General features: G+C 42.6%; 1 protein-coding gene and 1 long non-coding RNA gene across 2 annotated transcripts; one reads left to right on the top strand and one right to left on the bottom strand.

Annotated features, from left to right (window-relative positions):
- Positions 1-502: 502 nt before the first annotated feature.
- Positions 503-15,037, bottom strand: uts2r5 (urotensin-2 receptor 5). The gene is made up of 2 exons (XM_043711255.1): positions 13,260-15,037; positions 503-2,063 (listed from the first exon to the last, which is right to left on the bottom strand). The coding sequence occupies exon 1, from the start codon at positions 14,361-14,363 to the stop codon at positions 13,293-13,295; it is 1,071 nt and encodes a 356-aa protein (XP_043567190.1). The 5' UTR covers positions 14,364-15,037; the 3' UTR covers positions 503-2,063; positions 13,260-13,292.
- Positions 15,038-16,018: 981 nt separating this feature from the next.
- LOC122560535 lies at positions 16,019-34,939 on the top strand. The gene is made up of 2 exons (XR_006314761.1): positions 16,019-16,126; positions 34,828-34,939. It is a non-coding gene; the product is annotated as an uncharacterized LOC122560535 (long non-coding RNA).
- The last annotated feature ends 23,592 nt before the right edge of the window (positions 34,940-58,531 follow it).

The following is a 58,531-nucleotide window of genomic DNA, read 5'->3' as shown; positions in this document are numbered from 1 at the left end:
TTGCGGCTGTACAGGACATTGGTTAGGCCACTGTTGGAATATTGCGTGCAATTCTGGTCTCCTTCCTATTGGAAAGATGTTGTGAATCTTGAAAGGGTTCAGAAAAGATTTACAAAGATGTTGCCAGGGTTGGAGGATTTGAGCAATAGGAAGAGGCTGAACAGGCTGGGGCTGTTTTCCCTGGAGCGTCGGAGTCTGAGGGGTGGCCTTATAGAGGTTTACAAAATCATGAGGGACATCGATAGGATAAATAGACAAAGTATTTTCCCTGGGGTGGGGAAGTCCAGAACTAGTGAGCATAGGTTTAGGGTGAGAGGCGAAAGATATAAAAGAGACCTAAGGGGCAACGTTTTCACACAGAGGGTGGTACGTGTATGGAATGAGCTGCCAGAGGAAGTGGTGGAGCTGGTACAATTGCAACATTTAAGAGACATTTGGATGGGTATACGAATAGGAAGGGTTTGGAGGGATATGGGCCGGGTGTTGGCAGGTGGGACTAGATTGGGTTGGGATATCTGGTCGGCATTGACAGGTTGGACTGAAGGGTTCAATGCTGTACATCTCTGTGACTCTACTGTGTGATAATTCTGCAGATGTGGTTATGTTACAAGATGGACACTCATTTTTCCAAATGTGGTTATATGGAACATTGCAACTGAGTTATGTAGCAAATACATTCATACAAGAGAGTCTGATGTAAGAAATAAATTGTCAGCAAGCACATAATATCTCAAAAACACTTTGATAGTATTTTTATACACAGAGCAATTAACTTTATAAGGAATAGGCTGAAGAAATGCAATGCATTGTTAAAGCTATTATAAAAAACCTTTATGTCTCCTTAGACTCACTGAGTATGGCTACTGGGGTGATGGCATTTCCCTGGGAAAGTTTACTAATGGTACCTGTTGACAGAACCTTCTCAATCTTTTCCATCACGTTCTTTACTGTAGGGTCCAAAGCATCTTGAAGTACAGTTCTCTCCGGCAAGGAGCTTTGAGTACAGACTGCAAATTGTGTTAAGATGCTGTTCCCAAGAAATAAGCCTCAGTCACTCAAGGAATCTTCATCCATCAGAATGTAATTTAGCATATGGTTCTGCAACCCTAGGTTTCCATGCTATTGGCTTTTCCATAACTCTGCAAAACGACATTCAATTCTTGGCCAAAATGGAAACAATTCGCAATTCCCGCATTCATGAAGCCTGGTGACCGCATTATTGTAACAGGTTTGGATTAATCTTATCCAATGATTTGTGTTATGGAACCAACCTCGATTCACTGCAGTTCACTGGAGTGCTTTTATCAAGAAGCCTCGCTGTAGTTTCAATCGTGGCTTCTGTTTTTTTAATCTTGACTGCTTCAGGTGGTAGACAGTCTGCTTAAATAGACTCTGCTTTCTAGGTAAGTAGACTCTGTTTGCTGTTGTTCATAAGGATTCTGTTTAAAGAGACTGTATTTACTGTGGGCCCTAGTGAACAGATTACTTATGCAAATCCAGCCCAGCTCCAATAATTACTCCATTTTCATATACCCAATCTGAATACGTTAGCCTAGAAAACTAGCAAGTCCTGACACAGCCAACAGCCTAAGGGTGGCCTTAATATATAAAAACAAAGAGCTAAATTGACAATGTAACTTGAGTTGTAATATACAAAGTAGAGGAAGTTGGCTAGCTGGAGCAGGAATAATACTTGGGTTGGGCTGTATCAGTGCCCTTCCATAAAATTGTTAAAAGTTTTATTTGTACATTTATTAAGCTGAATGTTTGCCAGTTTCCAACTGAGTATTTTGTTAAAACTCAAATATATTGCAGTTAAGAAAAAAATTTGGTCCAACTACACTTTGCATCTATATCTTTGGCTTTTACTTTAGTGTGACTTTGTAGTTCGTGCGTAAACAATTGCAGATGCAAGGGACTCAACTGTTGCTGCTGCTTCTGATGGGATACTGCAAAGAACAGAACTAGCTTGAAGGTAGAGGCATAGCAGTGAACTTAGCTGGAAATTATTGGTTGATGGTAGACAATAACTTTGGGAAGAAGAACGATTCCGACTTGAGACACTGCAACGAAAGAAGCAAATTGGTTTACTTCAGATGGCAATGACAAAACAGGTTAATGTTCATTTTGATTTTAAAATGGGCTATTCCAAAAACTAACTGCAATGTCCTGCAAAAGAACTACAAAAAAATTCAATGGTGTTGCGTACTTTGTTTTAGCTTCTATTGAGAGTTTGTGTGTCTGTGTTTGGAGTTGTGGAGATTTATTCCACTATCATTATGCTCTGACTAGTTTTCTAGTAACTGAAATTCTCTAAACTCGAATATAAGGGTTTGAACAAAACTATAACGTGATTGCTTAGATCATTGGAGTTTCTTTATTTTCTTTAATGGCTTCAGTAAATGTTCTTTCATAAGTGGAGGCATTAACCTTTGGTAAAAACCTGGGCTTTGACCTGATACTGTTGCTCAGAGTTAAGATACTGTGAACTAAATCTGAATCATTTAGTGTGGTGGCTGTAAAGTGACCCTAATTTCCCAGCAGGTATCAAAACTGTTCAGCTGGCTGTACTAATGAAATGTTTAAAAGGTACTGTGGGCTGAATTCTCCATGTTCCTTTATCATCAGGCAAATTATTGTATTTATACCAGTGTCCTAACATTCGTATATTTGTATCATGAGCCTGTTATCGTGTTTTCTCTTGTTGTTTAGAGAGGAACACAAATAAATTATTCCTCAAGAATGGACTGATACTTAGCATTGTAGAAAATGTTACAAAAAATCTTGCTTTTTGAGGCTTGAGCAACATTGTATTTGGTAAAGACACTGTACAGAAGGACTTGTTAAAAACATTAAAGAGTAAATTTCCTCCTGGCAGATGCTAGAAATGCATTATAGGAAATGCTGTGTCCCAAGACCATGTTTTGCTGTCAATCAGTTTTAAGAAACAGAGAAGTTATGCTAAAATGCCATAGTAGCATAAGGTCAAGAACTGGCTAGCAATGGGAAAGTGGTGGGCAGACATTCTTGAAGGTATATAAAGGACGATGGGTGGATCAAGAGTGGAGGCGGATGAATGTGAGTTTATAGGGACTGGACCTTAATCAGACTTTCTTGAAGGGGCTAAAGTACAGTTGTGCTCTGATTCTGTTAGATCCCATTTCTCTCAAACTTTTTAAAGACTGCTCCACCCACTACAATACTGTTGGATGCCAAAAACCTGAAACCAAGAGAGCTTCCCTTCTGACGCATCAAGGATCTTCATCAGGCCTGCTGGATGGGGACCTCATTTTCAAGCAGTCTCTACCCGTTCTCAAGACCTCACTCCAATGCTAGCATTCCTTCCTCTGAATCAGAACATTGTGTATGCAGGGCTCACAGTAAAGATTTCAGCATTGAACTCTGGACTGCCACTCCAATGTAGTTCTGCACTGATGGAGGTGGGATCTTTTGGATATGGAAGATCCCACGACAGTATTTCAAAGACAATGGCTAACCTTCAAGTGTAGTTCATTGGATGTAGAATGTTTTGCGATACTCAGGGGCTGTGATAGATTCTGTATAAAGACCGGTATGTCCAACAGCCCCAACACTACAATCACAGTGTCTCTTGATACCAGGACCACCACAGTGCTCCCAGCGTCTTGTAGTGTCTTTAGATAAACCCCTGCACTTGAAGTAGTGTTGAAGTTATTGTCATGTACAAAAAATTTTTTTTTTGGACAAACAGAAACAAACTCCTATCTACACAGTAGGTAGAGGTATACTCATGAGAGCAGTGCAATCACATAGAGCGAGACAGACAGCATTGTTTGAGAAACTACAGTACCCATTCATAGAGTAGTCAGACCAGGTATCCCTATCAAAATCCTGTTCAACCATGGTCTGGTAACATTGCTCAGTTTAGAAAGCCCACATTCATGAGACATCTGCTCATCAGTAACATTTTGAGTAATTTGTTCATAGCTTTGTTACATTATTTGGGTTGGTCATTCTGGAACAGCAGTACATTATCTGAAAGATATAGCAACCCTCAGGTGACCATTGCAAAGAGGATGTAGGGGCTACAATTCAGACAAGTCCAATTGGAAGTCCGGCAGTTTGGAGTGGGCAAGTAGTTCTCATTGATAATACTTATTAAAAAAATAATAAAATGAATGTTGCAAGCAAACAGTCTTGAGAGCAGTGGATGGAACCGGAAGATAGACAGGTCCATAATGCACTCTGGAGAGAATGGCATTGGGAAAAGGGTAGGGAATAATAAGCTGATTGAATCAAAAAGGAAATGAGAAGACCATAGAAATAGGAATGAGGGTGTGAAAAGGAGGGGAAGGTATAGAGGAACAGTGAAAGAAAGTGAGGGGACAGTTCCCCATCTTTCTACCTCTCTGTCCTGCTTAAAGATGTTTCTAAAGACCTACCTCTTGGATCAAGTGTTTGGTGATCTGACTTAATAATACACATGCCTCGAACCAAATGTTGTTTCATACCACTCCTGTGAAGCTTAGGATGTTCATCCAAGTAAGAGATGCTATATAAATGGTAATTGTTTTGTGAAGGAAGTATCAGTAACTGGTGGGAGGGGATGGCAGGTGAGCTACTGAGGGCCAACTTTTCCCCATAATCTCCCCCTCTCAGTTGTTGGATCCTTTGCCAGCCATAACTGGCTACAAGACATTTGACCCAGAGAGATCAGGGAGAGTGCCATGGAAAGAATGAAAGAAAAATGTGAGAACAGGGAATAAATTGTGAAACGGAAGTAGAGTGGGCCAGAAAGTGGCAGCTCAGATAACAACACAGTCTTCTCTACTGCGTACAATCAAATCATAAAATCTCTACAGTGTGGAAGCAGGCCATTTGTCCGTCGGATCCACACTGACTCTCCAAAGAGCATCCCACCCAAATCCACCCATCCCTGTATTTCCCATGGCTAATCCACCTGGACTGCACATTCCTAGACACTATGGGCAATTTAGCATGGCCAATCCAACTAACCTGTGCACCTTTGGACTGTAGGAGGAAACCCACTCACACAATAAGAGAAGGCGCAAACTCCGCTCATTGTCCCGAGGTTGGAATCGAAACCGGGTCCCTGGTGCGGTGAGGCAGCAGTGCTAACCACTGGGCCTCCGTACTGTCCATGTTATGATCTGGTTTTATTCAACTTTCACTTTGGCATTGTCCCAGCTATTGATAGATCCTGAATGTTTCCATAAGAAGGAATATGATTATGATCTAAGTTCAGCAACTTCCTCCCTAAACCCTTTGGTGTTGACTTTGTCGAAAATTTCTGACCTGTTTTCCCAGAAGTGGACAGCTAAGATATCTCAGTGCTAACCAGCCAAAGTGCCTGAGGCAAGTCACATTTTCCAAATGATGGGAATCTTACTGCATGATTAGAAACATAAGGCAGCTTAGCATCACCCTGCATCTCCAACCCTTGCCAAAGGAAAAAACGTCATGACCACTTCCAGTCTATATCACAAGGGATTGCTTGAGAAGAGACAACAAAGAGAATTCCATTGCCTGACAACCTCTTATTTTCCCATTATTTTCAGATGACAATACACTGGAAGGATTAGCAGTACATAAATATCTAACTCCTGCAACAGGGTCTCTATTCCAAAGTACTCCATCACTTCAAGGTGCAAGAAGCCATGAACTGTTTCTGAAAAGAGAGAGCACATTTCTAACTTCAGTAAGGAGCTAGTTCTTATGGAGATTATTGTGGAAAACTACAACAGCCAAAATGTAAATAAACATCCGAGCACTTTACAATGGGAGGACGGGGCATCAAGAGGTTACAGAAAAAATGAATATGGAAGCAACTGAAAGCACGTGTTTAGAGACTTTTGAAAGAAGAAAAGGGATTTAATAAGGAGGATGAGAATTAGCAAAGTAGTATCTGTCACTAGTCAAGTGAATGGAGACAGGCAATCAGCAATTGTATCGAGTTGAAGGGTGCATGGGATCTGCTGGGATGTTCAGGTGGAGAAGATCACATCAATAAGATTGGTGGTAGTGATTAAAATCAATGATGAGAATCTCGAAACCATTAGCCTGGAGGGCAAAACTCGGTTGACAGTCAGGATAACGATTGTTCATTGCTCTGTGTGAAAGAGGCCTTCAGCCATGTTAATCTGGGTTAACATGGGTTTGTGCGAGGTAGAGGAAATAGAGACAAGACATTAGGGAGATTCATTCCAACAGTAATCAAGGAATGACTAATGCTTTCTGCCCCAAAGAAGCACAGAGATAGCACAGCAAATAGACAACGTTAATCAGGAAGGTGAATACTGAACGTGGCATGGACCAGGAAATTCATTTCCGGGTCTACCAAGCCATCAAGATTGTATGTAATCATGTAACCAGGGGTTTTGATGGTTTGGAAACAAAGGGACATGGGTACTTACAGGGCCAAAGAAAGTTTTTTTATCCCCAGCATTGTTGAGTTGATGGGAACTGACTCATTCAAGACTCAATATTGTTATCCCTTTATAGGGAATTTTGCCAGCATTGCATCAGTCTGGTTTGCACATTTGCATTCTCACTGTGATGACAATATGCAATATCTCTGAACTGATAGCTGGCAGAGAGAAGTTGGCATGAAAGTGACCTGTACAAGTGACCTTCGTCACTCTGTAAATATCTAGCAAATACCCGTGGCATTCAGTTTACTTGCAGCATGCAGCTCATGTTTCAAAGTGAACTAGTTAGCACAACATTTATCACTCTCAAAACTTGAGCAGCATCATAACTTTGACGTCAGGGTGATAATCTAAAAGACGTTAATCAATTCGGCTGCACATTCCACATGTTCCTATTTTTGACTATCACCCAAAGTCAAAATAACTTGACAGGCCATAGAAAATATTATGCTATGCCTGGCATTCTTCTGTAATTTATTTTCTGGCAAACTGTGACTCCTAGAGGTTCATTGATAGCCAGGTGAACAGCAATATCTCCTGATATAGCATGAAGCAATTAATACCAGGATTCCCAGATTGACTGCCACGGTCTGTACTGAGTTACACATTTAACGCTGCTGTTTACAAAGCCAACACTGAGTCTTCTGTTTTATGCATCTCTGTCCATGTTTGTCACTAAATCCCCCATGTATTCTTCACCAGATATTTATTCAAACCAACCCTGGCATCAATCGATACTTCAGAAACATCTACCTTTCTTACCCTGGCACGTTGTTCAAGAACTTCATGAAAACAAGGGAGTGGTCTTTGAAATGGCAGAGCAAGCCATTTGATTCTCAGGATGTTGGACCTTCACAAGCTTTTTAAGCAAAGTTACGATTGGATGCTAAAGGCTGACCTTTCCTTTGATGTCCACATCCTGTGATTGAATTTTTTTAAAAAAGTATATTTTCCCCTGGAAGCCTGCTTTAAATATTTGCTGTGCAAAAGAGAGAGAACAATAATATTCTCATCTGTTTCTCCTTATCCATGTGTCTTCAAGTTCTTGAGACAAATATGCTGTATGCGAACTGCTAAATAAACTTAGTACTAGAAGTTGCATCCGTCCCATTCTGCTTGCCAATTCAATTTGGTACTACTAAATCTATAGTAAGATAATTAAATTCTAATGATTCTCCAGTGGCTAAACGCTAAGGGGCAGAGTCGAAAACTTTCCTCATCTTGGTGTAGACACAGAATTGGATTGAATGGGAAATGTATAACAATCCATTACTTCATAGAGGAATGGAAGTGTAAATGACTCTGTAACAAGGTACAAGATTGACATTATCATTTGTAGAATACCTGATAGGAGAAACTGCTAATAAATGGATTTAAGGCTTCGATAAAATTGTATATTTACTAGTCTTCAAATTTGGCAGAACAATTACTGTATTCTCATTTTTTTCCAAGCATCTCTCATAAAATGAATATTCAGCACATTTCAGTTGACATTATAATGATTCCAAAAATGATACTGTCTTCACATTTTAAAAAAATTTAGGCATGGAATGTAATTTGTTTTATTACAATACATTTAAATTATAGCAGAAACCTTGGGCTTGTGCAGATGTTTTTGGTTAAAGTTGTACTTATATTTGACTAAAAAATCCAGAAAAAACATTAAAACATTTGTAGTTAATCTGAAAATGTTAGTTTTGATATAATTGCACATTCCTTAAGTAAATATCTGCACTTAACTGAATCCCTATCTCGCCCCCTAGCTCTAAACAAGTTACTTTATTCCATTTGTCCTAACTGGTAATTATAGCTCATTATTTTGTTTCAACTAAAGAGTTTTCCTTTTCAAAGTTTATCCCATTTCCAATGATTGCTTAGATTAAAGTCTCCAGATCTGATAGCTTAGATCTGTATTGCTTCCGTGAAATAATTAAGTGAAGTGAGTGTAATACTTACAGAGTTTGTGTTCAAAGCAAAATGTACAGGTTAGAAAGTGAGGGAACTTGATTTATCTTTGTTTAATTATAGTCATGTTTTCACACACCAGATTCCTAATCATTTTGATGTAATCTACCATGTTCTCGATTAGTATGTTTATACCTTTCCTCTAATTAAAGGACAAAGTTGCCATTCTGGATTGTAATATTCTACAAGACAGAGGGAACAACAAAAACTCAGCTTTATTAGTAAATTAACATAAAAGTAAAATTTGAAGTGCAGCTTCCCAGTGTTTGAGTAAGTTGTGAATATTGAATACTTTTACTTAAATATTTAATTGTTACAGAAAAACATTTAAATACTGCAAGGCAAGATTAATTAAAAATATTACAAACTTTCCCAGCAGCAGGATATATAATTACGTCGAGAGAAATTAGCAAATAATTCAAAATCTAGCTCATTACCTATATTCACATCTGCAACAGCTTCTGTTTTAATTTTGTTGAAATTTGCAGCATCAGTGAAAGCTTCAAGTTTTATAAAGTGAATTTACATAGAGGGAGGTTCGTGTATGGAATGACCTTCCAGAAGAGGTGATGGATGCGGGTAAAATTACAATGTTTGAAAGGCATTTAGATAAGTACATGAATAGGAAATGCTTGGAAGCATATGTACTAAGCACAGGCAAGTGGGACTAGTTTAGGATTATGGTCAACATGAACTGGTTGGACCGAAACGTCTGTTTCAGTGCTGTATGACTATGAATTAAAAATATTACCCTGACTTGCTACTTTGATATCATTTTTAACCTGTTAGATATTTATGTCTTTAACTTGTCTATTCTTGCCAACACCTCTACACTTGATACAGTTCCATTTCTTTTGTTACGAAGTATTATTTGTTCCTGAATATATCTGGACCACCTGCCAAACAATTTTCTTGTTCTCCAAACAATTAAGGTGAAGTGTAGAAATGCAGTTTCACACTGCCAAGCTGGCATTAATTCATTATTTATTTGTCACCTGCATAGGCCATTTGGAATAGGGTAGCCTTCCTATTTATTAGTGCTACATCTGGTTCTGTATTTTCAAATCTTCTAGCGTCCTGATTCATTAGAATTAATGCTTCATGTAGAGTTGATCAGCCTGGTCTTTATTGTCACTGGAAGTTGGAGACAATGAGAAGTCTACAGTTCATAAATTTAAGTCCTACCTTTTAGGCCAGTTTATGGGTCATTTGCCTCTAAGTGAAAAGGTTGGGGATTCAAAGTCCTATTCCCAAGACCTAAGCACAACTTTTGTTGACATTTCAGTAGGGGAGACCTTTATCCAAAGATATCTTTGGACTCTCTCGGGTGGACATACAGGCTGCTACAGCACAATTTCACAAAAAGCAGGCAAGTTTGTTACTAATGTCCAAACCAACATTTTTCCCCTCAACCAGCACTGCAAATACCAGATTATCCCATCCTTCGCACAGTATCATTGTCTTGATGGAATCGACCCACTGTCTTTCTTTCTCTTTAATCTTTCACAGGATGTAGGAATACAGGCAAGGCCAGTATTTGTCACCATTAAACAGAATGTATGCCAGACTGAGTAAGGACAGCAGAATAGAGATACATGGTCCTGATGGGGTTCAGCAAGGTGGGTGCTAAGACGATATTTCCCCTTGTAGGAGAGACTAGAACTGGGAGACTCGGTTTAAAAAGAAAAGGTTTCCCATTTAAGATGGAGATGAAGAGTGTTTTTTATTCTCTCCCAGAGGGTTGTGCAGAGGGCAATGGAGACTGGGTTGTTGAATATTTTTAAGGCAGAGACTAATCAATTTTTGAGTAACAATGGTGTTGGTGAGTAAGCAGGAAAACAGAGTTGAGGCCACAATCAGTTCAGCCGCGAGCTTATTAAATAGCAGAGCAGAATGGAGGGGCTGAGTGACCTACTCCTGCCACTAATTTGTTTTCTCATATTTAATTACCTAAAGGGTGTTAGAGAAGGTGATGGCCTAGTGGTGTTATCACTTGACCATTAATCCAGAAACTCAGCCAATGTTCCAACCCTGACACAACAGATGGTGGAATTTGAATGATGTTTTTAAAAAATCCAAATTAAGAATCTACTGATGACCATGAAACCACTGCCAATTGCCAGGAAATCTGGCACACTAATGTCTTTCAGGAAAAGAAATCTACCATCCTCACCTGGTCTGGCCTACATGTGACTCCAGACCCACAGTAATGTGGTTTATTTCCAATTGTCCTCTGAAATGACCTAGCAAGCCACTCAGTTTGAGGGACAGGCAATAATAAAAATGCTGGCCGCCTACGTCCTATGAGTCAATTTAAAAAAATATAATGAATCAGGTGGGCTATCAATGATAGTTTGGTTGTTTCAGAGAACATCTTTGGGACACCCGTACCAACCAACGAACCACACCGCTCTGTAACTTTAACTCCCCCTCCCACTCCGCCAAGGACATGCAGGTCCTGGGCCTCCTCCATCACCACACCCTAACCACCCGACACCTGGAGGAAGAACGCTTCATCTTCTGTCTTGGAACACTTCAACCTGATGGGATTAATGTGGATTTTGCCAGTTTCCCCAACGTTAGGCTTGAGCAGCTAAATTGCCTACCCTTGTTGATATGTTGAATAACCTCAATGAACTTGACAGTCATAATGTGGCCTAAAGCAAATGATTTACCACACTTTGTATCATTATCCAGGCAAAACTGTGAATGTGTGAAGTGTTATTGTGGCGGCACCTACAGTAGTGCATGTGAACTCGTCTTGAACACAGTTCCCAGCACAGACCACCTGAGTCAAGTGGCTTGTTTCTGTATATCAAATTCTATATAATAAAGCAGCAGTTTGATTGATCAGAGATGTAGGAGCATGCAATGGAGTTCTGCACACTGATTTAGTCTTGCAATGCTTCATCAATGGCACTGAGATCCAAGCTGATATTTGGAATGTAGTGAGATTATTATTGCTTAGCTGTCAAACTAACTGGGATAAAGCCACCTATAGTTTTAACTGCTTATTTAAGTGTAGCTGCAGTCCTGTGTACACTGGAATTCATATAGTGGGTGTAAAAACTGAGAACATACGCAGGCATCAGATAGGAACCACATTATTGACATACTGAGTTACAGGTTGTACAACTTGATGCAAAAGATGGAACTGCTAGTATGACTGGCAGGTCCTGTAACCTGACCTGCTGTGCTGTTCCAGCAATAAAGTTTCAGCTTTGATCTCCAGCGTCTGCAGACCTCACTTTCTCCTCCAACTTGATGCAAAAGATGGAACTGCTAGTATGACTGGCAGGTCCTGTAAAATTGCTCCCAAACAGACCGTCAATATTCAATTCACACGCTGGAGTAAATTTGAATCTTTTTTTAAAAAAAATTTAAGTTCAGCCTCAGTATTATTGATACTGCCCATCAGCAAAAACTCAGATTTTCTTACATTTCTGAGGAGTTTGTGTTGGTGTTGGAAAGGGGTGGGGCACATTGGTATTTGAAACAATTTTAAGTTTACAATTTCAAATACAGTTATTTCTACAAAATCAAAACACATAGATATCCGAATAAAATATCAGTCATATTTTATAATATGAAAAGCATATCTTTAGAATCTTAGAATGCAGAGGTCATTAATCCTGCCTGTGCTGGATCTTTGCAAGCAATTTACCTGCACATCTCTGTTCTTTCCCATTCACCTGCAATTCAGTTTACAGATAATCTGCTTTTGACATTCAGATCAACTTGTTGAGTAAAAGTTCCCTGAAGCTCCCCTTTGGGTTTTGTTGCCAATTTTATCCAAATCTGATGAAAGCAGCAACAATTGCAGCCTCTCACAACTGGATGAAAACATGTCACCTTTGATGAATTGTTGGTCAAATGCAAGTATTCTGAGATACTTGTGACAAAGGTCTGTGAATCAATCTAATGTTCAAAACTATTTTTAAATTAATTTGGGATGACTTTTTTTTTGCAGATGAACATTGTTTTAATCAACCTGAAGCCAGAAGGGTCAGAACACTGAACAATCTTTGCTACAATTTGTGTGAAATTAGCTACAGTTAGCCTCAAAGCACAATGATGAAAAATATTTCTCTTGTGCTGCTGTCTGCCTTAATCAGCTGGTTTTTAATTGAATGGTTATTTAACTGTATGAATCATAAATTGTACATGTTAATCAATCAAGAAAACAATTGTTTCAAAGAAGGTGGGCCTGCAATTGTCCAGTCAAAAGTACTGAGGTATTATCACTGCTATAACATAGGAAATGGTGCACCCTTTATCAGCACAGCAGCTTAACCTCACAACAATGTGATAATAACCAGCTAGTTTTTAGTGATAAATGCTGGAGAAGACACTGGTGACCTCCTCGTAATATCTTAAGCACTGACACATGAGATGGTTTACTCATTTTAATTTTTCGTCCTTTGGAAATACTTACTTGAAATACTTTTTGTGTCTTTCTCTTAGAATTAACAGAATGTTCTTGTATTCACCCATTTCAAACTTTATTTATTTAAAGTAAAACACTTTATCAAGAGCTACTTTTGTTCAGTCGAGCCAGATTTTATTAAGCCAGACATTGTTACTCTAAAAAGCGGTCTGGACTTTAAGCAAAAGGTTATCTTTGAGAGTCCTCCTTCTATTTAAACATACTAGTTAGGAAAATGAACCAAGCCAAACACATTATTTCAATTACTTTATATGACGTGGAGCATGATATTATCACCCATAAGTACACATGATATGATGAGCAGTGCGATAAGATTGTCCATGATATGTTGAGATGATTTGTTAGTGGAAATAACGCACTTGAAATGGGAAAATGAAAAATAATTAAAAACAAAGTCCACACGTATGGTTTATACTCACCTTAATCCATACAAGCTTTCTTCCCAGCCCTCTTTAATTACATGATACAGTCTCAGTGCACTGCTGACTCCCAGTTGACATTGATCTTTGGGAATAATTCCTGTAGTGTTTCCTCTGTGAGAACTCAAGGCAGTTCCTCTGTTGGTTTCTCACATACTCCTTGTAGTTTTTTGTCAGGAGGGTATAGAGGAAAGGGTTGATGCAACTGTTGCCATACGCCAAACAGGTCACAAAAAAGTTAATGCAGGTAGTGGTTTTGGGAGACAGATTGACAGTTTCACCGAAATACAGGCTGAATAGCTGCCAAACCCAAAAAGGCAAGAAGCAGACGCAGTAGGCAAGAACAATAGTCAAGATCATATACAGGATCTTCAGATTGGGCGACTTCTTTATTCCTTTGATGTGGAAAGTCGTGGTCTGGGACAACCAGTAAGTGCGGGCCAATTTTGAGTACAAGAATCCAATGACTATCCCTGGAGCCAATACACAAGTGTGGAAAAGTACAGTCAGATAGATTTTGTATGCATGTGTTGTCCATGTCGAGTGACAAAGACGTTTTATTATTCCTTCCCGGTTAATTTCATGGACTTCAATCATTATCATGGTAGGAAGGGCAAGGAGAAAGGAAACGAACCAAACAGCACAAGTAATGATTCTTCTGTAAGCCCTGTTTCTCCGAAACGTATCCAAAGGTTTGACCACTGCCAGGTATCTCTCGGTACTCATAACAGTCAGGATGAAGATGCTAGCGTGCATGGTCAGAAAGTCAAGGCTGAAAAGGATCCTACAGCCAACCTCTCCAAAGTACCAGTACTTCTTGAAGTAGGTATATACCACAAAGGGGATGGTAGAGAGGTAAAGGAGATCAGCAAAGGCCAAATTCACAATGTACACAAACATGGAGCCAGTAAACCTCATAGATAGGGTCATCAACACCAGGATGTAGACATTGCCTATAATCCCCACTAGGCACATGGTGCTCAGAATGGTGCCGAATAGTAACGTGATCAATGCTTCATCCCTTGACTCCAAGTCATAGTCTGAAGATGAAGAATTTACAACAGAGGACAAGTTGCTCATTGTCTCAGGGAGTATCCCTTCCATGTTCCTGAAAGTCCAGGATTGATTTGGGGGGAAAACTGTTGCAGCTTGCTTCAATTTGTCCCCAACCAGCCCCCACTCCGGGCTACGAGGATCATCAGATGGACAAAGTGCTGTTGGAGTACATTCTGTCTCTCAGTGCTCACCAGACAAGAACCGCTTCCCAGCCAAGCGCTGGATTCAGACACGGGGGGTTGTTGGGGGGGGGGGGGGGGTGCTGATGGGGCCTGGTGATGAATATATTTGACAAAACCTGTTTTCATCTGGGGACTGACTGCAGCTCCATCAGGAGGCTGGTGGATTTCCGATCAGTTTTTAAAAGAGAATCCTTCTCTCCGTGCTCACGCTGTTAGTGATCCCAGTCGAGAATCCGTCCCGGAGTTCCCGAAACCTCCTCGGTGTCCCAGACTCGGAACCTCGGCGGAAGAGATGCTAACTCTGGATTCATCCGGAATACTGTAATTGCAAGTGCGTTTGAGCTGCTTACACGCTGTACAACATGTTTGGGTCGGGGAGGGGGTTGGAGATGTGATTCTCTGCTGTAGGTTCACCAAAGAGCGACCAGTGGCTGACTTCCATCCCACAGCACGGTTTGTAAAGCTCAGATAACTACAGGAATTGCAAGCCTCCGTGCTTTTATTGAATCGGGAAAGCCTGGAGCTGGGGCGGGGGGTAAGGTCTCTCTAAATCTGTCAGAGCCAACGTAGCGGGGGGGGTTGGAGCTGATCAGTGATTGGATTGAACCACTCCTGGCTTTGACTGCGGCTCAGTTAATGACATTGACCAGACAACACCGACCCAGAGAGGAGGTGCAGACATTGATGAGTTTGATTATTTTTTAAAATGAAACCGTTTGATGACTATTAAAGAACGATTGGGGGGGGGGGTGGAATTCCAGGATTTTGACCTGGCAACAGTGAAGAACTGGCGATATAGTTCCAAGCCAGGATGGTGAGTGGCTCAGAGGGGAACTTGCGGGGGGGGGGGGGGGGTTAGTGTTCCCATGTGTCTGCTGCCCTTGTCCTTCTAGTGTTGGGTTTGGAAGGTGTTGTTTGAGGACTTTTCAGTGAATTTCTGCAGTGAATCTTGTAGATAGAACGCACTGCTGTTACTGAGTGTAGGTGGCAGAGGGAGTGGATGCTTGTGGATGTGGTGCCAGTCAAGCGGACAGCTTTGTCCTGGATGGTGTCAGGCTTCTTGAATGTTGTTGGAGCTGCACCCGTCCAGGCAAGTGGGGGGTATTCCATCACCCTCCTGATTTGTGCCTTGTAGATGATAGACAGGCTGTGGGGAGTCAGGAGGTAAGTTACCTGTATTCTTTACAGTGTTCTTAGCTTATGACCTGCTCTTGTACCTACTGTATTTATATGATGAGTCCAGTTGTGTTTCTAGTCAATGGTAACCCCCAGGATGTTGATAGCGGCAGTGATATCATTGCATGTTAAAGGATAGTAGTTAGATTGTCTTTTACAGGTGATGGTCATTGCCTAGCATTTGACTGGTGTGAATTTTACATGCCACTCATCAGCCAAAGTCATGATATTGTTCAGATCTTGTTGCATTTGAACATGGACTGCTTCAGTATCTAAGGAGTAACAAATAGTGCTGAACATTCCCACCTCTGACCTTATGATGGAGGAAAGATCATTGATGAAACAGCTGAAGATGGTTGGATCTAGGACATTACTCTGAGAAACTCCTGCTGAGACGTCCTGGAGCTGAAATACCTGACTTCCAACAGCCACGGCCATCTTCCTATGTGTGAGGTAAGACTCCAGCCAGTGGAGAGTTTGTGCCCTGGTTCCCATTGATTCCAGTTTTGCGAGGACTCCTTGATGCCACAATTGTTCAAATGCGACCTTGATGTCAAGGGCTATCACTGAATAAGTACATGGGGAGTAGAAAAGCACAGGGTTATACGGAGGGGGAACTCATCTATTGAAGAGCTGATGGACTGAATGGCCTCCTTTCTGTGCTGTATGATTTAGTGAATGTCAGTGACAAAAATATGATTTCAAAATTAGCAGTTACATTTATATTTATAACACTGTTCGCTTAATTACCTCAGCATCCTTAATGCAGCTTTCAAGAGGAGAAAAGGAACAGGAAAATATAATGGCATTTGTTTCAGTTGATGGGAAGCAGATTTGGGTGGACAGTACCAAGACTGCCTTGTGTATTACATGCAATCAATGTGAAACTCCACCGAGGAGAAAATCTCACGGTCCTTTGCACCACCTTCAGTGCCAAATGTGCATTTATGTAGCAGCCCACCACATGAATATTTCTCAACACTCTTGGCTCAAAATTATTTTAATTGTTACACTGCAAGATGTGAGGCTGCTTTATTCAAGGTGTCATCTGTCAGACCTCCTGTAGATTTCATTTGATTTTGTGTAAAAATGAACGTGCCTTCTCCACTTCATGTTGAAAGTAACCTAGACAGCGGTGGAATGATAAGAAAAGGAGAGAATGTGCTATTTTTTCCTGCAGGTCTATTCAGTCAGTTTGGGTGAGGATGCCACAATATTCTGAACTAATAGTTCAGAGACACAGGCTAATACTCTGGGACATGGGCTCATATCCCAACGTGGCAAATGGGGAAATCTGGATCAAGGAAAATGTGAAATTAATAGCTGGTCTAATGGTGGTGATTGCTGATTGTTGTAAAAACCAATCTGGTTCATTAATGTCCTTGAGGGAAGGAATCTGTCATCCTTACCTGGTCTGGCTCCAGATATGAGTACAGCCCCACAGCAATGTGATTGTCTCTTAACTGCCCTGTGCAGAATGTCATAGAATCACAGAATCCCTCCAGTGTGGAAGAAGGCCATTCATCCCATCAAGTCCAAATTGACCCTCCAATGTGCATCCCACTCCGACCCAACCACCACACCTTATTAACTGTAATCCTGCATTCTCTATGGCTAATCCACCTCATCTACACTTCCCTGAGCACTATAGACAATTTAACAAATTAGAGGGATTGTTGGTTGTCACCTGGCGTGTTTTATACAACTCTGGCAAAACCTCCCTGCCCTGATATGCTGTGCCTTCGCTAATAAAGGGAAATATCCTCTCTGCTTTCTTAACCACCTTATCGACCTGTACTGCAACTTCAAGCATCTATGTCATGTAAAGTGAGCACCTTCTCTAACAGCTTCTGGCCATTTAGTGAAAGAACACCCAGAAGGCTGTTAGATCAGAAGTTCCATGATGTTGACTTAGCAATGACAAATAAATGATAATATAGTTCCAACTCAGAAGCCTGGGTAGCTTGGAGGGGAATGTGAACATGGTTGTGTTCCAATGCACTTTGTTACCCTTGCTCTGCTCAGGTCACAGGTTTAGAAGGTGCTGTCTAAGGAGCTTTGGCTGTGCATTGTATATATAATCTACATTGCTGTCACCAACGTGGTGGATAAGTACCGCACCCGTTGTCACTTCATTGATTCCTTTGCCAATTACTCTGAAGAAGGTTTTCATCTTAAACTGAATAAATATGGAAGTATTTCGACCTGACATGAAGTCATTTGCAATTTAAATTAAATATAATGAGAAGCACTGGTTTTTATGGATATTTCAATAATTTTCTTTACAGTGAATTGTGTAAAATCTCATCAGAAGTAAAACACTGAATGTTTTGTTAGGTGAAGCAGATATGGAATGATTGGCTGGACCCTATAGAAGTAGCTTTCTTGCTCAGCTCACATTGACATTCCATTTGCATAACTGTCAGCAAATCAGTCTTGAAAATACAATAAGATTTATATCAAAAAACATGGTTTATGTGTAATGTAATCTTTGATTTTGTTTTATGTTGACATTTTTCATTCACTGCTCAACATAGTTGTTTGGAGAAAAACTAGTTAGTTTTGTCTACCTTACACTAAATTATTTTTGGAAGAATTCACAACAATATCTTTCCATACCCAACAAAGTTTTGTGTGGATGGTTTTCAATTCATGTTTCCAAATATCATATTCTGGCTTTACAACTCCTAGTCATTGTTTTAGTGCAGATCTAAAATTGAAGTACTTGCATAGTCACTTCAAATAAGAAAATTTCTAAACAATGGTCTCTAATGAAATAGTTGACAGCTTATGTCTTTAGGTGAAGCTGTAATTCCACATTAGTTTGCACTACAGAGTCCTTTAATGCACTATAAGCGACACTAGAAGATAATACACATCCTGAGAATAATTTGAGTGTAAAAATATTCCTTTTGCTTTTCCAAATCACTGCATTAACCATTCAGCTAATGTCAGATTTCCACTCAATCAAATCCACCTCGATAATTACCTATAATGCCTCTATGTCTCTCTTATGTCCAATTTCTTCCCCATCTTACTATTGCTGGAATAACTCGCCAATCGCTGATTTTGGCTGAAAGACTGGCATCATTTGCTCCTTCACAATCTTTACAAGGCCTGACATTTTCCCTGGACATGTTAGGCAGGGGAAATTAGCTCCTTCCTGCTGGACAAGGTGGTGTCACTATGAGACTTCCTTTTTCCCTAGTGACCAGTAGAGCAGGCCACAGCACTGAAGCATACCAGTCTGGTCTGAGGTTATAGCCAGATTAAAGCAGCCTCTGGTTTCTGGCTGTATGCCCAGCACTGTAGAAAGGAGTTTAATGTCCTTCTCCAATCCACCAGCATAAGTGCCACCATCTTCTCTCCAATACTTCACGTTTACTTTATTTGTGGTACAGTATCCATCTCCCACCAAAGCTCATGCTCTATCACTCTCACTCTCTGCACTAGCTGCTCACTCACATGTCCCCATGAGCACCAACAGTAATAATTGTATGACCCACCCTCATCTTCTGTTATACTTGCCTCTCTCTTATTCCAGGAGGCAAACAGCTCCCAGTAGAGCAGAAAGAGGAAAGCCAGCTGGTGAGCTGCCTGACATTCAGCTCCTCATCGTTTACCAGGAGAGGTTACTGACTCTGATCACCCTGAGCAGGGCTGGAGTAGGACTAGAGGCTGCCCTTGACTTGCAGTGTCAGGAACCCCTAAGCAAAGAATGTCTCCCTAGACACAACTGTGATCATCAGACAGCCAGAGCAAGTTTCCTGGCTTTGTGTCTGCGCTAAAAGATAAGACAAAACTGCAGTAACATGAGTATGGTATCTCTGGGTTGGGGGAAAAGTGCAAAAAGGCAATGCAAGGCAGTGATGCGATAAGCATCGAGATAGGCTGAGAGAGATTGGGTGCTATGACAGGAAATGAAGAGCCCAAAGCTGCAGCCTGGTGCAGTCCCTGTGCTGGGTGTATGTTCCTGGGTGCACACTGAGTTTGCTGCAGCCTTGCAATGAGAGTTACTAGTGCAGCTCAAGATACAGCACTGAACTGCAGAAGTGACCTGTAAGCAGATCAAAGACATGCCTCTCAGAGGCTGGCACATACTGGACCCGTAGACCTGGGGTCCATGATGCCGATGCCCGTGGGGCATCCCCTGAGATGTTGGTGCCTGGTTTCCTACATGGAGGTCATTCAGAGAGGATGGTGAGCCAAATCCACCAAGTGCTAACACTGGTTTCTTTTGTTGAGTTTTCCTGACATCAAGTTTGTTTGTTAAGATGGGAAGCTGTATTTTACTGAGGTGAGTTGGGGTGTTTGCAAGGCATTTAACGATCAATAACCATCGTCAATCACTGCCAACTCGCCATTGCCCTGACACGATCTCTCAGTGCCGCTTGTGAAAAGCAGAAAAGTTGGTGAAGGTTGTTCCTGGCGATGAGAAGGCCAACTCCTCACTTATAATTTCATTCTGCCATAAGTCATGCAATATCCACGATACTTCAGACCCCAATAACATTCTGCCGAGTCTCTCTCTATTATAGCTCCATGCATTTTCTAAGTGTGTGGAATACAACACTCTTTATTGTCAATTCTACCCAAAAGAAGCTCTTCTTCATTGTATTTCATCCATTTAAGGAACAAAATTAATCAAATCATTTGCTTCAAATCAATGAGTTCTACCCTTCAGTTAACATTGCATAATTTATTCCAAGATTTGAATTTTCAACCTAATAATAATATTTGTGTAAAATGTCCTCACTTTAAACAGCTTTAAATTCATGCTTCTCAAAATGAGCTTGTCTTAGTGCTAGGGAATGAAGCACTACAACATTCTGGCATCTAAGTGTCCTTTATTTAAATGTGAAACGAAAACTGAAATTGCTGGAGAAGCTCAGCAGGTCTGGCAGCATCTCTAAAAAGAAAGCAGAGTCAACGTTTCAAATCCGGTGACCCAAGGGGCTTGAAACATTGTGATGGACTCAAAATGTTAACTCTGCTTTCTCTCCACAGGTGCTGCCAGACCTGTTCAGTTTCTCCAGCAATTTCTGTTTTTGTTTCAAACCTTCACATTAAGGCAGCACTGAGTGCTGTTCTCAGATTGAGAAGAACCACTGAAACAATTCTAATTGTTTGTATTTATCAAAGTAAATGTATCAAATACTTTTTCTGGTTATAGGCACAGCTATAATGTATTAGTAAAGCAGATTTGACATTTAAATACCGCTATTTCTTCACACAAACTGTATATCAATGTCTGAGATTGTGGGGCCTATGATAATCCAAAGGGTCCACCTAAGTATTCACAGCATGGCAATTTCTAAAGATTGTTTTATGTAGAATTATTAATTGTTATTCTGGTGTCCAGATTGTGATTGGAAACTCCTGTTTTGAAGGTATAGGTAGACTGCCTTCAGCCAAGACAGGATTGTGCTGCTTTAATTCAGCAGTTCAGCTTCTTTCCCAGATTTTGTCTTTAACTGGTATATAACCAATGGCCTTAGGAAAAGCTGCCTCTGAAATCGCACATGTAATACATTACAATTGTCTAATGATCATACTGTGTCTCTCATGGTGATGGTTATAAGTAGTTGGGGATCTTTAGCCCTGTCTTCTGTTTAGCTGCTCCACTGGCCTAGCTCTTTAAGGCTATAACTCAATAATTTCACTGAAGGAAAAATGTCCAAGTAAGTTCCTAATTCAATTAGAAGTTAATTATTGTAAGAGGTTTTACTGGATTGCTAGCCATGTGGCCCTACTCCACGTTATCTCAACCATCTTCCCTGTTTATCTCAAATTCAGGCCAGCAGGAAACTATTGGATTTGTCACTTTTTGCGAGCTGTCAAAGTCATTGCTCAAGGCATTTTGTCGATGTATTACATAAAACTAGAATTTGGAGCATATGGCTCTGTCAAGATCTTTGTCTAGAGATTAACAAATGGTGCCGTGAAAATTCCAGGTTCGAATCTGTGAAACAAATGAAATAGTTTTGAATCTATTGTCTGTGCTTTTTTTTTGCTTGTTACATAAAAGTAAATTATCAGATCCTAAGGGAACTTGACTTGATTTGAAGAAAGTTTTTCCCCTCCTGGGACAGACTAGAATTAGTGGACCCAGTTTAAAAGCAAGGGGCCTCCCGTTTAAGACAGAGATAAGTTTACGCTGTTCCTCTTGGAGAGTCATTTGTGGAATTCTCTTCCCCAGGGAGAGTGGTGGGGGCAGGGTCAGTGACTGTTTTTAAGGCGGGGATGGATCGGTTCTTGACTGACTGGGAATCGAAGGAGTTGACAGGAAAGTGCAGCAAGGTTCGGGGCGCCAAAGAGCAAATGTCTGTCCGTTTATAAAAAGGAATTACAGATCCTCTGAGCAGGGAAGTGACAAATCCTAATACACAGTGTAACCCAGTGGGTGCAGCTTGGCTGTCAGCAGACTGTTGACTTTCACTGGGAGAGATTGCAGATAGTCCTGAAGGATTGCTCTGCCTCTAGTAGGGCTGGCTTTGAGTAGTTACCTTGCTATGGGAGCTGACAGTCTGGGCAAACTGGTTAATGGCCAACACATGGTGGGGTTGACCAATGCTGCCTTAGCAATTGTCCATTCCTGGATTACTGGACTGTTGTAAGAGTTTGCAAATGCTACTTTAAGTAGTCATAGTGGCAAGAAACTGGGCCTGAATGACAATGGGTCTGAGAATCCAGTCAGTGTTTGAACACTGAGTGGCTTTTATTGCAGGCAGCAAAGGAAGCTAATACACCCGTGTTGTGTCTGAGTCTGTAAGCCTTCTCATGAAGTTGGCCACCGCTTAGCCACTGCTGAAAGCTCAGTGCCTAGTTGGTGCCTGGCTTCTCCACAGTCCATGATGTTTGACATAAGCTCCCTGCCAGGCCAGCTAATCAGTGAAGTGTTTCACTGTGAGTACTCACCCCATCAATATGCTCACTCTGAACCCTCTGCAGCACAACCTCTGTGCTATCTCACCTTGCATGGAGTTGGCCAACTCTGACTTCAGGCTAACCCTATTGCAGGAGCCTCACCAAGTGCTGATCCCATCTTGAAGCTGCTCCTGAAAGTACCCGCTAGTGTCAGATTCTGAGACTGGTGGTTATGGATGTGAGGCTGAGTGTCAGTGCTGGTTCTTCAGCATTGTCTCGCTGTTCCCTTGCTCTCCTGCCACTGTCTGGTGAGGTTCCACTTCTTGTGTATCTGAAAAGAGAAAGGCACGAGGATAATTTCGTGGTGACGGGAGGGGAATGTATGAGTGAGGAGGCAAGAAGTGCAGGCCCACCCTATCAGCTCTTTGTAAATTGGAAAAGGTTGGGGAAAGGATTATTGAAAACGAAACAGGAGGAAGATGAGCTACAAGGACATTGCCATTGTCAATGGTTTCAGCCCCATCATTGACAAAGCAATGTGCAGTGGCCACATTAATATTAGACACCAATCACTGCCTTCTTACCGGGGATATGGATGTGCAGCCATACCTATTGGTTAATTCATGTTGCCTCCAGAGAGCTTTAACATGTTGTCAATGAGTTTGGTGTAATGTGTTTGAGTGAGGTAGCTCTTTATATGGACTAGATTATTGTGTGGTATGCACTGAGGCTGTTAACAAGCTGCACACCATGGGTGAGGCCGTCTAGATAGATGACACCTCTCCATTGCCTCCTGTGGTCTCCAATATAGTGTCAGAGAGCCTTGGAGCTCCTTTCTTGTCTCATCATTCAGTCTCCTTCCTGCTCCGCAGATGTGCAGGAAGGTGGATTGGTCATGCCAGATTGCCCAATGTGTGCAGGGATGTGCAGGTTGGGTGGATTAGCTATGGAGAATGTGGGGTTACAGGGATAGGGTATGGAGGGGGTGTGAGCTTAGGTGGAATGCTTTTCAGAGGGTCAGTGTAGACTCGATCAGCTGAATAGCCTGCTTCCAAACCACAGGGATTGTATGCTTCTTTGCTCAAACTCTCTCTCCACAAACAGGTCCAGCATCTATTCCAGGCAGAATGTACTAGGCATTTTAGAGGGACAGGCTGGCTTTAACTGGCTTCCCAGGAATGTGGGATCCCTGCTGAGGCATGCTGCTACCCAACAGCATCGATAGCTCTGGCTGCACGCAACTGTCATTCAACTCAGCAGGGCAGCATCATGTTGGCATCTTGCCTGCAGTAAAAACGATTGGTGTGGTTTAATTACGCATTGCGGTCCCAGGCCCCGTTTGTGGGAAGATTTGCCCCCGTTGTTCTTTAACTCAGTTAAAAATACTTATTACATCTGCTAACATGCTAGAGTCCACGCTGGACTCTTTGCAAACATCTGTCTTCACTCTGCTTGCAAATAAGCTGCAGATTTACAGAGCGATTCATTGTTGGTTGCTCTCAACTCTTTTTGTTGCAGCCAGTGTTTGTGGAATTGACAGTAAACATGTGTTTCATTGGGTGGAATCTTCATAGGGTGGACTACGGTGAGAAATTGGGTGAAACATTAAGACCAAAAAGTCGCATTTTCCTGTTAACCATTATCGCTAGTGAGTGGTGAGAAGCTCATAAACGTTGATTTTTTTTAAAAGTTCACTCGTGTGATATGGGCGGCGCTGGCTGGGCCTGTATTTATTGCCCGTCCCTAGTTGCCCTTGAGATGGTAGTGGTGAGCTGTCCTTTTGAGTCATTGCAATCCACCTGTTGTGGGTTGACCCACAATGGCCTTAGGGAGGGAATTCCAGGATTTGGATCCAGAAACAGTGAAGGAACGACAACATATTTCCAAGTCAGGATAGTGAGTAGCTTGAAGAGGAACTTGGAGGTGGTGGTGTTCCCATGTATCTGCTGCCCTTGGTCCTTCTAATTCTAAGTAGTTGTGGGTTTGGAAGGTGCTGTCTGAGGATCTTTGGTGAATTTCTGCAGTGCGTCTTGTAGACAGTGCACACTGCTGCCACTGAGTGTCAGTGGTGGAGGTTTCTTGTGGGTGTGGTGCCAATGATGCAGCTGCTTTGTCCTGAATGGTGTCAAGTTTTTGAGTGTTGTTGGAGATGCAGCCATCCAACCAAGTGGGAGTATTCCATCACATTCCTGGTTGTTGCCTTGTAGATGGTGGATAGGCTTTGGGAAGTCAGGAGGTGAGTTACTCGCTGCAGTATCCCTAGCCTCTGACCTCTTCTTGTAGGTGTGAGTATGTGGTGAGTCCAGTTGAATTTCTGGTCAATGGTAACCCCAAGAATGTTGATGGTGGGGGATTCAGTGATGGTAATACCGTTGAATGTCAAGGAATGGTGGTTAGATTGTCTCTTGTTGGTGATGGTCATTGCCTAGCATTTGTGTGGCACGAATGTTACTTGCCACTTGTCAATCCAAGCCTGGATATTGTCTGATCTTGGTCCATTTAAGCATGGACTGCTTAAGTATCTGAAGAGTCATGAATGGTGCTGAACGTTGTGCAATCATCAGTGAACATTCCCACTTCTGACCTTATGATGGAAGGAAGGTCATTGATGAAGCAGCTGAAGGTGGTTGGGCCTGAGTTATTACCCTGAGGAACTCCTGCAGAGATGTCCTGAAGCTGAGATGACCATCCTCCAACAACCCAGACTATCTTCTGAAGTATCAGCTTTGACTCTAACCAATAGAAAGTTTGCCCCCGATACCCATTGATTCCAGTTTTGACCACATTCTGTCAAATGTTGCCTTGATGTCAAGGGCTGTCGAGTGGCAGGCACTGCACTGAGAGGAGTTCCTGTTGCTCATTCCCAGATATGGTTGATAAAAGGTCCCTTTCACAGACATGCCTTGCGATTCAGTGGCTCCAACCAGAGCTCATCCACTCCATCCGTTCCTTTTCTTTTTTTCCTCTTTTCTTTCACTCTCTCTTGTGTTTTTCTGTCTTTTCTGTCTTGAAGCAGGGGGAGGCCAGCAGACCCAAAACGAAGATGATTACTGGTTGGGAACTGGTGGAGCCCGGTCAGACCGCATGGAAGCCCTTATAGGAAGATTGTAATGCCTTGCTTTGCTTTGCTTCTTATTTACATAACTTCTTTAGCTTTGCTTCTTATTTAAATAACTTGTACTATGTACGTCTGTAATGTAGTGCAACCTTTTTTCTTTAGTTTCTGTATGTTTTGTACCTAAGAGTTGTACCTAGTCACTTAGTACCTATGATGGTGCCATGTGTTGGCAACAGTGTACACTTTTCACTGTACTCTTGTTGTTTTTGTGACTCGAGTACACATATCAAAAAACCTAATTCTAATTGTAGTTCTAGTTCTAATACTAATTCTAAGGGCTATCGCTATCATCTCACTTCCAGAGTGTTTGTCCCTGATACCCATTGATTCCAGTTTTGCGAGGGCTCCTTGATGCTGCACTCTGTCAAATGTCAAGAGCTGTCACTCTTACCTCACCTTTGGAATTCAGCTCTGTTGTCCAGGTTTAAACCAAGGCTGTAATGAGCTCTGGAGCAGAATGGCCCTGGCAAAACTCAGACTGGGTGTCACTGAGCAGGTTATTGCTCAGTAGGTTTTGCTTGATAGCACTATTGGTGGCACCTTCCATCACTTTGCTGATGATTGAGAGTAGACTGATGGTTGGATTTGTCCTTTTTTTTATGTATGGGACATGCTGGTCAATTTTCCACATTGTCAGTTAGATGCTGTATTGAAACAGCTGGCTGTGGGGGAGGTAAGTTCAGGAGCACATGTCTTCATTACTGTTGCTGGAGTGCTGTCAGAGCCTAAAGCTTTTGCAGTATCCAGTGCCTCCAAGTATTTCTTGACCTCAACATCTTGTAGATGGTGGACAGGCTTCAGGGAGTCAGGAAGTGAGTTACTCACCACACTATTCGTAGTCTCTGACTAGCTCTTGTAGCCACTGTATTCAGTGGCGAGCCCAGTTGAATTTCTGGTCAATGGAAACCCCAAGAATATGATGGTGGGGGATTCAGCAATGGTAACACCATTAAGTGTCAAGTTATGTTGGGCAGCACAGTGGCTTAGTGGTTAGCACTGTTGCCTGCTAACCTCAGGGACCTGGGTTTGCATGTTTTCTCTGTGTCTACGTGAATTTCCTTCAGGTGCTCTGGTTTCCTCCCACAGTCCAACAATGTGCAGGTCAGGTGGACTGGCCGTGATAAATTGCCTCATATTGTCCAGGATGTGCAAGTTAGGTGGATTAGCCATGGGATATATGGGATTTTGGGGATAGGGAGGAAGCCTGGGTCTGGGTCGGATGCACTTTGGAAGGTCAGTACAGGCTGAATGGCCTCTTTCCAGGCTGTAAGAATTCTATGATTCTATATCACGGGGAGTGAATCAAATTGGCCAAAGGCTGGCATTTGTGATGCTGGAGACTATTCGAGGAGGCCAAAATAGATTATCCACTCAGCACTACCACCTGAAGACTGAGGATTATCTGACACAAAAGTCCACATGGGCACCTGGCAACTGTAGCTTGCTTTTTGCTCCTCTGGACCTGCACCTTGGACACCAGTCACCAACAGACCAGGCTGTATACACCCCATCCTTGGGCACTGGCATCTGATATGGGCCAGCCTCTCCCGACCATATCTCTGATCCAATTACAGCGCGGTTCAATGCTACATTTTGCAGTATACTGGTGCCTCTCAGTGCCATGCTGCTCCAAGGACACAATACATTTCTCTTCCCTTAACAAGCTTTTAAGTTTATACTTACTGCAATTTACTTAATTGGATCAATTCAACTGGCATTAATTTCAAAGTGACAGTTTCAGGTATGGAATGAGACAGAAGTTGGCTGGAACAGGAACTCATTCACAAAGGGATCTGAGTTCAAATTCATCCTTGGATTGAAAGAGTCACATTCTCAGGGCTTTGTGAGATGAGGTTGGACAATTGAACATGATCTTACAGAGGGAAATTTTGCTAATTTAGCATGGGTTGAAAGATAATTGGTGCTGCGGAAGGTTGAGAAATGACTGCACAGTGACAGAGTATTAAGGATGAAGCCCAGATTGCAGGACCTTTGCTATGAAACTTGGCTGTATATCCCTCAGCTGAGAGTGCCTGTTGCTAAGACACACTACCTTAAATGGATTGTACCACATTCACCAGCAGACAAACAGACCCTTCAGTCCAACCAGTCCATGCTGAGCATAGTCCCAAACTAAGCTAGTCCCACCTGCCTGCTCCTAGTCCATTTCCCTCCAAGCCTTTCCTATTCATGTACTTATCCAAATATCTTTTAAATGTTGTAATTGTACCCACATCCACCACATGTGAATGACCCTCTGTGTAAAACATTTGCCCATCATGTCTTTATTAAAGCTGTCTCCTCTCACCTTAAAAAGGTATGCCCCAGTCATGAAATTCCCCCAATCCCAGGGAAAAGACAACTCCCATTAACCCTATTTATACCCCTCGTTATTTTATCATTTTTTATAAGGTTGCCTCCTACGCTCCAGTGAAAAAAGTCCAAGCCTTTCTTTATAACTCAACCTTCCTTATTCAGCAATACCAAAAACCCTCAAAAAATATTACCTATTTCCTCATCACCTATTACAAAAAGTCCAGTTTGAGGTCATTAGGATTGTTAGAAAATAATTTAGTGGCAGCAGGAAGGAAGATAAATGGGAATGCTCTGGGTTAATAAAAACCTCTTATAATTTCCATATCCCCTCTTCTCCTTCCTTATTTACTTTCTTTTTTACTCGTCCTAGACCCTTCCACCTTGTTGTTCCTCAGTTCTCAGTTTCTCTGCCCTTGAAGAATCCCCCCCCCCCTAATATTCAGTGCTCTTTGTCCTCCCACCTTCTCAGGAATGACCCCTTCTTTGACATGCCTACAGCTTCCAATTCTGCCTCTCTTGACATCCTCCATGGGTCCCATCAAAGCACTCATCACTGCCTCTTTACAAACTGCAATTGTCCCAGCCAATGATTCATCCCTTAAACTCCCACTGGGGGCTAATCTTTCCTCCCCTCTTGGTGTTCCATCAACCTCCCAGTGATGACTCTTTGGTATTTGCCAGCAGATCAACTCTTCCTGCCCCTCTACATATCTCCGTCCAGATTGTCCATTCATTCATGATGAAGACCCGTGCCTTCCATGAGCTTGTTCTGGATTCACATGGTCCTAATGAAATCTAGCTGATGGGAGATGTGCCTTCCAGCTGACTGAAACTTCTGAGCCCAATTACACCTTCCATCAACTACCTGTCCTGGATTGCTGCATTGTTGGTAATGTGGCCACACATCAGACCAAATCCTTCCAATACCTTCTCCGCCTTCGGGCAACTCCCATGTTCTTGTCCTTTACAATAATTTTCTACACTGCCTACTGGAATAGCCTGACCAATTTCTCATTGAAATATTCTCACTGTTTTCCTGGCTCAGCCTTTGCATGGAATGACTTCACTTCATTAGTGATTTCAACATCTATCTCTACTCTTCTCCCTTGTTCTCGCTCCCCTGGGTTTGCTTCTCTCCTATCTTCTTCATCAATAAACTGTCTCATCCTTAGCCATCATTTGCCATGACATCTCTGCAGTTCATCTGCTCAACCATACACTCATCAGAAGGTTTGAAGATTTTATCCCTATTCTAAACTCTGTTTCACATGGGCTACTCCTCTGGTTTGGCCTTCATCCCCTCTCCCTCAAGCCCATTCTTTGGTACATCTGCCTGGACCCAGAAAGCAGGTCCTGCTCTTGTCTGCCAAAACCACTCTCTATTCTAGGAACACCCTTGATTGCAAATCCTCGGTTTCTGTTCTCCGTTTCTCAGCTCCACTCTTTTTCAACCCATCCTGAGTTGGTCTAGTGGTGCAATGGTGTCATTCCTATCTGTGGGCCTGAAGCTGCACATCTTTGTGTCACCTCGGCACTTGTTGGGCATGTTACTGTAACCAAGTGGCTGGGCTATCAACCTGTAGACCACTTGTTGCGCCCCCAGCTGGTGGGAAGGGACTGAAGCCAAAGCCCCTGTGTGTTATCCACAGCACAGCAGCCTCTCCACATTAATGAAGCAAGCATCATCCTAGCTGGGGAGGGGAAATGGTGGCTCAGTGGTCAGCACTGCTGCCCCTCAGCACCGGGGACCCGGGTTCGATTCTACCCTTGAGCGACTATCTGCGTGGAGTTTGCACATTCTCCCTGTGCCTGCATGGGCTTCCTCTGGGTGCTCCAGTTTCCTTTCGCTGTCCAAAGATGTGCAGGTAGGTGGATTGGCCATGCTAAATTGGCCCAAAGTGCCCAGGGATGTGCAGGCTGGGTGGATTAGCCATGGGAAATGTCGGGTTATAGGGATAAGCTGGGGGAGAGGGAGTGGATTGATTGTTATGCTGTTCAGAGTGTTGGTGTGGATGCGCTGGAGCAAATGCCCTGCTTCCACACTGTAGGGTTTCTGTGATAGTTCTGAGGGACTGACAGAGAAAAGGAAAGCCTTCTCTCTTACCGTCTCTCCACTGAGGAGCAAGAATGAGAAGAAGATGTATTGAATATATTCACCGGGCCAAGCAACATTTGTAGAGAGAGAGAGAGAGAAACAAAGAGTTAATGTTTCAGTTTGATGTTTCCATCAGAAAAGGTTAAAGATATAAATGTTTTAAACAAGTGCCAAGGCAGAGAAAGGGGGATTGAGAATTAAAACAAAAAGGAAGGTATATCATAGCATGGAAAGCAGAAAAGATTAAATATCATGGGATTGTGGTGTCAGTGAGGACGATAATGGAGCACATACAGAAATAACAGATAGGTGAAGAGGAGGTCTAAATGACAAGAGGCGAAGCAACATTGTCACCTGCTGTCCATAAAAGCAGTGGTTATGCTCTGATCTGATCAGAGAGACCAGAGTGAGTGTTAAACAGAAAATTATAATGGCAAACATCCAATGCCTTTCCTATTATGTTTTATAACAATATGGTTCAAGACAGCACAAGATACTTAACAGTGGAGCAGATGGAGAGTGACTTGTTAATGTTTATGAGTGATTGGCCATTGCAGCTTCTCATTCAGCTTTCCAGCTAGTGAGTTTTGAGAAGATTTGTAGCTCAGGTTGAGGTTCTGGATGTAGGTTTGCTCGCTGAGCTAGAATGTTTGGTTTCAGATGTTTCGTCACCCTACTAGGTAACAGTACCTGAAGACACATCGGACATCACGCTCCTTCACACACTTTATGTTGCTTATATCAAAGGTTGCTTATATCAAATCTCATGACAAATCTCTTCTTGAATCTTTCGAAGATTATCTAATCAGTTGAACCCTGAAGCAACTTCCCTTCAACAAGACATTCTGACCCAACTGTTCTTAATCTCTTTGCAGACAAGCTTTGTCAATGATTTGATTTTCTATCCGGTGGGAAAGAGATTCCACATGTTTATGACACTGGCCATCAGAGGTACACCTTAATCACTGATCCCTCATGTCATTTCTCATTCCCCCAATTCCTTGCACCAGCATTTCTCATGTATAAACATTGTTAAAAAGAGAACAGAGACACTTCCTGTAATGGCACCTCAAATCATCCTGTTCATGTTTGAATTACTTCAAAGGTTTTTAAAAAAATGTGATTACCCTTTTTTTTTAAGATGTTCAACATGTAATTTTCCACATGGCTAACAGTGTTCAACCAAATGATGACCCAATATTCAGTTGATCCCTCCAGTACAGTGAGACTTGCATGCTAAGCAGCAAAAATGGATAATGAACTGAACTACATCACTGTTTCAGCCCAAAGGAGAGTTTGAGGCTCAGGATGATGATGGGGAAAAGATGAAATGGCAGACTTTATGTTTCCTATATTTGTATATGAAGGTGCAGTGGGAAGGTAAGAGAGTGTTGGGGGTTGATTGAAGAATTGTCTAGGGTTTAGGAAGTGAGTGAAAATGTTTTTGATCAGTTGATGAAGTAATGGTCATCTTTGTCATTAAGGTTGAGATAATTAGATGCACTAATTTTCCCATTACCCTGTCTTTCCCTAGCACGTTGGGCCTAACTTACCCTAAGACTCCTTAGCCATGAGTTGTCAATTTTTTCTAGGTCCTCTCCTATGACCCATGTCTTTTCCTGCTCCTTTGACCCGATTGCCATGGATCCACTGACTACTCAAGGGTCCTTCCCATTTGCTGATGTGGTTAACTGTGTCAGTGCTTGAAGTATTGTTCTCTACATCTTCAGCTCAGCCATCATCATTCCATTCCTCAATAAAACTGACCTTGACCCATCTGACCATCCAGCTCCAACCTTCCTTGACTCTCTAAAAACCTCCCAAATTGTTGCTAACTTTCTCTGTAGCTTTGTGTTTGAATTGCTCCAATCAGTGCCCTGTAAAAGCATTGGAAGAGCCCTTACCAAAGCTACAGTGATGTCCTATGTGACTGGGTCAATGGTAAATTACCCTTACTCATCCATCTTAACCTACCTGCCGCCTGCTACTATCAACCACATCATTCTTCCCTTTACCATGGTCTTTTCTATGTATTTATTTCATTCATTCAATGTGGGTATTTCTGTTGCTCCAACTTCCCTTGGACTGACTGAGTTGCTGGACAATTTGTTGATAGAGCAATTCAGAGTCAACCACATTGCTGGGAGTTTGGAGTCACATGTAGGCCGGACCAGGCAAGGATGGCAGATTTCCTTCTCTAAAGGTTTTTTATGACAATCAGCAGTGGTTACACAAGCTAATCTAATCTAAAAAAATTGTCGCTAGGCTAACTTGTCATTCCAGATGTCTTCTTTTATTGACTATTCACCATCTACCATGGTGGGATTTGAACCCATAATCCCAGAAGATTAGCTCAGGGTTCTGGATTACTAGTCCAGTGATTTTGCCACTTCACTACCACTCTCCCTGATGGAGCTGCATTCATCTGATTCAATTCTCATATATCCAATCCTTTTCAAAGAATCATTTACAATGGTTTTTTTTACATTTTCCACATACTGAAGATCTATTCTTGGCTCCTTCTGTTTTTCATTGAGTTACTCCCTCTTGACAACATCATCCAAAAATCACCAATGAGTTATTTGGCGAAATAAACATAGGAAGAACTGCATTTATGTGGCAACGTTCATGATCTTGGGATGTCCAAAACATTTGGTGGCTCACGAGCACTTTTAATTGTGATGCATAAAAAATGGCCAGTTTACACACACACAGCATTGTGATTGTGACTATAATAAGCGATTTTGGTGTGTTGAGTCGAACAGTAAATGTTGACCAGGATGTATTAGAGAACTCCTGTGCTTTATCTCTGAATAGCATAGCGAGAGCTTTTATGTTAACCTGAGAGAAGATTCGGGCCCTTAGTTTGAATATCTCATCTGTCATCTGATGGCACTGTCAGTAGCTTGGCATTCCCTCAGTACTCACTGGGTACATCCAGATGTGAAGTGGGACTCAAATCTACAATGTTCTGACTCAGTTGAGAAGATGTGAACCATGGCTAACTACTTCAATAATAACGAATCAACTCTGAGAAACTTCTTTCTGTTTCATGCTATCATGAAATCCCCAGGGTGAGTCCAACCCTTCTCCTGAAAATATTGTGATTAAAGAAACCCAGCAATTTTGCCAAAGATATCTGAGGATACTTTTAAAACTGAAATAGAGAATTACTACCAAATGATATCTTTTTTTTAAAATGACAGTTTCCTTCAGCCTCAGATAAATCAGGATTGTGAGTTGTGGAGAGCAGTTTCTATGTTGAAGTGTGAAACTGGGTTCGAGGGAACTTTCATCATGAGACAAATTGCTTTTTCATATTTCAGTCTTATATGATACTGTAGGCTTGCAGCTGACAGGAAATTGACACTTTTTCACGAAAGCTTCATTTAACTGAAATTATAAGTGCTTAATTTTTAATTTGGGAAACTCTGCCACTAATGGTAAAATCAAGCGATGCATGTTAGGCCAAGTGTTGTATAGTGTAGAGGGGGGATGGTAAAGATGGAGATCGCTGTCAAAGAATGATAAGGTGAGCAAGAGGATTTCAATGTAATGTTTTTTAAAGCCAGAGAGTTAAGATAGGCAGCAAAAAATAAGAAGGGCTTATGCCCGAAACGTCGATTCTCCTGTTCCCTGGATGCTGCCTGACCTGCTGCGCTTTTCCAGCAACACATTTTCAGCAAAAAATAAGGTCTGTCACATTTGGTTCAGGGCAAGATGAGATGGTTTAAGTTTTTACAAGTTTTAGGGTCTATCATGAATACCCAATGGAAGGCCAATAAAGAGAATATTAGAGTCACTGAGGGTCAATCTGAAAGAAGTACAGATTAAGGTTTCAGTGGTGCTGGCATTAAGGTGCATTGGAAGTGGACAAAGCTGCAGCAGAGATAATTAATGTTTATGTTGCATGGATTTGGTCATCCTTAACTAGTTACTGCTTGTTCGCAAGGAGGTCTGACAGACAAAATGACAATACCTTGGCACCTCCAACCTCATAACGTTCAATTTCCAATTTGAAATTGACCTCATTTTGGGACTAGTTAGTCCAGTTTCTGGGGGAGCAGGAGACCAGTGGCCTGAATGGTGGTGCCTGAGGCAATCCATCCCTAGGCCTCAGGCCTGGTTTCAGTCCCAGATGGAAAAATCAGCGAGATGGCTCTCCAGTTCAGGGCATTTCTAAGTTTTTATTGATTTTCACTGCCACAAGGAGAGAACAAGAGTGGATAATGTTGGCAACTCCCCAGGATTGCCAGAGGGGCAACAACACGGACATACTTAGTTTCCAGGACATTTTGTTCCAAGCAACCCAGAAGAAAAATGCTAGGCCGAGAAAAGATTGATAACTTTTTTACAGCAATATGGCAAGTATATTCCAGAAACTACTTCAACTATGAAGTAAGTGAGCAAACAAGAATAAGTGGATTAAAATTTAGAGATTGATGGTTTTCACTTGAAACAAGTTAGTTGTTTACTTAGAATAAGCTAATTGCTTTCTTTTTGTCTTCTTGATCCAACTCTATACAGTAACACCCAAAAAATGTTATCATAACAACAACCACATTTCATTCAGATGTACATTCTTGTGAAGGAAGATGAATTCCTTCTATTTGAGATAGCTGGTTTTTCAGCTTAGCAGTTAACTCCCTACTGCCTGATCGCACTGCCAATAAGTTCACTTTCACAAAATATCTTTTGACATTTATTGCACTTTGAAGGTTTCTGTGCCCATGTATAAGATTCCTCTTCGTGCACTAGGTTTGCTGAGGTGCATAGGAAATCACCTGGAAAAAGGACTTCACAGTGAGGTTTAGCTTCTGTAATACAATCTACAATCAAATCGATCTGAATATCCCCCAAAAAGATGTAAGTGATCATTCGTGGGATTTGTCAATAATGTGAAAACTGTTTAGGTTTTAATGAAAACCTTGCTGATTTGCAGCTCAATCAATAATATCAAACTCAAAAGTGCATTGAAGATAGCTATTTTATTTAATGTCTGAAAATAAGGGAGAATGAAATGAGCTAAGTAACATCTATGATCCAGGGTAGTTCAAAGTTGGAGAAGGTGAGGACTGCAGATGCTGGAGATTGGTGGGCGGCACGGTGGCACAGTGGTTAGCACTGCTGCCTCACAGCGCCAGAGACCCGGGTTCAATTCTCGCCTCAGGCGACTGACTGTGTGGAGTTTGCACATTCTCCCCGTGTCTGCGTGGGTTTCCTCCGGGTGCTCCGGTTTCCTCCCACAGTCACAAAGATGTGCAGGGCCAGGTGAATTGGCCATACTAAATTGCCCGTAGTGTTAGGTAAGGGGTAAATGTAGGGGTATGGGTGGGTTGCGCTTCGGCGGGTCGCTGTGGACTTGTTGGGCCGAAGGGCCTGTTTCCACACTGTAATGTAATCTAATTAGAGTCAAAGAATGTGTTGCTGAAAAAGCACAGCAGGTCAGTTCAAAGTTGGAGCGTGTTCAAGAGTCTTATGAGATGCTGACATCAGTTAATTCAGGCTAAAAATTGGATAATGTCTGTTAGTGAGAATTTCAATGTATGATTAGACCATACTCAGTTAAGACGATGTAGACAGTATGCAAACTTTGTGCTGCCTGTTCATCTCCTTGCTTACAGGCACTAGCACTAATTAAAATTAGCTGACCTTTCTTAAGGTTATAATGTGGAGGTGCTGGTGTTGGGCTGGGCTGGAGAAAGTCTGAAGTCATATGACACCAGGTTATAGTCCAACAGGTTTATTCGAAATCACAAGCTTTTGGAGCAGTTACTTTATCAGGACACCTCACAGCAAACTGGGAGAAATACGATGTTTCCTCTGAGGAAACAAACAGCACTTTTTGATTTGATATTCACAGCCAGATGCCCAACTGCTGCCACTGCACAAACGTATGAGGATAGACTTGGGGGAGAGTCTTCACAGGCTGTGTCACTGGGCATGGGTGTGAGTAGCCTGCAATAAGGTCCGGGGAATCCAATACTGTACAATTGCAGTTAACCTGTCCTCTAGAGGCATTTACCCCACCTTGTATAATCATTTGCACTTTAATAAGACATGGATTAGATGGACCACTGGCAGGTTAGTTGTGTGGGGTTTTCATTTTTTAAAAAATGGCAATTGTTTTGTTCTGAAATTGAATTGATCGGGGAGAATTAATTAGGAGGAAGTGAGGACTGCAAATGCTGCAGATTAGAGTCGAGATTCTGGTGCTGGAAAAGCACAGCAGGTCAAGCAGCATCTGAGGAGCAGGAAAATCAATCCTGACTGAAATTGAAAAAAGGAAGTCAGTTCGAACATGTCTCCAATCATTAAACTGGATACTGCAAAGACTAGCAACATTCCAGCAAGAGTCCTGAAGATTTGTGCTCTCGAGTTAGCCACACCTCTAGCCAAGCTGGTCCAGTAGGGATACAACACTGGCATCTACCCGTCCATGTGGAAAAATTGCCCAGGTATGTCCTGTACACAAAAACCAGGACAAATCCAACTCGGCCAATTGCCACCCCATTAGTCGACTCTCAGTCATTTGTAAAGTGATAGAAGGTATCATCAACAGGGCTACACACCTCTAGAGCAGGAGGGTTAGGGACATTACCATGGCACCACAAGAGGGTCGCTTATCTACCTTTTATTTTTATTTACCTATATGTCTTACCAACCTATTTAGAGATGTTATTATACACCTCTGGAGCAGGTGGGACTTGAACATGGACCTTTCAGTTCAGGGATGGGGACACCACCACTGCGCCACAAGAGGGCCCCTCATCCAACTAATTTTTTTTAACCTATTTTTCTAATCAACCTGTTCAGAGATATTATCACACACTTTAGGAACAGGTGGGACTTGAACCCAGGCCTCCGAGTTCAGGGGTAAGGACACTATCTCATCCAACTAATAAGAGATGGCCAGGATCCTTATCATCTGGGTACCATTAGGAACCAGAATAAGCAACCTGCATAGTGAAAGAGAAATGAAACATCTGATGAAGCTTTAACAAAGAATTCTTTAATGTTTGAAAGAATAAGAGAGAGTTGAAAGGAATATTCAGTATGAGTATAAAACATGACAAATAAACTGACGAGATAAAAACCCACAAAAGCCTCTTTACTGAATGATTAGGGAATAATGTTAAATAGCTTAGCATCACATGAAACTGGGAGGAATCTGTACAGTGGGTTAATGCCTACATTTGCAAATTGGGAGGGACCTGAATGCTATTAAAACAAAATCCTTTCACTGAAATATTTAGCTGTATTAAGAGTCTTCAAATCTCAAAAGATACTTTCGCCCAATGGGTGGATAACTTACTCACTTGGGGCTTCAAGGCAAACCTTTAACTATTGATGGATATTCTACTCTTAAATTTTGTCAGGTATTCTCGAATGGTTATAAATAATAAACTATATTCCATTAGATTTGGTTTCATCCCATTTGATAATTTTGCCTTAATTCACTTAAATGTACTGCTTGTTAATTTTAATTAATCACATTAATAAAAATAAAAATAATAAAATTCACTATCCTTTTCCTGTCTGCATCTCAGCGCACTGCCTCCGATCCCAAGGATTCACTTCCAATGGTGTCCCACCTCAGCATGGGGCCCTGATAATTGGTCTTGACTTTCAGTGAATGGGATCGTTGGAACACAATGAGCCAGAGAATACGCTTCTTTCTGTCAACAGGGCATATTACCCAAAGTCTTGATTTGGATTGTGAGTCAAGTAAAACATTTTTAGAAGCAAGTGTCACAATTACAAGAAATTGGAGCAAATGCAAACATTTTAACATGTTGCGAGTGGATCTCCTGAGACACCGTACGCAATAAGTCACAAAAGATATTCTCAACAAAATCTCATGCATGTAGCTGTAACAGATCATGTGTTGCTGGATTCATTTTCTTAAATCAAATATGAATGCATCACTACTTCAAAATCCAGTTTCAAACACTTAGACAGGAATTTGAAAAGGTGTATTTCAGGGATCAGCCTTTCCTTAAATTTTTGGAGTTTTACATGTGGTCTGATGTAAACATTCTGTTTTATCTCTGTAAAGATTGAGAGAATTAGCATTTCAGTGAGGTATGGTGATATCTGCTGGTCTCCTCACCAATACCATTGGGATCCTCACAACTGTCCAACTCTCAACCCCCGTCAGTGGGCACCAATGTCCTGGGTACAGTGGGGTAGCACTACGGTTGCATTTGCCTTTTGTAGTGCCCCAACCTCACTGGATTGGTGTGGTAATGGGGTGGAGGGGAGGAGGGGAGTGGTGAGGAAAACTGAGCTTACAGGTTTCCCAAGCAGATCTCGGCATTGATGTCATCCATAAATCGATTAGAGTCATCGAGTAATAGAGATGTACAGCATGGAAACAGACCCTTCAGTCCACTCGTCCATGCCAACCAGATATCCCAACTCAATCTAGTCCCACCTGCCTGCACCCGGCCCATATCACTCCAAACCTTTCCTATTCATATACCCATCCATATTGCAATTGTACCAGCCTCCATCACTTCCTCTGGCAGCTCATTCCACACATATACCACCATCTGCATGTAAAAGCTGCCCCTTAGGTCTCTTATATCTTTCCCCGCTCACCCTAAAGCTATGCCCTCTAGTTCTGGACTCCCCCACCCCAAGGAAGAGATTTTGTCTACTTATCCTATCCATGCCCCTCATGATTTTATAAATCTCTATAAGGTCACCCCATAGCCTCTGACATTCCAGGGAAAACAGCCCCAGCCTAATCATCCTCTCTTTGTCCTTCATATCCTCCAACCCTGGCAACATCCTTGTAAATCTTTTCTGAATCCTTTCAAGTTTCAAAACATCCTTTCAATAGGAAGGACACCAGAATGCCACATGATATTCCAAAAGTGGCCTAACCAATGTCCTGTATAGCTGCAACATGACCTCCCAACCCCTGTACTCAATACTCTGACCAATGAAGGAAAGCATACCAAACACCTTCTTCGCTATCCTAGCTACCTATCAACCCAAGTCATGGTTCATGTAGGTACCAACGACATAGGTAGAAAGAGGGATAGGGATGTAGGGCAGGATTTCAGGGATCTAGGGTGAAAGTTGAGTGCTAAAACAAACAGAGTTGTTATCTCTGGTATGTTATCCGTGCCATGTGATAGCGAGGCAAGGAATAGGGAGAGATATCAGCTGAACACGTGGCTGCAGGGATGGTGCAGGAGGGAGGGTTTCAGGTACTCGGATGATTCTGGGGAAGGTGGGACCTCTACAAACAGGACGGTCTTCACTTGAACCAGAGGGGTACTAATATCCTGGCTGGGAAATATGCTGGTGCTATTCAGGTGGGTTTAAATACTCAGCAGGGGGATGGGAATCTGAGGTATAGTTCCAGTGCGCAGGAGGATGAGAGTAGGGAGGGCATGGTCAGGATTTCACGGTCAGAGGAATGTGCTGGCAGACAGCAAACTGGTTTGAAGTGTGTCTACTTCAACGCCAGAAGTATCTGAAATAAGGTAGGTGAGCTTGCAGCATGGATGGGTACCTGGGACTTCGATGTTGTGGCCATTTTGGAGAGATGGATAGAGCAGGGTCAGGAATAGATATTGCAAGTTCCAGGGTTTAGATCTTTCATTAAGAACAGGCAAGGTGGTAAAAGAGGGGGAGGTGTGGCCTTGTTAGTCAAGGATAGTATAACGGTGGCTGAAAGAACTTTTGACGAGGACTCGTCAACTGAGGTTGTATTGGCTCAGGTTAGAAACAGGAGAGGAGAGGTTACACTGCTGGGAGTTTTTATAAGCCTCTGCAGAGTTCCAGAGAGTTGGAGGAGAGGATTGGCAAAATGATTCTGCGTGGGAGTGAAAGGAACAGAGTGGTCATTATGGGGGACTTTAACTTCCCCAATATTGACTGGAAATGCATAACTCTAGTACGTTGGTTGGATCAGTTTTTGTCCAATGTGTACAGGAGGGTTTCCTGACACAGTATGTCGAAGGGCCGACAAGAGGGGAGGCCACACTGGATCTGGTGCTAGGTAATGAACCAGGCCAGGTGTTTGATTTAGTTGTAGGTGAGCAGTTTGGAGACAGTGATCATAATTCAGTTACGTTTAGTTTAGCTATAGAAAGGGATAGATACATGCTGTAGGGCAAGAGTTATCGATGGGGCAAAGGCAATTATAATGCGATTAGGCAAGATTTAGGATGCATAGAATGGGGCAGCAAAATGCAGGGGATAGGGACAATCGAAATGTGGAGCTGGTTTAAGTAACAGATATTTCGTGTCCTTGATAGGTATGTTCCTGTCAGGCAGGGAGGAAGTGATAAGGTAAGGGAACTGTGATTTACTGCAGAAATTGCATCTCTTGTTAAGCGGAAGAAGGAGGCTTATGTAACGATGAGATAAAATGGTTCAGATGAAGCGATGGAGAGTTACAGAGTAGCTAGCTAGGAAGGATTTAAAGAGAGAGTTAAGAAGAGCAAGGAGAGGACATGAGCAGTCTTTAGCAGGCAGTATAAAAGAGAACCATAAAGTTTTCAATGGGTATGTGCAGAATAAAAGGATGAGTCAGGTAGGAATAGGGCCAGTCAAAGACAGAAGTGGGAAGTTGAGTGTGGACCCTGTGGAGATCAGAGAGGTGCTAAACGAATATTTCTGACATGAGTAGTCTTTAGCAGGCAGTATAAAAGAGAACCATAAAGTTTTCAATGGGTATGTGAAGAATAAAAGGATGACTCAGGTAGGAATAGGGCCAGTCAAAGACAGAAGTGCGAAGTTGAGTGTGGACCCTGTGGAGATCAGAGAGGTGCTAAACGAATATTTCTCATCAGTTTTCACTCAGGAAAAGGAGAATATTGTCGAGGAGAAGGATGATATTAGACTAAAAAGGATTGGGGTTAGTAAGGAAGAGGTATTATTAATTCTAGAAGGAGTGAAAGTAGACAAATTCCCTGGGTCGGATGGGATTTATCCGAGGATTCTCTGGGAAGGTAGGGAGGAGATGGCGGAGCCCTTGGCTTTGATCTTTGAGTCGTCATTGTCTACAGGTTTAGAACCAGAGGACTGGAGGATTGCAAATGTTGTGCCCATGTTCAAGAAGGACAGTAGAGATGACCCAGGTAGTTATAGACCAGTGAGCCTTACATCTGTTGTAGGAAAGCTTTTGGAAAGGATTATAAGAGATAAGATTTATAATCATCTAGCGAACAACAATTTGATTTCAGATAGTCAACATGGTTTTTTTCACGGGCAGGCCATGTCTCACAAGCCTCACTGAGTTTTTTAAGAAGGTGACCAAGCATGTGGATGAGGGTAGGGCAGTTGAGTTGGTGTACATGGACTTCAGTAAAGCCTTTGATAAGGTTCCACGTGGTAGGCTGTTAGTGAAGATGCAGAGGCATGGAATTAAGGGTGATTTAATAGTTTGGATTAGAAACTGGCTTTCTGAAAGAAGGCAGTGAGTGGTGGTCCAGTTACCAGTGGTGTTCCACAAGGATCTGTTTTGGGACCACTGCTGTTTGTCATTTTTATAAAATGACTTAGACATAGGCATAGGTGGATGGCTTAGTAAGTTTGCAGATGACACAAAAGTCAGTGGAGTAGTGGAAGTGTGGAAGAATGTTGCAGCGGGACTTAGATAATCTGCAGAATTGGGCTGAGAGGTGGCAAATGGAGTTCAATGCAGCTAAATGTGAGGTGATGCACTTTGGGAAGAATAAAAGGAAGGCAGAATACTGGGTCAATGGAAAGATTCTTGGTAATGTGGATGTGCAGAGGGATCTTGGAGACCATGTACATAGATCCCTGAAGGTTGCCACCCAGGTTGATAGTGCTGTTAAGAAGGCATACGGTGTGTTGGGTTTTATTGGTAGAGGGATTGAGTTCTGGAGCCGTGATGTCATGCTGCAACTGTACAAAACGCTAGTGCGGCCTCAATTGGAGTATTGTGTACAGTTCTGGTCACCCTATTACAGGAAGGATGTAAAAGCATTGGAAAAGGTGCAGAGGAGATTTACCAGGATGTTGCCTGGTCTGGAGGGAAGGTCTTATGAGGAAAGGCTGAGAGACTTGGGCCTGTTCTCATTAGAAAGAAGAAGGCTAAGAGGGGATTTGATAGAAACATACAAGATGATCAAAGGATTATATAGGGTAGACAGTGAAAGTCTTTTTCGAGGATGATGACATCAGCTTGTACGAGGGGGCATAACTACAAATTGAGGGGTGATAGATTTAAGACAGATGTCAGAGGCAGGTTCTTTACTTCGAGAGTGGTAAGAGTGTGGAATGCCCTGCCTGGCAATGTAGTTAACTCAACCACATTAGGGAGATTTAAACAATCCTTAGATAAGCACATGGATGATGATGGGATGGTGTAGTGGGATGAGTTTAGATTAGTTCACAGGTCGGTACAACATCGAGTACCAAAGGGCCTGTTCTACGCTGTTCTACGTTCCATGTTTTATGTACCTGTGACTCTACTTTCAAGGAGCTATGAAATTGCTCTCCAAGGTCTCTTTGTTCACCAACACTCCCTAGGACCTTACCATTAAGTGTATAAGTCTTGCTAAGATTTGCTTTCCCAAAATGCAGCACCTTGCATTTATCTGAATTAAACTCCATCTGCCACTTCTCAGCCCATTGGCCCATCTGATCAAGATCCTGTTGCAATCTGAGGTAACCTTCTTCGCTATCCACTACATCTCTAATTTTGGTGACATCTGCAAACTTACTAACTGTACCTCTTATGCTCACAACCAAATCATTTATATAAATGATGAAAAGTAGAGGACCCAGCACCGATCCTTGTGGCACTCCACTGGTCACAGGCCTCCAGTCTGAAAAACAAACCTCCACCACCACCTTTGAGTCTTCTACCTTTGAGCCAGTTCCGTATCCAAATCACTAGCTCTCCCTGTATTCCGTGAGATCTAATCTTGTCGAACGCCTTACTGAAGTCCATGCAGATCGCGTCCTCCGTTCTGCCCTTATCAGTTCTCTTTGTTACTTCATCAAAAAACTCATTCAAGTTTGTGAGACATGATTTCCCACGCACAAAGCCATGTTGACTATCCCGATTCAGTCCTTGCCTTTCCAAATACATGTACATCCTGTCCCTCAGGATTCCCTCCAACAACTTGCCCACCACCGATGTCAGGCTCACTGGTCTATAGTGTACATCCTGTCCTTCAGGATTCCCTCCAACAACATGCCCACCACTGAGGTCAGGCTCACTGGTCTATAGTTCCCTGGCTTGTCCTTGCCACTCTTCATAAGCAGTGGCACCACGTTAGCCAACCTCCAGTCTTCAGGCACCTCACCTGTGACTATTCACTTCTCTAGTTTCCCACAGAGTTCTTTGGTACACCTGATTATGTCCTGGGGATTGATCCACTTTTATGAATTTCAAGACATCCAGCAATTCCTCCTCCGTAATAAGGACATTTTTCAAGATGTCACCATCTATTTCCCTACATTCTATATCTACCATGTCCTTTTCCACAGTAAATACTGATGCAAAATACTCGTTTAGTATCTCCCCCATCTCCTGCGGCTCCACACAAAAGCCGCCTTGCTGATCTTTGAGAGGCCCTATTCTCTCCCTAGTTACCCTTTTGTCCTAAATGTATTTGTAAAAATCCTTTGGATTCCCCTTAACCCCATTGCCAAAGCTATCTCATGTCCCCTTTTTGCCCTCCTGATTTCCCTCTTAAGTATACTTCTACTGCCTTTATACTGTTCCAAGGATTCATTCGATCTATCTTGTCTATACCTGACATATGCTTCCTTCTTTTTCTTAACCAAACCCTCAGTTTCTTTAGTCATCCAGCATTCCTTATACCAACCAGCCTTTCCTTTCACCCTAACAGGTATTTACTATTTCTGGACTCTCATTTCTGAAGGCTTCCTATTTTCCAGCTGTCCCTTTACCTGCGAACATCTGCCCCCCAACCAGCTTTTGAAAGTTCTTGGCTCGTACCGTCAAAATTAGCCTTTTTCCAATTTAGAACTTTAACTTTTAGATCTGCTCTATTCTTTTCCATCACTATTTTAAAACTACTGGAATTATGGTCACTGGCTCCAAAGTGCTCCCCCACTGACACTTCAGTCACCTGCCCTGCCTTATTTCCCAAGAGTAAGTCAAGTTTTGCACCTTCTCTAGTAGTTACATCCACATATTGAATCAGAAAATTTTCTTGTACACACTTAACAAGTTCCTGTCTATCTAAACTCTTAACACTATGGCAGTCCCAGTCTGTGTTTGGAAAGTTAAAATCCCCTACCATAACCACCCTATTATTCTTACAGATAACTGAGATTTCCTTACGAATTTGTTTCTCAATTTCCCTCTGACTATTGGGGGGTCTATAATACAATCCCAATAAGGTGATCATCCCTTTCTTATCTCTCAGTTCAACCCAAATAACTTCCCTAGATGTATTTCTGGGAATATCCTCCCTCAGTACAGCTATAATGCTGTCCCTTATCAAAAACACCACTCCCTCTCCTCTCTTGCCTCCCTTTCTGTTCTTCCTTTAGCATTTGTATCCTGGAACATTAAGCTGCCAGTCCTGTTCCTCCCTGAGCCACATTTCTGTAATTGCTATGATATCCCAGTCCCATGTTCCTAACCATGCTCTGAGTTCATCTTCCTTCCCTGTTAGGCCTTTTGTATTGAAATAAATGCAGTTTAATTTATCAGTCCTACCTCGTTCTCTGCTTTGTCCTTGCCTGCCCTGACTGATTCACTTCTGTTCTCAACTGTACCAGTCTCAGATTTTTCCTCACTATCTCCCTGGGTCCCAGCCACCTCCCCCCACCCCTATCTTACTAGTTTAAATCCTCCTGAGCAGCTCTAGTAAATCTCCCTGCCAGTATATTCATCCCATTCCAATTCAGGTGCAATCCATCCTTCATGTACAGGTCACTTCTACCCCAGGAGAGATTCCAATGATCCAAAAATGTGAATTCTTCTCCTATACACCAGCTCCTCAGCCATTCATTCATCTGCTCTATCCTCTTATTCCTACCCTCACGAGCTCGGACAACCAGAAAGTTCCTGCCTAACTCTCTGTAATCTCCCTTCAGAATCTCATCCTTTTCCCTTCCTATGTCATTGGTTCCAATGTGGACAATGACCTCTTGCTGGCCCCTCTCTCCCTTGAGAACTTTCTGCACCTTCTCTGAGACATCCTTGATCCTGGCACCAGGGAGGCAACACACTATTCTGATTTTTCGCTGCTGGCCACAGAAACATCTGTCTGTACCTCAGACTAGATAGTCCACTCACACAATCAATCTCTTGGAACCCGACATACCCCTGATTACTTTAGAACCAGTTGCAATACCAGAAACTTGGCTGTTCATGCTACGTTCCCCTGAGAATCCATCACCCCCTACATTTTCGAAAACAGCGTACTTGTTTGAAATGGGGATAACCACAGACGACTCCTGTAGTTTCTGCCTACTTCTCTTATCTTTCCTGGAGTTAACCCATCTTTGTGACTATATCTGCGACCTTTTTCCCTTCCTATAACTGCCATCCATCATATCCCCTTGCTCTTGTAAATTCCTCATTGCCTCTAACTGTCTCTGCAACTGATCCATTCGATCTGATAGGATTCGCAAGGAATGGCATTTATTGCAGATATAATCCTCAGTAACCCGTAAACTCTCCATAAACTCCCACATCCGACAAGAAGAGCATATCACTCTACTAAGGGCCATTTTTTCTACTTTCAATCTACAGACCCAGAAAATAGCTTTGTCTTATTCCTCTATAAAACACTGCTCCAGGCTAACTTAATACTTAAGGCTTATATTTTTAAGTTTAATCAACAGGCATATCTGAATAAAACATATAATCAAGAAAGAACCCACTCTACTCACTACTGCAGACTTTCATAAGGCCATTCATAAAAATATTCACTTATCTGTTTCTGTGCTGTGACCTTGCCCAAACAAATTCCTCCAAGATTAGTTGTGAATTTCACTGTTTGTTAATTTTCCCAGACGCACTCCAATGTCCAGTGATACATGAATTCAATCAGCAAAGGCAGTAACTGCGCAGGTTCACTGCTGTGTCAGTTAGCAGTGTGGGTTTCTCTCTGTCTGTCTGCCTGTCTCTCTCTCTCTCTTCCCTGCACTGACCCCACCATGTGTTGCTCTGTTCCTCTCCCTTTTAAAAGTTCCAAAACAATGCAACAGCATATAAAACAGTAATTGCTGCTCCTGGAATTTGAGGAAATCACCTCCAGCACCTAAAATACCTCAAAAAAGGAGCAGCCTGTTACAACCAGAATTTTTCCCTCTCAAATGACTTCAAGCTTTATTTGTGAGGCCAGGTTTCTCATGGAGTGTTAGGAACATTTAAACAAAGCAACAGTAACAGAAAGAAGGGCCATAAGTCAGTCGGTTAGTTGTGAAATTGATGTCTTAAAATTAGAACATAAGAAACTCTCACCTTCAGCAAACTTTCATAACAAAACTCATGTGAAAAGTCATGTGTATCCAACGTATCCTGAACCTGCACAAGTTCCTGCCATTATCCTGATCCTAATGGGAACCGGATCTGATTAAAGTTTCCAACTTTATTTTGAGTATTATTAATCTAATAGGATTAAATTGTCTTGTGTACAAATGTCTGATCAGACACAGCTGGGAACTATTTTCTGGTACTAATTTTGATGATTACAAATGGATTATTTGAGAAATATCGAAGTATGAAATGTGCTGTCTTGTCCAAACTACAGTTAGGTTCAATAATTTAAGGATGAAGACAGAAAGTTGCAAGCATCCAACTTTTAACCTAATCTCAATTTGGCAACACAACATACACGCAAACTTACCCCTGGTCAATCACAGCCTGCAGGTTGTAGACATTTTCTTCCTTTCAATCATGAAGAATGTCCAAGATCATTCTGTTATTCACGGAAAATTTCTGGCCAGAGAGAAATTGATGCACAGCCAAATTTTTCAATTTCATGTTCACCCTGCTTGTTTTTCTGGTTCACAGAGACCGTGGAATTATCTCTAACACAATCACCTTATTCATGTGTGTTCTTATATGGCTGTAGTACATTATAATGCCAAATTCTGCTTTGTTGTCACTCATTTTACGTAGTTCTATAGAATGCAAAAGACAGAAAGAGACCGCTTAGCCCAAATGGCCCATGCTGTACAGAAACCTCCTCCCTAGGGTTGCCAACCTTCTGACATTGACCTGGTGTCCTCAGGACCTGATGGCCAATCTCCAGGACACTGAGGGGTGCAACCCAGGGATAAAGCACAGGGTTGGCCAAAAATACGTTTTTTTTCTTGTTCTTTTCTTTAAACATTGCTCTTTAACCAACATAGAAGTAGGCAAATAAAAAACCTGTTTAGTTGGCTGTTGAGTATCATCCAATTAAGCTATGCAATTATAGGGCACAGTGGCTCAGTGGTTAGCACTGCAGCCTCCCAGGTTCGATTCCAGCCTTGGGCAACTGTCGGTGTGGAGTTTGCACATTCTCCCCATGTCTGCTCCATTTTCCTCGCATAATCCAAAGATGTGCAAGTCAGTAAGTTTACAGATGACACCAAAATTGGGGGTGTAGTGGACAGCGAAGAAGGTTATCTTAGATTACAACAGGATCTTGATCAGATGGGCCAATGGGCCGAGAAGTGGCAGATGGACTTTAATTCAGATAAATGCGAGGTGCTGCATTTTGGGAAAGCAAATCTTAGCAGGACTTATACACTTAATGGTAAGGTCCTAGAGAGTGTTGCTGAACAAACAGACCTGGGAGTGCAGGTTCATAGCTCCTTGAAAGTGGAGTCGCAGGTGGATGGGATAGTGAAGGTGGCATTTGGTATGCTTTCTTTTCTTGGTCACCTATCGGAAAGATGTTGTGAAACTTGAAAGGGTTCAGAAAAGATTTACAAGGTTGTTGCCAGGGTTGGAAGATTTGAGCTATGGGGAGAGGCTGAACAGGCTGGGGCTTTTTTCCCAGGAGCATCAGAGGCCGAGGGGTGACCTTATAGAGGTTTACAAAATTATGAGGCTTGGATAGGATAAATAGGCAAAGTCTTTTCCCTGGGGTCGAGGAGTCCAGAACTAGAGGGCATAGGTTTAGGGTGAGAGGGGAAAGATATAAAAGGGACCTAAGGGGCAACCTTTTCACGCAAAGGGTGAGGGGTACGTGTATGAAATGAACTGCCAGAGGATGTGGTGGAGGCTGGTACAATTGCAACATTTAAGAGGCATTTGGATGGGTATATGAATAGGAAGGGTTTGGAGGGATATGGACCGGGTGCTGGCAGGTGGGACTAGATTGTGTTGGGATATCTGGTCGGCATGGACAGGTTGGACCGAAGGATCTGTTTCCCTGCTGTACATCTCCATGACTCTATGAATTGGCCATGCTAAAATTGCCCGTGGTGTTAGGTGCATTAGTCAGAGGGAAATGGGTCTGTGGGTTACTCTTCGAAGGTGTGGACTTGTTGAGCCAAATGACCTGTTTCCACACTGTAGGGAATCTAATCATATCGGGATAGAGTCTGCTCCTTCATTCAATGGGATCATGGCTGTCCTGATAATCCTGAACTCCATGTTCCTGCTTTCTCCCTATAATCTTTGATTTCCTTTCTGATTAAAAATATGGCTATCTCAGCCTTGAATATATTTGACAGCCCAGTCTCAGCAGCCCTCCGTGGTAAAGGCTTCTTTAGATTCACTACCCTCTGAGAGAAGAAACTTGCCCATCTTCTCTGTCTTAAATGGATGACCCCTTAATCTGAGATTGTCCCAGACTCTCCCATAATGGGAAACAATCTCTCCCCATCTACCCTGTCAAGGACCCTAAACATTTCGCATGTTTCAAAAAGGTGTCCTCTCATTCTTCCAAAATCCAATCCCTACTCAACCTCTCCTCTTTGGGAAATTTCTCCAAACCCAGGAATTGTCTCCAATGCCAGTTGTCACGAGTCGTTTTGCTTTCTGATTGGTGTAGGAATCTTTTGATTTTGATTAACTAAGTGCATTAGGGTGAATCTTGTGATCAAACCTCCTCTTAACTGTGCTGTTCTCACCCTATCAGTGCATCCTTCTATTCCCTATCCCTATCAGTGCCGATCTAATTTGCTCTTTGGCCATACTATTCATCTTAACCACCTCACACTGTAGCAACTTTCACCTCTAATGACGAGTGAATCCTGAATTCTGTGTTAGATGTATTAGTGATTACTTTCTATTTATAGCCCTGAGTTTTGTTCTCCCAACCCCTCTAAGTCTCTCTCTCTTTCTCTCTCTCTCTATATATACACATGTGCTGTCAACTTCAATCTATTAGGTAAAAACAATGACTGCAGATGCTGGAAACCAGATTCTGGATCAGTGGTGCTGGAAGAGCACAGCAATTCAGGCAGCATCCGACGAGCAGCAAAATTGACTGGATCAATGGGTAAAAATGTTGTTGAATCGGTGAAAAATAAAGTTTGCAAAAAGAGCAGCTGTACAACCAATGGGATTTAGCTTTTTGCTTGTTATCTCTGGGCTGAATTTTAAACTGGTCTGTTATCACCCTTTGGCTAACACCCCCAGATGATTAAGTCAGCTGAGTGGACCAATGCTAAACCAGGCTGTCCCTCAGTCTCCATTCACTCTGGTTGGCCTCAGGGTGAGGCTTCCACCCCACTCTGTAGGATATTCCACCCTCGAGACTGACCATCCAACCTGATGGGCCTGTAGCTCCAGCGACCCCATCAGCTCAGGGGGTGGGCACTGCTGGCACTGCAAGGAGACCCACAAAGATCAAGGGGGGATCCTAGAATCAGTTACATCCCAGACAATCTGGGGACAGAGTCTATCAGGGACACTCTGGACTGAAGCTCAATGGAGTTGGGTTTTGATAATGTTGGAGGGTGACATGTGGAGACAGTGCACCGGATGCACACAAAGCAACCTGCCCCTAAACGACATAATCCCCTCCTTTCCTGCGTTTTAAACAGTTGGGTTAAAAACAATGCACTTAAGTCAGCCCTGTTTTTACAGGGCAACCCTATTGTGGCAATATCCAAGTCAATTGGTTATTTTATACAAATGATGGGCAAGCTGCTGGTTCTGGCACACACCTGCATAATATGTCATGCTGACTAGGTCAGGGTTTGGGTGGTACATAGTGGGCTAACCACCCAACATATGCCCATGCTCTCCTGTCTGGCAGTGGGGAAAGAGAGAGATCTAGCACTATACCATTAATATCAGAACATACTGTACTGACATCAGCTGCTATTGAGTGAGACAGTGTAAGAAATTAATTTTGTCGCTCCTCCATTACTTGAATTGAGTTGAATTGAATTGAATTTATTGTCATTTATACCGAGGCACAGTGAAAAGCTTTGTCTTGCGAGCAATACAGGCAGATCACAGAGTTAATTGGCTTAGATAAGTAACTAATAGGTAAACAGCGGCAAAAACTAAAACACAGATACAGGTGAATGTTAAGAGTTTGTGAGTCCATTCAGTTTTCTAACAACAGTAAGGTAGTAACTGTTTCAAAACCGGCTGGTGCTTGTGTTCAGGCTTCCGAACCTTCTCCCCGATGGTAGAGCTTGTTGAAAACATTGCCAGGGTGGGATGGATCTTTGAGAATGCTGGCGGCCTTTCCTTGACAGCGGGCCTGGTAGATGGATTCTATACATGGGAGGTTGGCCTTTGTGATTGTCCGGGCCGAGTTCACCACTCTCTGTAACCGTCTCCGATCTTGAATGGTACAGTTGCCATATCAGATGGTGATACATCCAGACAGAATGCTCTCGATGGTGCACCTATAAAAGTTGGCAAGGGTATTCGCCATCATGCCAAATTTTCTCAGCTGCCTGAGGAAGAAGAGACGTTGTTGGGCCTTTGTAACCAGTGTGTCCACATGAAGAGTCCAAGAAAGCTTGTTGTGGATGGCCACTCCCAGGAGCTTGACACTCTCCACTCATTCCACCTCTGTGCTGTCAATGTAGAGGGGGGCATGAGTAACAGTTCGCCAAAAGTCAATAATGAATTCCTTGGTTTTGCCGGCAATGAGAGCTAGGTTGTTCTCAGTGCACCATTTTTCCAGGTCTTTCACCTCCCGTCTGTAGTCTGTTTCGTCGCCATCTGAGATTTGACCAACTATGGTGATGTCATCAGTGAACTTGTAAATGGTATTAATCTGGTATTTGGCGACGCAGTCATGCATATACCAAGAGTACAGTAGGGGGCTGAGTACACACCCCTGGGGGGCTCCAGTGTTGAGTGTTAGTGAGGATGAAATATTGTCTGCAGTCTTCACTGATTGTGGCCTGTGGGTCAGGAAACTGAGGATCCAGTTGCAGAGAGTGGGGCTTAGTCCGAGATCACTAAGTTTAGTAATCAGTCTCGAGGGGATAGTAGTCTTGAAGGCTAAACTGTAGTCAATGAGTAGGATTCTTATGTAGCTGTTCTTGGTGTCAAGATCTTCTAGGGAGGAGTGAAGGTCAAGCGATATGGCATCTGACATAGATCTGTTGGTCTGATAGGCAAATTGGAGTGGGTCAAGAGTAGTGGGGAGGCTGGAGTTGATTAATGCCATGACCAGCCTTTCAAAGCACTTCATGATCACCGAAGTTAGGGCCACTGGGCGGTAGTCATTGAGACATGCTGCATGAGCTGCCTTAGGCACAGGGATGATGTTGGCCCTCTTGAAACAGGCAGGGACAGTGGCCTGCTGCAGGGAGAGGTTGAAGATGTCCGAGAAGACTCCTGACAGTTGATCTGCACTTGCTCTGAGTGCACGGCTTGGTACTCTGTCTGGTCGCATCATTTCCTTGGATTTACATGAACGAAAACGGATCTGACCTCTGATACAGTGACTGTTGGGATAGATTCGTCAGGGCTTGTTGGAATACTTTCCATTGTCTCACCTGTAATTGAAGTTCCCAGCTTTATTTTCAAATTTCTTCAAGTAAAAATGTGTAGCATTTTAGCCCAACTGTTAAATGACACTGGGTATTTAGCCTTAATCTGGGTTCTCCAAATGTCACAGAGTCATTGAGCCCTACTAAAAGAGATCCACTAATTTAGTCAGTCATCCTCTCGCAATATTTAGCTTGTTCTCTTCAAGAAACTCACCTATCTCATCCCATAAAACGTTTTCTCAACTATTGTTGAAAGATGAGTTGCTATTTCCAATCCTTTGGTGTTATTCTGAAATACAGGAATTCCGGAAAATATTTTCAAAAGGGCTTCGGTAGTTTCCTGAGCATTATATTATGGGAAAATAATTGGTCTGTCCAAACGTTGTGAAGTTTGGGGCAGCACAGTGGCTCAGTGGTTAGCACTGTTGCCTCACAGTGCCAGGGACCTGGGTTCAATTCTGCCCTTGGATGACTTCTCCCTGCATCTGTGTGAGTTTCCTCCCACAATCCAAAGATGTGCAGGTTAGGTGGATCGGCCATGCTAAATTCCCCATAGTGTCCAGGCTAGATGGGTTAGCCATAGGAAATGCAGAGTTATAGAGATTGGGTGGGGTGCTCTTTGGAAGGTAGGTATGGACTTGACAGGCCAAATGTGTGTCCACACTGTAATGATGCTATGATTTGAAGTTATGCATGCGCACTGTGAGCTGGTTTGATTGTGACTGACTGCTGTGTGTGTATCTATCAATCTCTGTAATGGAATCTTGTTACTCCCAATCCTCATTCTTTCCCTTTAAAATCCACAACATTTTAAAAGCTGGTATTTTCGATAGTAAGATGATACCTCATTCTGGAAGTTGGCAAATGATTTCTTGATTCGCCAATGCACAATGAGGCAGCCCTATCTTTTACAGATTATGGATGAACTTTCTATCAGTTTTTAAGATAGATCAAACAGAATCTTGGCTCCCATCAGTCTCAACACTGAATACAAGTAGCTTCAAAGAAATTCCACTGCAATGAATCCAGCCAATATAAAGATTATTAAATAAGAACAATATTTCTCCAATCAAACATACTCAGTTCAAGATGCCTTTATGTAATCTGACACACACTAAGTGTCCTCTTCAGGCCCTTGGTGTTATGTTCTCCAGTATCTCTCAGTCTGCCTGTAGGTTCTTGGTGAGAAGTTCTGTTCTGAGTATTGTCAGACATCTACTCAGATCTGAATGAGAAATGCGCTTGAAACTAATATGGAAGAAAATAACAGGTGCACTCCAACAGGGTGTTTTCATAAAAGGCAATCAAACATTAATTCTGAGGTTTGATTCTTATAGGGGCCAGAACAAAGTGGGCTCTGGTAAGATGTGTGTTAGAATCACACAAGGTGTCCACAGTGGCCTACCTTTGATGCATCTGCTGGTCTGTGAGCCCCATTTCTTACCAGGCAGTGGTAAGTTACAGCTTGCCACATGCCTTATTAAGGGCGCAAATTGTCTCTTTAATATTCTGCTTCTTAACTACTGTGCTTAACAAACTAGATGTTGAGGAGTCTCGACATGGCTGTCAGAGAAAGTACCTGGCGACTTCAGCTTGCCATTTGCTTCAAAGGATCTCCACATTGAACAGCAGGCACTAGTATTTCAGGGCATGCTCCATAGGTGCCAGACATAGGCATCTGACAAGCGCCAGCCGCTAAGAACCCTCAAGGCACTTGCCCAACCCACCGACAGCGCAGCTTCTGTACTTCAGTGTTGCACTTGGGCAGCACCATTGTAATTGCAGCGAGGACACTGTGTGCTCAGGGACACACACCCAGCTCATGGACTGCACCAGGCTGCCTCTCTGGGCTCACCACTCACACTCACAGTATCCCTGCCCTGCGTTGCCTGGCGTTTTTGTGCGTTGCCCACTCAGCCTGAGATACCAATCTCACGGTGCTGCTGTATTGCTCTGCCAGGAAGCGTTTTGGTGATTGTCGGCACTCCTCAGTCAAGTCCGATAGCTTTTCCTCCTGACATAGTCAATCAAAGACAGTATCTGGTACCAGCCCAAAGGCACAATCAGTTAGCCGCTCAGGATGGGTCAGATTCAGAATCAGTGACAGTCTGACCCATCTTGACTCTCTCTGCCCTATTGTGGACTGTTTTCCTCTCGGACTGAGAGAGGGACAGATATTACGGGAGGTGAAAGTGGACGTCACAGCTACTCCTGTTGCTGCAGGTGGGCAGGTGTCCCCAGCGAGTGTAGGCAGCATGGAGACCATGCAGGGTTAGTGCTGTCAGGAGTTGGCTTTGGGTGTGAGTGAGTGAGTGAGTGCTGAAGCTGTTGTAGGTCATAGTGAATGTGGAAGAGCATGAGCCTTGGGGGGAGGTGGATCCAGTATCAGAGTTAGTGTGAGTTAACAGAGAGAAGGTGGTGGCACTGACACTGGCAGAGGGGGGAAGATTGCTGGCCTAATTCCTACAGTGCTGGGCATCCTCCAGATGTTTCACTCCTGCAGCTGACCTGAAAATGGCAGGAGCAGGTGCCCATATTGTGGCACAGGGTTGACCTAGTGGCACATAGAGTCATAAGTCACAGAGATGAACAGCACGGAAACAGACCCTTGGTTCCAACTCCTCCATGCCGACCAGATATCCTAACTTAATCTAGTCCCGTTTGCCAGCACTTGGCCCATATCCCTCCAAACCCTTCCCATTCATATACCCATCCAGGTGCCTTTTAAATGTTGTAATTGTACCAGCCTCCACCACTTCCTCTGGCAACTCATTTCATACACGCATTTTAGGGTGAAAAAGTTGCCCCTTATGTCCCTTTTAAATCTTTTCCCTCTCACCCTAAACCTATGCCCTCTAGTTCTGGACTCCCCCACCCCCAAGGAAAAGATCTTACCCTATCCATGCCCTTCATGATTTTATAAACCTCTATAAGGTCACCCCTCAGCCTCTGATGCTCCAGGGAAAACAGTCCCAGCCTATTCAGCCTCTCCCTATAGCTCAAATCCTCCAACCCTGGCAACATCCTTGTAAATCTTTTCTGAAACCTTTCAAGTTTTGTAACATACTTCCGAAAGGAAGGAGACCAGAATTGCACGCAATATTTCAAAAGTGGCCTAACCAATGTCTTGTACAGCCGCAATATGACCTCCCAACTCCAATATTAAATACCCTGACCAATAAAGGAAAGCATACCAAACGCCTTCTTCACTATCCTATCTACCTGTGGCTCCACTTTCCAGGAACTATGAACCTGCACTCCAAGATCACTTTATTCGGCAACATTCCCCAGGACCTTACCATTAAGTATATAAGTCCTGCCAGATTTGCTTTCCCAAAATGCAGCACCTCACCTTTATATAAATTAAACTCCATCTGCCACTCCTCAGCCCATTGGCCCATCTGATCAAGGTCCAATTGTACTCTGAGGTAACCTTCTTCACTGGCTACTATACCTCCAATTTTGGTGTCATCTGTAAACTTACTAACTACAACTCCTGTGTTCACATCCAAATCATTTATATAAATGACAAAAAGTAGCGGACCCAACACTGATGCTTGTGGCACACCACTGGTCACAGGCCTCCAGTCTGAAAAGCAACCCTCCAACACTACTCTCTGTCTTCTACCTTTGAGCCAGTTCAGTATCCAAATGGCTCGTACTCCATGTATTGCATGAGATCTAACCTTGCTAACCAGTCTCCCAGGAGGGACCTTGTCAAATGCCTAACTGAAGTCCATATAGATCACATCTACCACTCTGCCCTCATCAATCCGCTTTGTTACTTCTTCAAAAAACTCAGTCAAGTTTGTGAGACACAATTTCCCATGCACAAAGCCATGTTGACTACCTCTGCACAACTATTTCTGGTTGACAATTGGAGCTTGAGTGTATCTACAAAAGATACATCGAGTGTCCTTTTATCCCAATCATCTATTCTAAATATTTAATACTCTGCAATATTCAAATCCCAGTTCTGATTTTGCTGGAAAGCCATATTTCAGTAACACTTAAAGTGTTTTGTTCCTTCCACCTACCTCCAGTTTACTTGTTATTTTTATGGACACCATTCATTATATATTACTGGACACCCACTTTCATATTTCTTTTTGCCAATATTTCCTTTCACTTTATTTTTAACCACTTATTTACACTCCAGTTCTATGATTCCATTTACTCCCTGGCCGTGTACTCACTGAAGCATTTTAAGCTCTGACACAATATATATCATGCATATTTCCTCTATTATAATTATGAAGCCATTGAAATGATCATTGCACATTTAGTGATGATTCAGCCAACTGTCCTGAATTTACATATAATGATATTTACATATAATGTATCTCCCTCTCTCTCCAGTGCAGCAGCCTGTCTAGTCCAGGGTTTGCCAGGTCCAGTTGGAAGTATTCCTGGATACTTCAGTCCATGACCACCGACCCCTAACTGCGCCAAGCTGTCCAACACAGTCTTCTGGAGATAGTGAGGACTGCAGATGCTGGAGAGTCAGAGTTGATAAAATGTGGAGCTGGAAGCAGCAGAGCAGGTCAAGCAGCATCAGAGGAGCAGGGGAGTTGATGCTTCAGATTGGGACCTTTCATCAGGACTTTCTTCAAACACAGTCGTTTGCTTCTTTCTAGTACCTTTTATGACTCATAAACACAAATAAAGTAAAATTAAGCACATTTTGTTTTGTAATGATCTGGTGCTGAGCTTCGTAATTTGCTCCAGGACATTAATCTATCCTCTCAGGGCGATTTCAGCAGCAGCCTGGACGTTAGGCAGTCCTGTTCCTGACACTTTTACCAAGCGAGTTGAAGATCTTCTTTAGGAAGCAGAATCTTTCTCTTGTGATGACCAGACGCTGTGTGAAGCCATCAGAAACAGCTTGCTGACATTTCTTCCGCGAAGTTTCGTGATTGTGGTTGCCAAAGAGAAGCAGGAATGGGAGCCAAATTTCCACAGGGGCTCCCTAATCTCCTGTCAGAACATCCAAAAGAAGGATAGGAAAGCTACGGATAACTGACGGACAACTGGGAGACTTGCCAAGGAATTACTTCACCACCAGCATCAACCCACTAGACAATCAGTAAAGGCCCCAAAAAGACAGGCCCTTGTATGAGTTGACTCTAGTCTGAGGAGAGATGAAGTGGAATGAACGTTTACAAGCACGAGAGGTGATTTCATTGCAACCTGTGAAATTCCTAGGGGGCTTCACAGGCTTGTCTAAAACTAGGGTCTCAGGGTAAGGGGTCAACATTTCAGACTGAGAGAGGGTAATATTTTCTTCACTCAGCTGGTTAACTGCAGACTGCATGGGGCTGTGGAGTATATTCAGATTGTAGATATTTGGGAGTTAAAGGTCTGTGGGCAGGTTGAGAAAGTAGAATTAAGATAGAAGATCATTCATAATCGTATTGAAAAGTGGAGCAGTCTTGAGGGCAGTGTGTTTTTCTCCTCCTATTTCTTAAGTTCTTCTGTTCCATTTAACTGTAATTACTGTCCAAATACTGATATAATTTGTGATGCCATTTAATTTACTGCCAGCTGTGAGATGAAGCATCCAACTGGATCTAATCACCTGATTAAACAGTTTAGCCTCAGGAAATGATCAGCTTGCCCTTTGGTTATGAGTCCTGCTTGATTTCTCTTAGTGAAAAAATACTCAAAAAAGCATAAAATTTCAGATAATAAACAATACTCTATTATCTGAAAAAGTAAGAAGAAAGAAGCAATTCTGGTTTTAATAACCCAGGCTACAGAAGGTTTAATTTATTTTTATCCACTTACAGGTTTGTGAGCATCACTGGCTAGCTAGCATTTGTTGTCCATCTTTAGTTGCCCTGAGGTACTCCCACAGAGATGTCCTGGAGCTGAGATGATTGACCTTCAACAACCATGGGCATCTTTCTATGTGCTAGGTATAATTCCAACCAGCAGAGAAATTTCCCCGGATTCTCATTGAGTCCAGTTGAAAGACTGTTGTTGTAAGTGGTTTGTCCCCATGTGGTCAAGTTGGTGATGGACAGTCCTGAGCCAATTGTTTAGAGGTAGCCAATCCCTTGTCAGCCATTAGACAGCCTCTGGTCCATTGTGGTACTCAAAAGCCTGGGGAATGGCAGATTAACCCAAGATGGAAATGTGTTGCTGGAAAAGCGCAGCAGGTCAGGCAGCATCTAGGAACAGGAGAATCGACGTTTCGGGCATTAGCCCTTCTTCGGGCTAATGCCTGAAACGTCGATTCTCCTGTTCCCTAGATGCTGCCTGACCTGCTGCGCTTTTCCAGCAACACATTTCCATCTCTGATCTCCAGCATCTGCAGACCTCACTTTCTCCTCAAAGATTAACCCAAGATCATAGTTGCTGCCAAGATCTTGGACATCACTGACATATTGGCATGCATGAACTGCCCATTGACAGTGAAATTAAAATTATGATACAGCACCTCATTAGCACCTGTGCTGTCTGACCTATTTATATTTTCATCCTGCCCTACTTGGAAAATGGTGGCCTGGCAAAATCTTGTTAGTGAGAAGATAAGTGGAAACCCCTCCCCTCAGTCCAGTGACCAACTCCT

This window comes from Chiloscyllium plagiosum, chromosome 21 (genome assembly GCF_004010195.1).
Source record: "Chiloscyllium plagiosum isolate BGI_BamShark_2017 chromosome 21, ASM401019v2, whole genome shotgun sequence".
Classification (NCBI taxonomy): Eukaryota; Metazoa; Chordata; class Chondrichthyes; order Orectolobiformes; family Hemiscylliidae; genus Chiloscyllium; species Chiloscyllium plagiosum.
Note: the sequence above shows the minus strand (reverse complement) of the source record. Positions and strands in the feature narration are given on the sequence as shown.

What these genes read in the sequence shown, in the direction of transcription:
- uts2r5 (XM_043711255.1), bottom strand. Translation starts at nt 14,363, where the DNA reads ATGGAAGGGATACTCCCTGAGACAATGAGCAACTTGTCCTCTGTTGTA.